Source organism: Ranitomeya imitator, chromosome 5 (genome assembly GCF_032444005.1).
Source record: "Ranitomeya imitator isolate aRanImi1 chromosome 5, aRanImi1.pri, whole genome shotgun sequence".
Lineage (NCBI taxonomy): Eukaryota > Metazoa > Chordata > Amphibia > Anura > Dendrobatidae > Ranitomeya > Ranitomeya imitator.
In genome coordinates, this window is record NC_091286.1 from 250,973,572 (window position 1) to 251,045,660 (window position 72,089).

Here is a 72,089-nt window from a genome sequence, read left to right on the forward strand (position 1 = left end):
CAACTTTTAATAGGAGACTTTGTGTATGGTAAAATAGCTGCTAGGAAACCACTGCTAAAGACAGGCAACAAGCAGAAGAGACTTGTTTGGGCTAAAGAACACAAGGAATGGAAATTAGACCAGTGGAAACCTGTGCTTTGGTCTGATGAGTCCAAATTTGAGATCTCTGGTTCCAAATACTGTGTCTTTGTGTGATGCAGAAAAGGTGAACGGATGGACTCTACATGCCTAGTTCTCACCGTGAAGCATGGAGGAGGAGGTGTGATGGTGTGGGGGTGCTTTGCTGGTGACACTGTTGGGGATTTATTCAAAATTGAAGGCATACTGAACCAGCATGGCTACCATAGCTGCATGCTATTCCATCCGGTTTGCATTTAGTTGGACCATCATTTATTTTTCAACAGGACAACGACCCCAAACCCTCCTCCAGGCTGTGTAAGGGCTATTTGACCAAGAAGGAGAGTGATGGAGTGATGACATGGCCTCCACAGTTACCAGACCTGAACCCAATCGAGATGGTTTGGGGTGAGCTGGACCGCAGAGTGAAGGCAAAAACATCTCTGGGAACTCCTTCAAGATTGTTGGAAGACCATTCCCAGTGACTACCTCTTGAAGCTCATCAAGAGAATGCCAAGAGTGTGCAAAGCAGTCATCAAAGCAAAAGGTGGCTACTTTGAAGAACCTACAATATAAGACATAATTTCAGTTGTTTCACACTTTTTTGTTAAGTACATAATTCCACATGTGTTAATTCATAGTTTTGATGCCTTCAGTGTGAATGTACAATTTTCATGGTCATGAAAATACAAAAAAATCTTTAAATGAGAAGGTGTGTCCAAACTTTTGGTCTGTACTGTATATATATATATATATATATATATATATATATATATATATATATACCGTATATACTCGAGTATAAGCCGAGATTTTCAGCCCAAAATTTTGGGCTGAAAGTGCCCCTCTCGGCTTATACTCGAGTCACGGTAGCGGTGGGGTCGGCGGGTGAGGGGGAGAGGGCGCTGAGGCATAATACCTAGTCCCAGTGATCCTGATGCTCCCCCTGCCCTCCCACGGTCTTCTGTGCTGCAGCTTCTTCCCCTCTTCAGCGGTCACGTGGGGCCGCTCATTAGAAAAATGAATAAGCGGCTCCACCTCCCATAGGGGTGGAGGCGCCTATTCATTTCTCTAATCAGCGGTGCCGGTGACCGCTGATAGAGGAAGAGGCTGTGGCACAGAAGACCGTGGGACGGCAGGGGGAGCCGGACGTCGGGACCAGGTAAGTATGTAACATTCACCTGTCCGCGTTCCAGCCGCCGGGCGCCACTCCATCTTCCCGGCGTCTCTGCGCTCTGACTGTTCAGGTCAGAGGGCGCAATGACGCATATAGTGTGCGCGGCGCCCTCTGCCTGATCAGTCAGAGCGGAGAGACGCCGGGACCGGACGCTGGGAGCTGCAAGCAAGAAAGGTGAGTATGGCTTTTTTTTTTTTTATTGCAGCAGCAGCGGCGGCACAGATTTATACCGAGCATCTATGGGGCAGTATGAACGGTGCAGAGCACTGTATGGGGCAGATGTGGAGCAATATGAACAGTGCATAGCACAGTATGGGGCAGATATGGAGCAATATGAACAGTGCAGAGCACTATATGGGGCAGATATGGAGCAATATGAACAGTGCAGAGCACTATATGGGGCAGATATGGAGCAATATGAACGGTGCAGAGCACTATATGGGGCAGATATGGAGCAATATGAACAGTGCAGAGCAGTATATGGGGCAGATATGGAGCAATATGAACGGTGCAGAGCACTATATGGGGCAGATATGGTGCAATATGAACGGTGCAGAGCACTGTATGGGGCAGATATGGAGCAATATGAACAGTGCAGAGCACTATATGGCAGAGCTATGGGGAAATATGAACGTGCAGAGCACTATATGGCAGAGCTATGGGGAAATATGAACGGTGCAGAGCACTATATGGCACAGCTATGGGGCAATAATGATCTATTTTTATTTTTGAAATTCACAGGAAAATGCTGCATTTCCACCCTAGGCTTATACTCGAGTCAATAAGTTTTCCCAGTTTTTTGTGGCAAAATTAGGGGGGTCGGCTTATACTCGGGTCGGCTTATACTCGAGTATATACGGTATATATATATATATATATATATATATATATATATATAACTTAAGGTTAATGGCTTGCCTGTAAGGTCAAATATTTAACCCCAGACCGGAAATTTCCTCCCTCACTTAGGCTTAGTTCAAAAGCGTTTTCAACTTTAACATTGCTTTCAACCACTACAAATGCATTAATTGGGAAATGTAATTGTAACATTTACCAACCCTAGCTTGCCATGTGGTGTGTGACACATAAGCAGACCCATCTTGTTTCATTTATGAAGGAGGGACTCTTAAAGTCACAGAGCTTATTTTTACTCATGCATCAGGCAGCATTAATTTTCTTAAAGGGCCATTATGAAACAGTGGGTCTCCTAAGCTGTTGTAGCCTATGCTGTGAGTGGGTGGGCTGCCAATAATTACGACACACCACAATACCCCTGTCATAAGATGTCCAGGGGGGACTCCTGAAAAAGTGTTGCATTGAAAGCAAGGCCTGCCCTGCTGCCCATTCATATGCACCCCAATAAGCCTTTGAACCCACATCCTGGATGGGCCCATGAAAATCCACTTCACAATATGCATTTTGTACTACCCAACTCCTTTGTTTTACACATTGGCAGCAAGGCCAGCCCTGCTACATAGTCAGTCATATGCACCCCATTAGGCCTTGGAACCCACATACTGGATGTGCCCAAGAAAATCCACTTCACAATATGTATTTGGTACTCCCGTACTCTTTTGTTTTACATATTGGCAGCAAGGCCAGCCCTGCTGCATAGTCAGTCATATGCACCCCATTACGCCTTGGAACCCACATACTGGATGGGCCCATGAAAATTTACTTCACAATATGCATTTGGTACTCCCGTACTCCTTTGCTTTACACATTGGCAGCAAGGCCAGCCCTGCTGCACAGTCAGTCATATGCACCTCATTAGGCCTTGGAACCCACATACTGGATAGGCCCATGAAAATCCACTTCACAATATGCATTTTGTAAACATCATCAGAATGGAATATCAGAGAAGCAACACCAAGACAGAGAACCCCTATGAGATTACCTACACTGAATAGATGTCCCCAATTATGCAGGTATCAGCACACTGTAAATGTACAGGTGCCCCAGTTTTGGCATCTGTCTTAGTCATGTTTCTCTGGTCTCAAATAGTGATTTACACTACGTAGTAACTCTAGTTTCACCCAGACCTTCAAGTGGCCACTTTTCAAGGTTGGATGAAACTGATATATCATGGAGTCATCAGATGAGGGGCCATAAACCCCTAGAAAATAAAAACCACAAGGATTTAGATCAAACCTCCACCGGCATAGTTTCAGTAAACCATAATGTTTTTCAATGACAAACAGCAAACATATAGAGGCTTAGAACTGTTTGTCAAGTGAATAAACAAACATTTATAAAGATTGTGTCACTGTGAGCATTGTCTGTCACATCTGTAAATGTTGTACAAGAAATGCAGCTATGTGATTGTCTGAATGCATTGAGTATACAGTATTTAAATCTTGGTTACAAATTGCCATTTGTATATTCACCATTTGTACATTTGAGGCAGCCAAAGTTATGGCTCTCAAGGAGAGAAACTAATATAGTGGAAAAGCTATATTTTTACTGAACTACTGAGTCAAACTAACAGCATTGCTTTATCAAATTTATATGAAGTGCATTGTGTCCAATGTGAGCAACCAGGCAACACAAAACAAGCTTTTTAAGGGAGCTCTTTAAGGTACACAAATGTTATGAAGTCTTTGCCAACAAGGATGTGGTTTCACCAATGTGGGGTAACTTTTTTAAAAATATACTAGTGCCATCGCAGGCCCCTTGCCCAAAATTCACCAGCCTATAACAGTGCAAAGCACGTTCACCCTGGTTAAACAAGAGACATTGCAGGAGACACAGTTAAGAATTAGGACCAATGTTGTGGTGTGTGTCTCTGAAACTTGTAATGCAGTGTATGAGCTGCCAAACAATTCCCCAATGGGGGTAGCTTTTTTAAAAATAGACTAGTGCCATCACAGCCTCCTTGCCCAAAATGCACCGTACAGAGCACATTCACCCTGGTGATCTAGTGGCAGGTGAAAGACACACTGCAGGAAGCAGAGTTAAAAAGTAGGCCCAATGTAATGTAGTGGCCAATGCACCAATGTGGGTCCTTTCTTTACAAATTAAAATAGTGCCATCACAGCCCACTTGCCCAAAATGCACCGTACAGAGCACATTCACCCTGGTGATCTAATGGCAGGTAAAGGACACAATGCAGGAGACAGAGTTAAGAAGTAAGCCCAATATAGTGGTGTGGGTCACTGAGATTTAAAAAGGAGTGCATGAGCTGCCAAACAATTCCCCAATGGAGGTACCTTTTTAAAAAATAGACTAGTGCCATCGCAGGCCCCTTGCCCAAAATTCACTGGCCTATTACAGTACTGAGCATGTTCACCCTGGTGATCTAGTGGCAGTTAAAGGATACATTGCAGGAGACAGAATTTAGAAGTAGGCCCAATGTAATGTAATGCCCAATTCCCCAATGTGGGGTCTTGTTTTTATTAAATAAAGTAGTGCCTTCACAGCCCTGTGCCCAAAATTCACCGGCTTATAACAGTACCAAGCACGTTCACCCTGGCTATCTAGTGATTCTGGATGATGAGGATGAGTATTAGGAGGAGGATAACAACAAACAGACCAAATCTGGAAGCATATACCCATGTGTGGTTGTGAAGAGGTGCATGAGAATACACCTCCACAAAGAGAGAATATATTTGAGGTTATGTTTTGCTGTTTTCACTTGGTGGTGTACAGAAGTCTTTTCCAATGCAGCCCTTGTTCATTTTTATAAGAGTAAGCCAGTCAGCATTTTCATTTGACAGGTGGATGTGCTTATCTGTTATACTTCCACCAGTGGCACTAAAAACCCACTCTGACAGAACACTAGCAGCAGGGCAGGCCAGAACCTCCAAGGTGTAGAGAGCCAGTTCATGCCACATGTTCAGCTTGGATACCCAATAATTAAAGGCACAGAAGAATCACGAAGGACATTTGTACGATCTGCAAGGTACTCCCTCACGATCTTCACAAACATTGAACGTCTTGTGACAGCATCCCTTGCCTCTGTGCCGCCATGATGGGAGGGTCTGAGAAAACTGTTCCAGTACTTTGCCATTGTTCCCCTTCCTGAGCTTGATTGCACTTCTGTCTCTCTCGCTTGGACTCCTTGGTTGTACAGCAAACTCTGATGTCTTCTGCCAGCGTTCTCACATGGGAATTTTCCAAGTAATTCCGCTACAAGCGCCCCCTGGTACTGCAACATTTTAGTACACCTCTCTGCCTCTGGTAGAAGAGATTGATAGTTCTCCTTGTAGTGTGGGTCTAGAAGTGTCACTAACCAGTAATGAGTGTCACCCAAAATTTTTATAATGCGAGGGTCACGTGAAACCCAGCGCAACATAAAGTCAACCATGCGTTCAAGACTGCTAACAGGCAAGACCTCCGTGTCCTCACCAACAGGATGACTGACCATGCTGTCCTCCTCCTTCTCATCCTCATCCTCCTCCTCCCTGTCCTCAGGCCATCCCTGCTGAACAGACGGTAAGACAGCTTTATTTGTAGTACCGTCTATAGCACATGAAAGTAGCTCCTTTTCTTCCTCCTCCTCCTCATTGACTACCAATCCACGATGAGAAGACATGAGGCTGGGCTGAGTGTAATCCCCCTGTATGGTTCCTTGCTCCATGTCCTCGTGCTCTGCCTGCAATGCATCCTCTTTAATTGTAAGCAGAGGGGTTTTCAGAATGCTGAGAAGCGGGATGGTGATGCTAATTATGGAGTCATCACCGCTCACCATCTTGGTGCATTCCTCAAAGTTTTTAGAGGACGGTACATATGTTGGACATCCATGTCCACTCCTGAGGTCTTATGTGTAGAGTCTGAACTGAATATCGATGGCATTGTTGATGTTGGTCATCAACAACTGCCCTCTTCTTCTCACAAAGCCTTTCCAACATAAGCAGCATAGAGTTCCAGCGCGTTGGGACATCACACACCAGCCGGTGAGCTGGAAGCTGCAAACGCTGCTGAGGCATGGCAAGGGCAGCTGAAGTAGTAACTGACTTTCTAAAATGGGCAGACAGACAGCGTAGTTTCACTAGCAGATCCGGCAGCTCCGGGTAGCTTTTTAGAAAAGGTTGAACCACAAAGTTAAGCACATGGGCCAAGCAAGGTACGTGTGTGAGCTCACCTTGCCTCAGAGCCGCCACCAGGTTATGGCCATTGTCACACATGACCATGCCTGGCTGTAGGTTCAGCGGTGTCATCCAAACATCTGACTTCTCTTTCAGCGCTGTCCACAACTCTTCTGCAGTGTGCGGTTTGTCACCTATGCAGATTAGCTTCAGCACAGCCTCTTGCCACTTGGCTGAGGCAGTGCTGCAGTGCTTCCAGCTTCTGACTGATGTGTTGAATTCAGAGATGGAGGATGAAAAGGTGGAGGAGGAGGTGCAGGAGTTGTAGACTGTGGGTGCAACCCTGATTGACGTAGGGCCAGCAATCCTCAGTGTGGGGAGGATGTGTTCCATCCCAAGGTCCGACTGGTTTCCAGCTTCCACTATGTTAACCCAGTGTGCTGTCAGTGAGATGTACCGTCCCTGCCCACAAGCACTTGTCCACATGTCCGTGGTTAGCTGGACTTCCCGGTAACAGCATTGTTGAAGGCAAAAGTAATTTTGTAGGACACATGCTGGTGTAATGCCGAGGCGGCACACCGGGAGAAATAATGGTGACTGGGGACCGAGTAAATTGGGACGGCTGCCACCATCAGGTTGCGGAAACCTTCCATCTCAACAAGCCTAAAACACAGCATCTCTAGCGCAAGCAGAAGAGAAATATGAGCATTGAGGACTGTGGCCTGTGGGGCATTGGTGGGGTATTTCCGCTTGCATTCCAAAGACTGGGTTATAGACAACTGAAGGCTGTGCTGGGACAAGGACGTGGACGGGCTTGATGATGGTGCTGCTTGACTGTGGGCCACAACAGGTGCAGGGCTAGAGGCATTTTCACATGCACGGTGTACTGATGATTGGCTTCTCCACAAAAAAGTCGAAGAAGCAGTGGTATGACCTGCAGGCAGTGGTCCGGAAGCCTGGGGTTTGGCCCTCAAAGTCTGGTGCTTTGCTGCCATGTGCCTGATAATGCTAGTGGTGGTCAGGCTGGTTGTTTTGCTACCCCTGCTGATGCGCGCATGGCAGGTGCCGCAAATGGCCTGTTTGGGGTTATCGGCAGAGTTTTTAAAAAATAACCAGACTCAGGAAGATCTAACAGTTGGAATGGCTACTTCTCTCATGTTGGTGTTACAAAGAACGGATGCACACATTCTGTCTGTGGCCACCACACTTCTTCTTCCTGGTTGTTGTGATGATATGCCTATTTCCCCATGTTTGCTGCTGCCCTTACTCTGCATGTCCTCAGCCAGGTTGTGTTAGTCCCTATGTCCTCCACCACCTCGTCTTCCACATCTGCACCCTGCTCCTCCTCCTGACTTTCTGACAATTGTGTCTCATCATCATTCACCTCTTCTGATACTTTCCCACCATTGCCTTTGCGTGACCAGGGCTGGTCAAAGCTTTGGGCATCTGTACATGCGATCTCATCTGTCCCCACTTCAAGTTGACCAGCCGAGAGTTCAGAATCTTGAAATGGAAAACTGAGCAGCTCTTCAGAGTGTCCAAGTGTGGGATCAGTTGTCTCAGGGCACTTGGCATGGTGGGAGGAAGGAGGATTAGGGTGAGGAATATCCGGGCTACACTCATGGCTACTCAGACTTGACCGTGTGGAAGACATGGTGGTGGTGGTGGCTAAATGACTGGAAGTATTATCCGCTATCCAGCCAACAACCGTTTCTCACTGCTCTGGCTTCAATAGTGGTCTGCTACAGTCCCCTAGAAACTGGGACAGGAAGGCCGAGCGAGAAGATGTGGGTCTTTGTTGTTGCCCACTTTCACCTTGGCCACGGCCTTGTCCTCTGCATGCACCATCATCATCACGTCCACTTCCCCATCCCTTGCCCCTTGGCTTGCCCATTTTAAATGGACTACTGCACTATTTCAAATGCTCAACACAAATATATTTATTAGTAGCAAAATAATATCTGATCAGTATGCCTGGAAATCTACGATTTTTCAAACCCAAACACGAGGCAGGCCTCAGCCTGATATAACAGACTGGATTCAATTTTGGGGGGCTTTTTTTGTTATGTAAATTTATGCTAAATAGTGCTGTACAGAATTAGAGTATCAGACAGCAAAAACAGGGTCCACCAGCCTACAATGACCAAACTTGGAACACGCAGATATATGAGGGCTGTCACGGAAATACCACACTGTCAAAAATGTGGTCTTTTTTTTTAAAAAAAAAAAGCAAAATAGTGCTGTATAGAATTAGAGTAACAGACAGGAAAAAAAGAGGTACACCGACCAACAATGACCAAACTTGAAGCACGCAGATATATGAGGTCTGTCATGAAAATATCACCTTGGCAAATATGTGGCCTTTTTATAATTTTGGAAGCTAAATAGTGCTATATAGAATTAGAGTAACAGACAGCAAAGAAAGTGGTCCACCGGCCTACAACGACCAAACTTGGAGCATGCAGATATATGAGGGCTGTCATGGAAATTCCACACTGGTAAATATGTAGCCTTTTTACAATTTTAGAAGCGAAATAGTACTAGAATTAGAGTATCAGACAGCAAAAAAAGGGGTACACCGGCCTACAATGACCAAACTTGGAGCACACAGATATATGAGGGCTGTCACGGAAATACCACCCTGGCAAATATGTGGCTTTTTTTTATTTGCAAATTAGTGCTGTATAGAATTAGAGTATCAGACAGCAAAAAAAGGGGTACACCGGCCTACAATGACCAAATTTGGAGCACGCAGATATATGATGGCTTTCACGGAAATACAACACTGGCAAGAATGTGGCCTTTTTTTTTTATGCAAAATAGTGCTGTATAGAATTAGAGTAACAGACAGCAAAAAAAGGGGTCCACCAGCCTACAATGACCAAACTTGGAGCACGCAGATATATGAGGTCTGTCACTTAAATACCACACTGGCAAATATGTGGCCTTTTTATAATTTTGGAAGCTAAATAAGGCTATATAGAATTAGAGTCTCAGACAGCAAAAAAAGAATCCAACGGCCTACAATGAGCAAACTTGAAGCACACAGATATATGAGGGCTGTCACGGAAATACCACACTGGCAAATATGTGGCCTTTTTGTAATTTTGGAAGCTTAATAGTGCTGTATAGAATTAGAGTCTCAGATAGCAAAAAAAGGGGTCCACTAGCCTACAATGCCCAACGTTGGAACACGCAGATATATGAGGCCTTTTACGGTGAATTTAAAACACAAAAAAAAGAGTGGCACAAGGCTACTACACACAACTATGCTATGTATGCCTAACAAACTATGATTTTTCAACAGGCCTCAGTCTGACAGAACAGACTGTATATTTTTGTTTTTTGGAAGTGATTTTTTTGAAAAAAAAATTCCAACTAGGTATATAGTAAGGAAGCTGCAGCAGCAGACAGTTATGGGGCTTTGAGAGGGATGCAGTGGGAGCAATGAACGCACATACTGTGCCTGCAGGCCTTGCACTGATGTGGATATGCTGTGCCCTGCCTACCTAGCTCTGCAATATCGGGACCCACGAATTAGCCCTAAAAAGGACTTTCAGTTTCTGAGGAGTTGTAGATTAAAGAGTTGCAGACCTACACTAACTCTAGAAACCACGATTCTGACCCTATCTCGGCACCAGCTCTCCCTACTCTCACTGAAACAGGAACAGAATGCGACGAGCAGGGCGGCACCAGGTTTCTTATACTCAGGATGATGCTGTACAGCCAAGCCAATCACTGCACGACCACAACAAAGATGGCTGCTTCGTTTCATGGCCTGGCAGACAATCCCTGCACTATGATTGGGTCTCTAAAGTCCGCCAAAAATGCTGGGTGGAGACACCAGGTACCGCCGAATAATCCCAGAAATGCTCGCTGCTCGCCGAGTACACCAGACATAGTGATACTCGGGCGAGTATCGAGTAGTGGCAAGCACGTTCGCTCATCACTAATAGGAATTAATTTGCTTTTCACAAACCTTATACTGTTTTTCTCCAAAAGAGAAATGTATCTTTGCATCTTGTTTTGGGTTGTAGTTCAAGTATTCCTGTAAGAAACATATTATAGTCCCAGCAGAGAAATGAACACTTAGGAGACTTGGAATGTATATGAGCACTATAACTATTTGATTATAGCAGCATTTGTTCAATTAGGAGAATGGAAAATGTTTCCAGTGGGGTATTTTTATATTACATGCAGCAGCTGTTAAAAACCATTATGCCCTCAGTTTAAATCTTATAGGCTTGAAACTGTAAAGGACGGCCAAAACAGCCTTGGATTTAGGACACATTTTTCAACTGATAATATTACAAGTAAAGCCCCTTATTTGTTTACTTGTTATTTACTTCAGGTAAGAAAAGTTGAGAGTTTATTTTAAAAAATCATAAACAGTGTTAGGATAAAGTGTATATTATTAAATCTCACCTAATTTGAATATTATATTTAGAGATGAGCTGATCGGCATGGGAAGTTCTAGTCAAATATCCTGTTATTTAAAGTTCCAATTGAATTCAAACACTTGTTTGAAAAAATATCTTGCCCTGAGCCATTTCTCATGCTGCTGAATCATGAGATTCAGATGATTGAAGTTATGCTCACATCACCCCTTATTGATATGTGCTGTGATGTGATGCGTTATAATGTTTTACATTGTTCTGCCCATCAACAGGTAGTAAGTAGATATGGATAAAGTAAAGAGTTAGGACTAGCCCAGAAAGGGAGGGGCCATTTAGCAATGTCATTGAGGACTTCCTGGTACTATGTCAGAAAAGGCATAGCTTGCAGTTACAGCACACCTTTGGTCTGAGCACTTAGTAGAGCCGCATAAGTTGGCTGTCCCAAAGTGAGTGGAGAGCGATGCAGTGGATAGCAAGATCCAGAGTTAATGAAGGAAAAGTCGTCAAAGGATGATGCATAGGAGACAGGTTTTGAGAGAGGACGCCTAGAAGTATGGCCCAGGTTCACCAGACAGAGAGGTAACAGGCCAGGATGGAACAGCAGACATGAGATGAAGAGCATGCCCTGGACAGCAGTTCCAAGACATCAACAAGTAGAAAAGCCAAGTAAAGGCCATAGTGGCAAGCTAACTTCCCTAAGGGAAAAAGAGATGTGGAACCGCGGGTTGAAGTCTTGGACTCTCCTTTACTAGACTGTAGCAATGTGCTGGGTTGTGGTGAAGACAATGGAACATAAAGCAGAAACAAGTAACCTTAGAAGTAGAGAGACTGTGTGAATATTCTTCATGCTGTAAAGTAAACGTTAATGAAGTTATGCAGCTGCTTTCTATTGTACATAGTTTTCATGAAGTTTACGTTAAGTAAAAGACTGTTTATTTTTAAATGATGGTCTCCCTCATTGAATTGTTCAACATCCAATCCTGGACAGCCGAGGTCACTGGCATCATGCAGCCTGCAAGGGCATAGCACCCCCATAGACAAAGCCCACACACCCAGCCAGGAGCCCATCTACATGTTGCACGCTGGGGCATGGAAGACGAGTACTTCGCCTATGGCTGCTGACATTACACTTGGCCTAGTTGAAAGGATCGAGTCTCGCAATAGGAAGAACAAAAGGATGCAGGGAAGACTAGAGGTTGTATGGAGGTAGACGACCATAACATGATCTAAAATGGAGTCGAGTACAGACTCTAAAATTGTTAATGGAGTAGTACAAGAAGAAGAAACTGCTCATCGTGTGCATAGAAGACACAAAAGAATGAACAGTACTATACAGCCATACAGAAGTTTTGCCTACTAAAGGGAGTGTCTTATCAGGAAGCTCCAGCACGCAATGAGCCGTGATGTAGGATGCACAGAAACACGAAGGTGGGCACCATTAGCCTAATGGGAGCCGGATTGTGCGCAGTATAACAGCAATAGAGATTTAGCAAAGGTGGGAAAAGTCCAGAAGAACGGTGGCAGGAAGATGCCTGCATTGACCTGGTGTCTAAAACTACCAGGGTGTTATGGCTGGCAATCAGGCAACACAGCGTGCAGTAATCAGCGCACATACAGAGATCTGGCAATAACCAAAAACAATAGGACGAGCTCTGAGACGTGGAATCTCTGTAGACTGCAGTACCTGATCTATCCTCACACAACTATAAGCAGCAGTGGATTGCGACTATCACTACCTATGCAACTCGGCACTGCCTGAGGAGCTGACTAGCCTGAAGATAGAAATACAAGCCTGACTTACCTCAGAGAAATACCCCAAAGGAATAGGCAGCCCCCCACATATAATGACTGTTAGCAAGATGAAAAGACAAACGTAGGAATGAAATAGATTCAGCAAAGTGAGGCCCGATATTCTAGACAGAGCGAGGATAGCAAAGAGAACTATGCAGTCTACAAAAAACTCTAAAACGAAAACCACGCAAAGGGGCAAAAAGACCCACCGTGCCGAACTAACAGCACGGCGGTGCACCCCTTTGCTTCTCAGAGCTTCCAGCAAAAGTTAATAGCAAGCTGGACAGAAAAAACAGAAAACAAACTAGAAGCACTTATCTAGCAGAGCAGCAGGCCCAAGGAAAGATGCAGTAGCTCAGATCCAACACTGGAACATTGACAAGGAGCAAGGAAGACAGACTCAGGTGGAGCTAAATAGCAAGGCAGCCAACGAGCTCACCAAAACACCTGAGGGAGGAAGCCCAGAGACTGCAATACCACTTGTGACCACAGAAGTGAATTCAGCCACAGAATTCACAACAGTACCCCCCCCCTTGAGGAGGGGTCACCGAACCCTCACCAGAACCCCCAGGCCGACCAGGATGAGCCACATGAAAGGCACGAACAAGATCTGGGGCATGGACATCAGAGGCAAAAACCCAGGAATTATCTTCCTGAGCATAACCCTTCCATTTGACCAAATACTGGAGTTTCCGTCTAGAGACACGAGAATCCAAAATCTTCTCCACAATATACTCTAATTCCCCCTCCACCAAAACAGGGGCAGGAGGCTCCACAGATGGAACCATAGGTGCCACGTATCTCCTCAACAACGACCTATGGAATACATTATGTATGGAAAAGGAGTCTGGGAGGGTCAGACGAAAAGACACCGGATTGAGAATCTCAGAAATCCTATACGGACCAATAAAACGAGGTTTAAATTTAGGAGAGGAAACCTTCATAGGAATATGACGAGAAGATAACCAAACCAGATCCCCAACACGAAGTCGGGGTCCCACACGGCGTCTGCGATTAGCGAAAAGCTGAGCCTTCTCCTGGGACAAGGTCAAATTGTCCACTACCTGAGTCCAGATCTGCTGCAACCTGTCCACCACAGAATCCACACCAGGACAGTCCGAAGACTCAACCTGTCCTGAAGAGAAACGAGGATGGAACCCAGAATTGCAGAAAAATGGAGAGACCAAGGTAGCCGAGCTGGCCCGATTATTAAGGGCGAACTCAGCCAACGGCAAAAATGACACCCAATCATCCTGGTCAGCGGAAACAAAACATCTCAGATATGTTTCCAAGGTCTGATTGGTTCGTTCGGTCTGGCCATTAGTCTGAGGATGGAAGGCCGAGGAGAAAGATAGGTCAATGCCCATCCTACCACAAAAGGCTCGCCAGAACCTCGAGACAAACTGGGAACCTCTGTCAGAAACAATATTCTCAGGAATGCCATGTAAACGAACCACATGCTGGAAGAACAAAGGCACCAAATCAGAGGAGGAAGGCAATTTAACCAAGGGCACCAGATGGACCATTTTAGAAAAGCGATCACAGACCACCCAAATGACCGACATCTTTTGAGAAACGGGAAGGTCAGAAATGAAATCCATCGAAATATGTGTCCAAGGCCTCTTCGGGACCGGCAAGGGCAAAAGCAACCCACTGGCACGTGAACAGCAGGGCTTAGCCCTAGCACAAATTCCACAGGACTGCACAAAAGCACGCACATCCCGCGACAGAGACGGCCACCAGAAGGATCTAGCAACCAACTCCCTGGTACCAAAGATTCCTGGATGACCGGCCAGCACCGAACAATGAAGTTCAGAGATAACTTTACTAGTCCACCTATCAGGGACGAACAGTTTCTCGGCCGGACAACGATCAGGTTTATTAGCCTGAAATTTCTGCAACACTCTCCGCAAATCAGGGGAGATGGCAGACACAATGACTCCTTCCTTGAGGATACTCGCCGGCTCAGATAACCCCGGAGAGTCGGGCACAAAACTCCTAGACAGAGCATCCGCCTTCACATTTTTAGAGCCCGGAAAGTATGAAATCACAAAATCAAAACGAGCAAAAAATAACGACCAACGGGCCTGTCTAGGATTCAAGCGCTTGGCAGACTCAAGATAAGTAAGGTTCTTATGATCAGTCAAAACCACCACGCGATGCTTAGCACCCTCAAGCCAATGACGCCACTCCTCGAATGCCCACTTCATGGCCAGCAACTCTCGGTTGCCCACATCATAATTACGCTCAGCAGCAGAAAATTTCCTGGAAAAGAAAGCACATGGTTTGAACACTGAGCAACCAGAACCTCTCTGTGACAAAACCGCCCCTGCACCAATCTCAGAAGCATCAACCTCGACCTGGAACGGAAGAGAAACATCAGGTTGACACAACACAGGGGCACAGCAAAAACGACGCTTCAACTCCTGAAAAGCTTCCACGGCAGCAGAAGACCAATTAACCAAATCAGCACCCTTCTTGGTCAAATCGGTCAATGGTCTGGCAATGCTAGAAAAATTACAGATGAAGCGACGATAAAAATTAGCAAAGCCCAGGAATTTCTGCAGACTTTTTAGAGATGTCGGCTGGGTCCAATCCTGGATGGCCTGAACCTTAACCGGATCCATCTCGATAGTAGAAGGGGAAAAGATGAACCCCAAAAATGAAACTTTCTGCACACCGAAGAGACACTTTGATCCCTTCACGAACAAGGAATTAGCACGCAGTACCTGGAAAACCATTCTGACTTGCTTCACATGAGACTCCCAATCATCTGAGAAGATCAAAATGTCATCCAAGTAAACAATCAAGAATTTATCCAGATACTCACGGAAAATGTCATGCATAAAAGACTGAAAAACAGATGGAGCATTGGCAAGTCCGAACGGCATCACCAGATACTCAAAATGACCCTCGGGCGTATTAAATGCCGTTTTCCATTCATCTCCCTGCCTGATTCTCACCAGATTATACGCACCACGAAGATCAATCTTAGTAAACCAACTAGCCCCCTTAATCCGAGCAAACAAGTCAGAAATCAATGGCAAGGGATACTGAAACTTAACAGTGATCTTATTAAGAAGGCGGTAATCAATACACGGTCTTAGCGAACCATCCTTCTTGGCTACAAAAAAGAACCCTGCTCCCAATGGTGACGACGATGGGCGAATATGTCCCTTCTCCAGGGACTCCTTCACATAACTGCGCATAGCGGTGTGTTCAGGTACGGACAAATTAAATAAACGACCCTTAGGGAATTTACTACCAGGAATCAAATCGATAGCACAATCACAATTCCTATGCGGAGGTAGGGCATCAGACTTGGACTCTTCAAATACATCCTGAAAGTCCGACAAGAACTCTGGGATGTCAGAAGGAATGGATGATGAAATAGACAAAAATGGAACATCACCATGTACTCCCTGACAACCCCAGCTGGTTACCGACATAGAGTTCCAATCCAATACTGGATTATGGGTTTGTAGCCATGGCAACCCCAACACGACCACATCATGCAAATTATGCAGTACCAGAAAGCGAATAACTTCCTGATGTGCAGGAGCCATGCACATGGTCAGCTGGGCCCAGTACTGAGGCTTATTCTTGGCCAAAGGTGTAGCATCAATTCCTCTCAACGGAATAGGACACCGCAAAGGCTCCAAGAAAAATCCACAACGTTTAGCATAATCCAAATCCATCAGATTCAGGGCAGCGCCTGAATCCACAAATGCCATGACAGAATACGATGACAAAGAGCACATTAAGGTAATGGACAAAAGGAATTTGGACTGTACAGTACCAATAACGGCAGAGCTATCGAACCGCCTAGTGCGTTTAGGACAATTAGAAATAGCATGAGTAGAATCACCACAATAGAAACACAGTCTGTTCAGACGTCTGTGTTCTTGCCGTTCTACTTTAGTCATAGTCCTGTCGCACTGCATAGGCTCAGGTTTACTCTCAGACAATACCGCCAGATGGTGCACAGATTTACGCTCGCGCAAGCGACGACCGATCTGAATGGCCAAGGACATAGACTCATTCAAACCAGCAGGCATAGGAAATCCCACCATTACATCCTTAAGAGCTTCAGAGAGACCCTTTCTGAACAAAGCCGCTAGCGCAGATTCATTCCACAGAGTGAGTACTGACCACTTCCTAAATTTCTGACAATATACTTCTACATCATCCTGACCCTGGCATAAAGCCAGCAGATTTTTCTCAGCCTGATCCACTGAATTAGGCTCATCGTAAAGCAATCCCAGCGCCTGGAAAAATGCATCAACATTACTCAATGCAGAATCTCCTGGTGCAAGAGAAAACACCCAGTCCTGTGGGTCGCCGCGCAAAAAAGAAATAATAATCAAAACCTGTTGAATAGGATTACCAGAAGAATGAGGTTTCAAGGCCAAAAATAGCTTACAATTATTTCTGAAGCTCAGGAACTTAGTTCTGTCACCAAAAAACAAATCAGGAATCGGAATTCTTGGTTCTAGCATCGATTTCTGATCAATAGTATCTTGAATCTTTTGTACATTTACAACGAGATTATCCATTGAGGAGCACAGAGCCTGAATATCCATGTCCACAGCTGTGTCCTGAAGCACTCTAATGTCTAGGGGAAAAAAAAGACTGAAGACAGAGCTAAGAAAAAAAAATGATGTCAGGATTTCTTTTTTCCCTCTATTGGGAATCATTGGTTGGCTCCTTGTACTGTTATGGCTGGCAATCAGGCAACACAGCGTGCAGTAATCAGCGCACATACAGAGATCTGGCAATAACCAAAAACAATAGGACGAGCTCTGAGACGTGGAATCTCTGTAGACTGCAGTACCTGATCTATCCTCACACAACTATAAGCAGCAGTGGATTGCGCCTATCACTACCTATGCAACTCGGCACTGCCTGAGGAGCTGACTAGCCTGAAGGTAGAAATACAAGCCTGACTTACCTCAGAGAAATACCCCAAAGGAATAGGCAGCCCCCCACATATAATGACTGTTAGCAAGATGAAAAGACAAACGTAGGAATGAAATAGATTCAGCAAAGTGAGGCCCGATATTCTAGACAGAGCGAGGATAGCAAAGAGAACTATGCAGTCTACAAAAAACTCTAAAACGAAAACCACGCAAAGGGGCAAAAAGACCCACCGTGCCGAACTAACAGCACGGCGGTGCACCCCTTTGCTTCTCAGAGCTTCCAGCAAAAGTTAATAGCAAGCTGGACAGAAAAAACAGAAAACAAACTAGAAGCACTTATCTAGCAGAGCAGCAGGCCCAAGGAAAGATGCAGTAGCTCAGATCCAACACTGGAACATTGACAAGGAGCAAGGAAGACAGACTCAGGTGGAGCTAAATAGCAAGGCAGCCAACGAGCTCACCAAAACACCTGAGGGAGGAAGCCCAGAGACTGCAATACCACTTGTGACCACAGAAGTGAATTCAGCCACAGAATTCACAACACCAGGGTGGATCCTCTGTTCACTATGGTTGCCGGGGACCTGGTAAACTCTGAGGAGAAGATGGGGTAGGCCTCACGCCCAATGTGCCATTGGGTATTGGAGAAGAACACAATCGCTTGTGTGAGTTGATGTAGCAGGTGGAGTGAGATTTGAAGAGTGACACAATGGAGAAGACTGATAGTATGCTGATGCCACTGGGGAAGGTAAGATGTATGATGGTGTCATCCCATGTTCTGGACTGTTGTGGAACTGGAAGGGTCAGAGGCTTGCGGCCTGATGGTGAAGTGCGGCTAGGTGGTCTGGCGGAGAAGGCCTATTGGGTCCAGAAAGCAAATAGCAGGACCAGAGACAAAAGCAGAGCCCCTCAATCCAGGCTGGTTTGCAGCAAGAGGAAGGGCCTAGAAAGAAAGACATGGGTCTGAGTGGGGCCAGAAAGAATGAACCCAGGTTGAGTTGGAGGCTGAAGGAGCTAATGTTGCAGCTGTTGTACCCAAGGGCAGCAGAACAATTTGATAATCCGAAGTAGCAAAACCCAGAGGACCTGTAGTCCAAAAGTCTAGGACTCTAAGCATAGACATTGCCTCAGTTTTTGGTCTGTTGATAGACTGCATCCTTTCCGGGTGGGCTATCTGCAAAGAGAAAGACTTTGCCATGGTTGTCCTGGGCCCTTACCAAGAAGGGCCAGACCAACCAGCACATTTCAACATATAAATCTTTTGTGCTGCTAATTTTATGCTTGAGCCTGTAAGCAGGCTGCGGGATTCAGTGACAGACAGGAGGCAGAGCAAGGGTTAACAATTTTAATCGTTATATTTAACAGGGAGTTAACTCCTCTCAGGGAGATGAAGGGTTAGAACAAGCAAACAAACAGTTCTATTGCAGAGGATATGCAAAGCTAATGTATAAAGTAATGGCAGTTCTTTTGTACACTTATCATGTCAGAAGTTCCTCAGGCTGCAGAGAATACTTGGAAGTCTGTAGCGCCAGTAACAGCTGGTGCGGTGCTTGTCCAGAAAGGTCCTGCTGGTAATGGTGGTCTGTCTTTTGGTGGCAGCGGTCGATCTTTGGCACCTTTCGCTGAGCCCCTAGTCCATAAACATGTGTGGCCGGAGAAAACAAGGCCGCAGCACCTTTGAAATTCTATGGAAATTGTTGTGGAGCAAGTGGCAGGGAGTCCATGCAGGGACTCGGTTCTCCTGCCTTCTCACGTCAGCGGTACTCATAGTTGTTAGCACACCATGCTACTCTCTCCAGCTACTGCAGAACGCACAGCAGCTTTCTTTGTGGTGGTTGCCGAGCGCACGGCACCTCCATCTCTGGCAGTCACTGAGCTCAAGGCACCACTCAGCGCAGTGGTCCCTCTGCAGATGGCAGGGCCCAACCAATGCAGCCTGTCGTAGCGCCAGTACTCAGGGGACAGAGCGCGCCGCTTGCCTGACTGCGTGCTGCTACGGGTTGGTGCCAAACTCCCTGCTGCTGCGCAATTTCACCGCACTTGGAATTTTTTTCCCATTTTCTAGTACACGACATGCTAAAACCAATGATGTCGTTCAAAAGTACAACTTGTTTTGCAAAAAATAAGCCCTCACATGGCCATATTGGTGGAAAAATAAAAAAGTTATGGCTCTGGGAAGAAGGGGAGCAAAAAACGAACACGGAAAAATGGAAAATCCCAAGGTCATGAAGGGGTTAAAGGGGTTCTCTGGGGTGATGGTATGGCAGCTAGATGGTATAACTTCCCACAGATGAAGTATGTCCCCAGGGCTCCCGGTGAGTAAGTCAAGGTGGTGAGAAGTGCAGTAAATAACGAGGACACAGGTTTGCAGTCTCTTTATCTGGTTTACTGAAGCATCAGGCAACCGCAGTCCAGGGCACCAGATCACAGGACAGGCAGGGTCTGGCCAGCTTGGAAGCGAATCCAGAGTCCCCTTCACCAGGTGGAGATGAAAGCCTTCCTCAAAGCACAGTGGTGTTGTAGTCCCTTACTGCCTATGGCTTCTGAAAAGGTCCTCACAGTTCCTCTCTGTCCCCCATAAAGGTTAGGACACAACCCGTATGACAGGTCAAGAAGGCCTTTTTATAGGGTCTCTATCACGACCTAGGCCCTATAAGTATCACTGTCTCTGCTGGGTGTAAAGGCGGACAGGTAACTTGAAGTTCAGCTGTCCTGCCTGTTTCAGCTATGCCACTTAGAGTTCAGCATGGCCACGGTCTTCCGGCATCCGGAATCAGCGCCAGCCACAGAGGTAGCTAATTCACTGCTATGCTACGCTGGTATCACTCTCCTGTGCCTTTTCTCTCCTGCACACTTTCCACAAGTTGTTCATTCTTTCTAAGTTCTCTTTTCTCCAGGAGCTGTAATACCTCAGACTACATGGCCCATTCAGACCTTCTGACATTTTATGTCTGTCTGCCCTCTTCTCTGTTCTCTGACAGTCTGAATTAAATCTCTCTCTCTCCCTCCAGACCAGAATGTATTTATAGGGGAGTTCACCCTAAACCAGGTTTAGGGCTCCCCCTTCTGGCCTGGAGTATGAACGTGCTGTCTGTATGTGATTACCTGATGAAAGTTATCCTTCATCGTTTCCAAGCATGACATCACTCTCCGCATGGGGAAAGCAATGCCACTGTGACGACCAAGACCCTGGGGCGTCACACTAGCACATCCATCTAAAAGAGCTTGAGTTAGTGGACCTGTTGTAGTTTTATCATCTGTAACAGTAATCATTACACCAATGAAAGTCTTAAATCAGCTTGCACCTCAGGAAGCTTACATCCCCCTCCTCCAGCACATCACTATCTGTGAATTGAAGGTTAAAACTGTCCAACAGTTCTGCTATCCGGGATGCATCATTTTCCCATCTCCTCAGTCACCATGGTTGACAGAGACATTGATAACAGATTACACTGGTCTACAAAAAAAATAAAAAATTCTGGCATGGACTTTAAGAACAGTTTAAAATTACCGTATATACTCGAGTATAAGCCGAGAGTTTCAGCCCAAATTTTTGGGCTGAAAGTGCCCCTCTTGGCTTATACTCGAGTCAAGGTGGGTGGCAGGGTCGGCGGGTGAGGGGGTGAGGGCGCTGAGGCATACTTACCTAGTCCTGGCGATCCTGGCGCTCCCCCAGCCGTCTCACGGTCTTCTGTGCTGCAGCGTCTTCCCCTCTTCAGCGGTCACGTGGGACCGCTCATTAAAAAAATGAATAGGCGGCTCCACCTCCCATAGGGGTGGAGCCGCGTATTCATTTCTCTAATCAGCGGTGCCGGTGACTGCTGATAGAGAAAGAGGCTGCGGCACCGAAGACCAGGCAGAGGGAGCGTCAGGATCGCTGGGACTAGGTAAGTATTTTATATTCACCTGTCCGCGTTCCAGCAGCCGGGCGTCGCTCCATCTTCCCGGCGCCTCCATCTTCCCGGCGTCTGCGCTCTGACTGTGCAGGTCAGAGGGAGCGATGACGCATATAGTGTGCTCGGCGCCCTCTGCCTGATCAGCCAGAGCAGAGACGCCGGGAAGATGGAGGCGCCGGGACCGGACGCTGGGAGCTGCAAGCAAGAGAGGTGAGTATGTGTTTTTTTTATATTGCAGCAGCAGCAGCGACAATGGCAGAGCATCTATGGGGAAATATGAACGGTGCAGAGCACTATATGGGGCACAGCTATGGGGCACAATGAACGGTGCAGAGCACTGTATATGGGGCACAGCTATGGGGCACAATGAACGGTGCAGAGCACTGTATATGGGGCATAGCTATGGGGCACAATGAACGGTGCAGAGCACTGTATATGGGGCACAGCTATAAGGCAATAATGAACTGTGCAGAGCACTGTATATGGGGCACAGCTATGGGGCACAATGAATGGTGCAGAGCACTGTATATGGGGCACAGCTATGGGGCACAATGAACGGTGCAGAGCACTGTATATGGGGCACAGCTATGGGGGCACAATGAACGGTGCAGAGCACTGTATATGGGGCACAGCTATGGGGCACAATAAACGGTGCAGAGCACTCTATATGGGGCACAGCTATGGGGCACAATGAACGGTGCAGAGCACTATATGGGGCACAGATATGGGGCACAATGAACGGTGCAGAGCATTGTATATGGGGCACAGATATGGGGCAATAATGAACGGTGCCGAGCACAGTATGGGGCACAGATATGGGACAAAATGAACGGTGCCGAGCACAGTATGGGGCACAGCTGTGGGACAAAATGAACGGTGCCGAGCACAGTATGGGGCACAGCTATGGGACAATAATGAACGGTGCAGAGCATTGTATATGGGGCACAGATATGGGGCAATAATGAACGGTGCAGAGCACAGTATGGGGCACAGCTATGGGACAAAATGAACGGTGCAGAGCACTATACGGGGCACAGCTATGGGACAAAATGAACGGTGCAGAGCACTATATGGGGCACAGCTATGGGGAAATATGAACGGTGCAGAGCACTATATGGCACAGCTATGGGGAAATAATGATCTATTTTTATTTTTGAAATTCACCGGTAAATGCTGCATTTCCACCCTAGGCTTATACTCGAGTCAATAAGTTTTCCCAGTTTTTTGTGGCAAAATTAGGGGGGTCGGCTTATACTCGGGTCGGCTTATACTCGAGTATATACGGTAATTTGAGGGTGCTGAATTCAAATCTGATCTTATAATTTCTCTATCACATCACGTTTTTGCGCTACAGGTCTATAGCCTATTTTCAAGAATTCCATGATAAATATAAGTAGTGTATGAAAAGTGCCAGTTTATATGGTTCACTAAGGTAAATTTAGTTTTCATTTAGTCTCCCAATAAATGTGAGAATATCTTTGTTTCCTTTGAACATGCATAATTCCCATTTGTTATGATAACACCCTTGTTTTTGTGCTACTGGGACAGTAGAGCTACAGCAGAGCATTGGGTGAAAACTGAATGGCCTCAGCAACAGAGTTTGGCATCTGGCGATAAGAATGTCATCCATGATCGTCTAGTGGATAGGAAGGACATTGTCTTTCCTCCCTTACACATAAAACTTGGATTGATGAAGCAGTTCGTCAAAGCTCTCAATCACAGTGGAGAATGCTTTAACTATATATGTTCAACTTTTCCTGATCTTAGTGAAGAGAAGAAAAAGGCTGGAATATTTGATGGACCTCAAATAAGAACACTTATGAGAGACCCAAATTTTATCACATGAATGAATGAGACAGAAGAAAGAGCTTGGAATGCATTTTGTAATGTGGTGCAGAATTTTCTAGGGAATAAGAAAGCAGACAACTATGAAGAAATTGTGGAAGAGCTACTAATGAGTCTGCGAAATCTTGGATGTAGAATGAGTATCAGGATTCACTATTTACACAGCCATTTGGACTTTTTTCCAGAGAATCTTAGGGATGTGAGCGAGGAACAAGGGGAGCGTTTTCATCAGGACACTAAAACAATGGAAGAACGGTATCAAGGCTGGTGGGACTCACATATGATGGCTGACTATTGCTGGAGCTTGATGAGAGACAACCCAGAACCTGTGCATCACAGATCAGCCAAGAAAAGAAAGTTCAAATAACTGCCATTTGTCATTCATCTGTGTGCCATATATATGTGTTTTTATATTTTGTAGTTTAGTTCTGTAAGTATATTTGATTTTCTGTACATAGACTTTGTAATCTGTTATTCCTTGATTAAAAATAAACAAAATGTAGTACAGAAAATCATGTGTTTTTATCATAAAACATTAGATAGGGGAAATTTTCATCAAAAATTGAAAATATCTCGAAATCCTGATGTGATAGCCAAAAACGGAGTTCATATTCGTAATCAGCAGCCAAATTTGACTTAAAATATGTTTTAACACTAGAAGTCCCAGAGAGGGGTCATTTAACATTTCTACCTTTGGAACCTTGGGAGCTCGAAATTTCTGGGACTTCTAGTGTTAAAACCTTTTGCCAGAAAAATTGCGTTGTCCAGTGTTATCAAAGCAATACAGTACACTTAATATACTGTATAAAAGATTCTGGAATAACAAGCATCTGAAGAAAAGCAGAAAGGTCAGCAAATGCAATGTTGTCATACTGTCCTCTCACCGGTATGGGTCCAAGATGTGGGTTGTCTGCAACAACCACCTTCAACTCCTTGAGCACTTACATCAGTGCAGCCTCATTCAAATCAACTGAAAGTTCCTCAACAGCACAGGGAAAAGTTACCAATCAAGGATCAAGGCCATACTTCTGGAGAATCAGTGGTCCTGGGTAGGACATATTTCCAGGATGGAAGATCATCATCTACCCAATATTGCACTGCATGGTGAAATTGTCACAGGTTACCGGGACATATGGGCATCAAAGAAGTGATATAAGGACGTTCTGATGAAAATCCCTTGATGCTCCAAATTTTTACCATAGTCAGTGGCCATCCATTGCTGCTAACCATGGGCATTGGAGACATACTGCCAAAAACATGTTTTCGCATTTGAAAGTGCACATTGGGCTTGCATCAAATGCAGAAGAAAATGGTGCAAGAACCAGAGCATTGTAGCAGCATCATGCCTAAATCAGACCTTACCTTATGGTGAAAGCATCTACCTATCCCACATGGACGGACCTCATCAGCCACCAACATGTTTGCAATCAATGTGAGCAACACCCCCCTTCACAAATTTTCATTCATGAAGTTAAGTAACAAGATCAATGTTGGCTCATTTTATACTCATTTCTTTAAATAAAATAAATATTTCTATAAGATATATCTATTTGTTAAAATAGTTTAAAGCCTAGTTTCATACAGGCATATTGCATCCACATTTAAAAGCTCAACTATGAACGTACTGCTCTAATAATTCTAAAACACTATACAAAACTCACCACAGTGGCACACATGTGAGTGAAGTAAAAGTTGCATAAATTTGGGCTTGCGTAACCAATTAAAAGGGTTTTTACATTCACTCTGTGTGACACAGATTGCGGAATTGTGACATTGTGGAATATGCACAGTCATGATTCCCCATTATTTCCAGCATGAGTAAGCAGCCTCAAAGTTTCTCACTAGCTTTTCTGAATGCACCATTAGCACATAACTGCAAAAATGCAAATTACATTCTTGTAGTCACATGACTTGATCCAGAATGGAAAGAATATATCAAAACAATTTATTATTACTCTTATTGATCTTTCACATCTACTTGACCCCTCTCTTATGCTTCCAGATCACCCACTGTTATTCTCAATTATAATGACTTGGAGAAAATTACAAATGTTAACAAAGGAAAACAAACCAATCCTCTCATTTGGGAAAATTAAAATTCTTCTATTTCAACATGCAGTTCCCAATTTTACAATTGAATTATAGAAAAGTATCACAAACTGCTCTTACCTGAATATCTGTTTAAAACTAGACACAATTGTTAATTTTAAAAACTTTAAAATTCTCTTAATATCTTCACGAGAAGATCTTGGAACTCAGATAATAAATCAGGAATAGTGTTTCTCTCCTACAATTAATTATTACTCTCATAGGTAATGTCACAATAGACTGCCTCAAGAGGTGCAAGTGTAATGCAGGTGCCTGGATGCAATGTACAGAAATCATGAGGCAGAAACAGCCAGGGGTTGATACAGTGGGTTCGGAATGTATTCATACCACTTTAAATTTTTCACTCTTTGTTTCATTGCAGACATTTGATAATTTCCACTGACCCCTACTTTACCTATGGTCCCGGTCACCGTCACACTCCCTGCGACCACAATTTTTTGAGGAACGTACAATCAAGGATGTTCATTTGTTTCAATTTGTCCCAAGGTAAGGTTTGAGCCTGAGGATGAAAGCAGAATGAAAAGAGAAAATTCTATTCAAGATCAAATATGCCATAAAATGTCCTTGCAGATGTTGCCCTGGTCATATTTAAGTATGACTAGACTATAGATATGTTCACACACAACAGATTTGCATAATACAGGCAGAGAAATTGTTACATATCTGCCAAGTGTAAATATACTCTTAAATGAGGTATTATCATGTTGTATCTTCAGATAAGACCAGCAGCATGATCGTGCCCGCTGGTCAGAACTGCGCTCTATCGCATGGTGCTAGGAGAGGCCTCTGTAGCATGGGAGAAGAGCAGGAGACTGAGGCTGGCCAGATCCAGTAACCCATCCATCTTCAGAGCGGTGGGGACATGCTGTAAATCATAAGATCCTTACCCAGATAACCGACCAAGCAGCAGGGTTGCAGATAAACTAGGCAATGAGCTGTACACTGTGGAATTAAAAATCTTTCTGTTGTTGTGAATTGAGATAATTTGTTAATAAGAAGTGAATTGAAACGTTGCTTGTTTTTATAAGCACTTTTTTCATTTTTGCCTATTTGTGAATTTGTGGCAACCTCTTTAAAGCTAGGACGAAAAAACGACTTGAGTAGAGAGACATTTAAATTACAGAATTGCATCACATCTAATAATTCTCTATGAACTGCAACCTCCCTGTCCTGTGACACGCAACTTTAAATGTTATCAAATGCGTTGTATTTTCTGTCACTGGTCACAATTCGAATGAGACCCACTTGCCCTAGACTTCAATGTAAGTGTCATGTGCCTGCAGCTTTTCTGCAATTTGGCTGTTTTGTGTACACTAAAATCTCAATTCTAAAATTGTCACATCATAAGTTTTTTTGTTTATGCAGCTTGTCTTGAGAATTGTTGCATGACACATCACCTTGTGGCCTCAGCCTTGGGCTGGGGTCACACAGTCATCGATTCTCTTATGCAACAAAAAAAGACCAATTATGCTGAACATACTTTACTCAAACTCTCTCCATCTTCTCCATTGTCTAAGTGCCCATACATCGGATTCCACTTGGATAGTATCCCAGTGCAATCCGATATTTCACATGCACCCATAAGCTTGCTTGGGTGTGCAAGGTCCGATTATCAGATGCACCCACAACTGGCTGTGATTGATTTCTTACTCAAAATTGGCATGAGAAAAAAATTGTAGATCTGCAATGACCCATAGTATAACATTGGGCCGAGTGCTAACCAATAAAATATCAGAGAGCACCTGGCTTTGTTATATGCTTGTGTTAGCAAGCTCTTCGTTTATACAGGTGCTTCTCACAAAATTAGAATATCATCAAAAAGTTAATTTATTTCAGTTCTTCAACACAAAAAGTGAAACTCATATATTATATAGAGTCATTACAAATAGAGTGATCTATGTCAAGTGTTTATTTCTGTTAATGTTGATGATTATGGCTTACCACCAATAAAAACTCAAAAGTCATAACCATAGTAAATTAGAATAATTAATAAAAACACCTGCAAAGGCTTCCTAAGCTTTAAAATGGCCCCTTAGTCTGTTTCAGTAGGCTCCAAAATTGCGGGGAAGACTGCTGACTTGACAGATGTCCAGAAGGCAGTCATTGACCCAATCCACAAGGAGGGTAAGCCACAAATGGTCATTGCTAAAGAAGCAGTCTGTTTAAAGAATGTTGTATCCAAGCATATTAATAGAAAGTTAGTGGAAGGAAAAAGTGTGGTAGAAAATGGTGCACAAGCAACCGAGATAACCGCAGTCTTGAAAGGATTGTTAAGAACAGGCCATTCAAAAATTTGGAGGAGATTCACAAGGAGTGGACTGCTGCTGGAGTCATTGCTTTAAGAGCCATCACACACAGATGTATCCAGGACATGGGCTACAAAGTGTCACATTCCTTGTGTCAAGCCACTCATTACCAATAGAAAACACCAGAAGCGTCTGGGCCAAGGAGAAAAAGAATGGGACTGTTGCTCAGTGGTCTAAGGTGTTGTTTTCAGGTGAAAGTAAATGTTGAATTTCATTTGGAAATCTGTTGTGAATTCCGCTCTTGGGCTCCCTCTGGTGGTTGTAAGTGGCACTTTTGTGAGTTCTGCTCTTGGGCTCCCTCTTGTGGTTTCAAGTGGTATGGCTGCTCCTTGGAGTTAGCTGTCATCAGCTGCCTCCACTTATCTTCTCTTCTGCTCGGCTATTTAGGTCTTGCTGTTCCTTCAGCCAGTGCCACTTGTAAATGGTTTCTAGTTGGATTCACATGTCTTTGGATTTCCCTGTTTTCCTGACCAGTTCAGCAAAGCAAAGTTCTTATTTACTCTGTTCTGTTCACAGATTGTGGACTTATCCGTTCAGTGCTTTCTATGTTTGTCCAGCTTATCAGTATGAATTAATTCTGTCTTGCTGGAAGCTCTGGGAAGCAGATTTACCCTCCACACCTTTAGTCAGGTGTGGAGATTTTTTGTAAACTCTGCGTGGATTTTTGTAGTGTTTTATACTGACCGCACAGTATTCCATCCTGTCCTATCTATCAAGCTAGACTGGCCTCCTGTGCTCATCCTGGTTTCATTCTGTGTATGTCTTTTCCCTCTCCACTCACAGTCATTATTTGTGGGGGGCTAATCTATCCTTTGGGGATTTTCTCTGAGGCAAGATAGTTTTCCTGCTTCTGTCTTTAGGGGTAGTTAGCTCTTAGGCTGTGACGAGATGCATAGGGAGAGTTAGGAGCATTCCACGGCTGCTTCTAGTGTTGTGTTGAGCTTAGGGACTGCGGTCAGTACAGTTACTACTTCCTTCAGAGCTCGTTCCATGTTGCTCCTAAACCACCACGTCATAACAGAAATCAAGGTACCAGAGACTGGAGGAAGAGTATAGAGGCACACAATCCAAGCTGCTTGAGGTCTATTGTGAAGTTTCCACAATCAGTGATGGTGTGGGGAGCCATGTCATCTGCTGGTGAGTCAACTGTGTTTTATCAAGCCCAAAGTCAGCGCAGCCGTCTACCAGGAAATTTTAGATCACTTCATGCTTCTCTCTGCCAACAAGCTTTTTGGCAATGTAAACCTAATTCTCCAGCAGGAATTGGCACCTGTCCACACTTGAAAAAGTACCAATACCTGGTTTAAAAACAACAGTATCACTGTGCTTGCTCGGCCAGCAAACTCGCCTGACCTTAAACCCATAGATAATCTATGGGGTATTGTCAAGAGGAAGATGAAAGACACCAGACCCAACAATGCAGACAACCTGAAGTCTGCTATCAAAGCAACCTGGGCTTCCATAACACATCAGAAATACAACAGGCTGATTGCCTCCATGTCGCGCCGCATTGATGCAGTAATTGATGTAAAAGGAGCTCCGACCAAGTATTGAGTGCATTTACTGAACATACTGAACATTTCAGTAGCCAACATTTCAGATTTTGAAATCATTTTTCAAGCTGGTGTTCTAAAATATTCTAATTTATTGAGATAATGACTTTTGGGTTTTCATTGGCCCTAAGCCATAATCGTCAACATTAACAGAAATAAAAACTTGAAATATATCACTCTATATAATGTAATGACTCTATATAATATATGAGTTTCACTTTTGGTATTGAAGAACTGAAATAAATAAATGATATACTAATTTTGTGAGAAGCACCTGTATTTGCCTTGATTGAGGTTTGTCTCAGCTTATGGGTCTCAGACGCAGGGCTGTATTCGTATATACGTATATATTTCCCATTTATCTTAACCAGTTATTTTTTTCTTAGAACGCTAAAGATATATTGATCCAAAATAAGCTTTTGTGCTTTCTACAAGTGTAAAGGTTTATTCATTTTACAATAAAACTATGTATTAATATGAAGTGACCTTCACAAAGAACCATAAACTATTTAGATTACTCGGGATACATTATATATGTAAAATCCATTAATGATTATTAGAGGCTATAAGACTTTAGTGCTGTAAGTCAGGGTAATTTACTAAAGGCAAAGCAGGATTTGTTGTGTGTGCACATTTTACTGCTTTACTTTTTACTTTTCCTTTTTGTTCTGTTTATTCAGCACAAAAAGAACAATTTGTCATTTTGTTTTGCTTGTAGTTGGTTAGGTATGTATAAAAATTAAAGATTTGGAGAAGCAGCGTATTTTTATAACGCTGAGAAATGAAAATTAAGATAAAAATATTATTGCATGGAAGACATTGTAATATGGACAAAATAAATGAATGTTTAGTTAAGATGTGTCTCTTATTTATATTTGCTAAATAAATAAATTTAAATACTTCATAGCACTCCATGTTGAATGGAGCAATCCAGTTCCAAAAGTCTCTGCAGCATCTAAATGTATTTTACTCATTTAACTGATGAAGTCATTTCTTCAAAACCTTCATCAATTATATCCCTTCTTCCTTGACTTTATATTGTAACCAGATGGCATGGGGTGGTAGTCATAGCCTAGTCCACTAGGCCACAGTCAGTGAGAACCCTGGCCCCGTCGTGCACATGAAAAGGCAGACACAGTCCCAGTCCTGCAGCACAGTCAGTTACCTCTAACACGTGGTCGCTCCCAATACTGGAACACCATCCTCTGTATACACCACACACCGCGCTTCAGATCCAATGTTAACAAACTTTTTAATAGGGATGGGGTAGATGAGGTGAATTAAGTAAATGCAGTGACAACTGCTGAGCTGTCCCTATTCAAAGATGCTGCTACTTTGGCAACAGCAGCAGCAGCAGAAGCATAAGGTCCCAATGGGCTCCTGTGAACTAACAGTCTCTTGGAGGGCACCTCTTCAGTCTTAGTGCTCGTTCCTACTGCTCGACAGTCCTGTGGCAATCCTTTCTCCAGCTGGGGGTTCTTTCTGTCCCAAACGGGGACACACGTATTCCCCAGATGGGGGTCCCTTCCGTCCCAGACAGGGACACACGTCCTGCCTTGGGCAATTCTGCCCAGGCTCTGCTCTAGAAGCAGGAAATTGCTGCTTCTTCCAGGCTGATAACCCAGCCCCTCTTTGTTAACCCTTAAGGCCCCGTCATACATAGCGACGCTTGAGCGATTCCGACAACGATACGACCTGTCAGGGATCGTTGCTGCGTCGCTATGTGGTCGCTGGTGAGATGTCAAACAGTGAGATCTCACCAACGACGCAGCAGCGATGCGGCGAACTGTAGTGACCTGTAGCGACCTGTACAACGATGCTATTTCATGACGATTCAATGGGACGTCCTGTCGTCCTGTCAGCGAGGTCGTTGGTAAGGTGTCAAACACAGCGATGTGTGCTACCCAGCGGGACCTTAACGATCAAAAAATGGCCCAGGCCATTCCAACTAGCGATCTCACAGCAGGGGCCTGGTCGCTGCTACGTGTCACACATAGCGAGATCGCTACTGAGGTCACTGTTGCGTCACAAAACTTGTGACTCAGCAGCGATCTCGCTAGCGATCTCGCTGTGTGTGACGGGGGCTTTACTGTCCCTACTATTAACATGTTCATTACAACACAGTATATACAATACAAGGCATAGGATAAAAGAGCATTACACATTACACATAGTATAGGATATCAAGTCCTTAATGGATTTTCTATTAAAAAAATCGCATCCATTGCCCATGAAACAGCTTCTATAAAAGTGAAATATCCCAGGGAAAAATAAAACAACATCTTTCTGTCCTAGCTACTAAAATGTAGCATCACAATGAGGAGAGGAGTTGTCTAATCTTTTTAGTTACACCAGTAGTCTAACCTTTTTACTAAGGCCACCATTATGGGTAAGTATTAGTGATGAGTGAACGTGCTCGCCGCTACTCGTTACTCACCCGAGTATCACTATGCTCGGTGTACTCGGTGAGCACCAAGCATTTTCGGGATTATTCGACGGTAACTGGTGTTTCCGCCCAGCGTTTTTGGTGGACTTTAGAGACCCAATCACAGTGCAGGGATGGTCTGCCAGGCCATGAAACACCGCAGCCATTTTTGTTGTGGTCATGCAGTGATTGACTTGGCCACACAGCATCATCCCGAGTATAAGAGACCTGGTGCCGCCCTGCTCGCCGCATTCAGCTCCGGATTCAGTGAGAGTAGGGAGAGCTGCTGCCGAGATAAGGTCAGAATCGTGGTTTTTATAGTTAGTGTAGGTCTCCAACTCTTAAATCCACAACTTCTGAGAAACCAACAGTCCATTTTAGGGCTAATTCATGGGTCCCGATATTGCAGCACTAGGTAGGCAGGGCACAGCATATCCACATCAGTGCAAGACCTGAAGGCACTGTATGTGCATTCATTTCTCCCACTGCATCCCTCCCAAAGCTCCATAACTGCTGCTTCTGCTGCAGCTTCTTTACTATATACCTAGTTGCATTTTTTTCCAAAAATTCCCCCCCAAAAAACAAAAATATACAGTCTGTTCTGTCAGACTGAGGCTTGTTGAAAAATCATAGTTTGTCAGGCATACGTAGCATAGTTGTGTGTGCTAGCCTTGTGCCACTTTTTTTTTTTTTTTGGTGTTTTAAATTCACCAAAAAAGACCTCATATATCTGCATGCTCCAACTTTTTGCATTTTAGGCTGTTTTGCACTGTTTTTGCTGTCTGTTACCCTAATTATATACAGCATCATTTAGCATAAAAAAAATATAAACAGGCCACATATTTGCAATTGTAGTATTTTTGTGACAGCTCTCATATATCTGCATGCTCCAAGTTTGGTCTTTGTAGGTACCCCTTTTTTTTGCTGTCTGATACTCTAATTCTATACAGCACTATTTAGCTTCCAAAATTATAAAAAGGCCACATATTTGCCAGTGTGGTATTTTTGTGACAGCCTTCATATATCTGCGTGCCCCAAGTTTGGTCATTGTAAGCCGCTGGATCACTTTTTTTGCTGTGTGTTACTCTAATTCTATACCGCACTACTTTGCATTTAAAAAAAAAACAGGCCACATATTTGCCAGTGTGATATTTCCGTGTCAGCCCTCATATATCTGCGTGCTCCAAGTTTGGTCATTGTAGGCCGGTGTACCACTTTTTTGCTGTCCGATACTCTAATTCTATACAGCACTATTTAGCTTCAAAAAATAAAAACAGCCAACATATTTGCCTTTGTAGTATTTCTGTGACAGTTCTCATATATCTAAGCCGTATTTAGCGAATGGATAAAATTGAATTTATTAGGTATATTAAAAAAGCCAATAATTGGCACATTCATATAGACCAAAATAATAATAAAACAAACAAATAGGAACCCTAACGTGATATGTGCCCTATTACCTTCACAGAATGGGGAAAACAACAAAAAAACAGACAGATACAAATAACAAATACTCCGCAGCACTGACCGTGCTAGAGATTACTTCCAATTCGCAATTGTTCTAAGAGGCTCACCAGATGTGGGCCAACAATTGTACAATCCAACAAAGCATAGGTATATGGACACAGAATGCACCCCTACAGTAGGGTTTTATATCTGTAACTGTGTCTATTCAACCAAAAAAAAGGTTTTTGCACTTGATCCTTTACTCAGGATAGCTTCTGAACAAAAGAGTGTGTGTGTGGTGTGTCCCATACACTTTTCAAGACTCCACATATGATCACTCCACTTGGACATATATATCTAATATATAATTGCCTAGAATACTACTTCCTGCAATTTGTGCCAACTTCCTGTCCGGAGCTAATGTCCGGAGCTAATGTCTGGAGATAAGTGACGTCAACAGTGTCCAGTGTCTGATTGGTTGCCGCCTGCTGCGAGCGACCAATCAGAAACGTGCCGTACTGTGTCACACTCCGCCCACCATTTTGGTGTGATTTTTGAATTTTTACCTCACAGCAAGTTTCTACTGCGTGGAGGCGGGCCCAGTGACGTTGCTCTTCAAGCTCCTGCCGAATTTCGTCAAAAAAATGATAATACCATTTACTAAAACTATATATATTTAGTTGTGAAGTGGTTCAGTGACATTTTCACACCAATTTTGAACTTTTGTTTGGTGTTTTCTCCATATACTGCCTATTATTCACTGACTGTTATACTGAGAGACTGCCGTTTATTAACCTCTTCTTTGCCACATTGGGTATATTGCTCTATTATTTGCCACATAAGGACATTGTCCATTATTGCCCAGCAATTTCTCTGCAATATAAACTGCCTATTTATTAATATCTGCATTCCTGCAAAGAACTATTGCCTATTATTAACTGGGTATTTTCCTACTACCTGACATTGTTCTTAAGCAAAGAACCGTTGTTGTGGCATTTGCCACAACACGCAAAGTTGTCGTCTGATGTCTTTCATCCCTCCCCTCATAAGCATGTTCATGGATCCTGTGTAACTGTACCTTAAATAACAAGAATTGTCAAGAGCTGGTGAGTGCAGCCATTTTTTGTTCTTTCTTACTATTATTTATTAATTGTATTATTTTTACATTTGAATAAATAAAGTATATATGGATTCTAGACTCCCGATTCTTTAGAATCGGGCTGCCATCTAGTATAAATATAAATGTCTATGCATTGGATTGGAACACCGTTAGTGCAGAGTAGCAGACCACACATGCAGCATTATGAGATGCCCAACAATTATAAATACCCATCCATATAACTTTTGGGATACATATTAGCTCATTTCACAATTCTATGAGTGTTCCCTAATGGGTTCAGTTGTGGCACCCTAAAGGGTTAATGATGGTGGGATATTATCTCAGGAGCGCTGTGATGCATGAGATCAGATATACAGCAAAAACCATATGCTTGGTTAGATCTCACCGCATGTTCAACTCAGTCATACCCAGCTGTTCCTCTTTCATCATCCACCTCATGTCCGACCCTTAAGGTACCGTCACACTAAGCGATGCTGCAGCGATACCGACAACGATCCGGATTGCTGCAGCGTCGCTGTTTGGTCGCTGGAGAGCTGTCACACAGACAGCTCTCCAGCGACCAACAATCCCGAGGTCCCCGGTAACCAGGGTAAACATCGGGTTACTAAGCGCAGGGCCGCGCTTAGTAACCCGATGTTTACCCTGGTTACCATCGTTAAAGTAAAAAAAACAACCACTACATACTTACCTACCGCTGTCTGTCCCCGGCGCTGTGCTTCTCTGCTCTGGCTGTGAGCGCCGGGCAGCCGGAAAGCAGAGCGGTGACGTCACCGCTCTGCTTTCCGGCCGCTGTGCTCACAGCCAGAGCTCACGGCCCTGCGCTTAGTAACCCGATGTTTACCCTGGTTACCAGCGAAGACATCGCTGAATCGGCGTCACACACGCCGATTCAGCGATGTCAGCGGGAGATCCAGCGACGAAACAAAGTTCTGGACTTTCTTCCCCGACCAGCGACAGCACAGCAGGGGCCTGATCGCTGCTGCCTGTCACACTGGACGATATCGCTAGCCAGGACGCTGCAACATCACGGATCGCTAGCGATATCGTCTAGTGTGACGGTACCTTTAGATGTTTAAAGTGTGGTGCTGCAGGAAGCGTCTCCCGACGCGTTTCTTCCTTGTGGATTCATCAGGGGAGAATGCTGCTGCCATTACGGGTCTCCCCCTTCTGTGTCCTTTATAGGATCAGCTCGATGCTGCGCTGACATAGACTCCGCCCACCTGGCGTGTGATGCGCACTTCGAGCTTACCCCTGTATTTCCGGGCAGCTCCAGCAGCTTGACCGCTTCATTGAGCACTGGGAATCCCCGCTCAGCGGCGCATGCGCACCGCAGGGACAAGCATATCCCAGGATGTGCGAGCAGACTGCTGCCGGACATTAATAAAGAAGGAAAATGGGACATAAATGAATGTGTTCATACTCTTTAGCCCCCTAAAGTGCCTATTCCTGCTACAGCACAGATTCAATTATTTATTCATTATGCCGCATATGTGATTAGCACCTTAGAAACAGGAACAGCAGTGTAATCACTGATCCTGTTCACAGTGAATTGGCATGATTCATAGAGTTCTCAGCATACCTACATGACCATCAAGTTACGGAGGACATAGGTAAGTTGCCTCCTTATACAGGTAAAGAATCCCATTTGTCAATGAGACCCTGAGAACAAGCAAGCAAGGACGAGAGAACCAGAAAAAAATATAAATTGAAAAATAAATCAAAAAAGTATGCCACATTAGAAATTAATAAAAAATGACTGATTTAGGGAAGGAATATCCAGGTTGAATAAATCCAGGTTGAAATAAAAGCTATCCATGCGAACATCCATCATGACACTGGATACAGTAGCACACTGTTAAGATTTCAGCAGTCCTAGGGTCTATATATAGATATCCCATAATACACGCCCTCTGTAGTCCCATTGGCAGTATCTGGTTATCTAGACGTGAAAACGCGGCGCTTTATGAACCGCATGAGTTCCCACATGCATCTAAAAAACGCTGCATTTGTACGTGCTTCTATGCGTTTTTTCCTGCACTTGCAGTTGCTTATTAAACGCTGCGGATACGAACGCAAATGAGAAACTAGCCTTATTCAATTTTGCAAACATTTTTATTCAAGAAACAATTCCCACTTGTTCTGACACCACTTGTTTCTTAAAAAAAAAAAAAAAAAAAAGGGCAGGGACAGATTATGTTTGAGTCTGTCCTTTGGCCAACCAGGGAAAGCAGTGAAGTCATGTTGGCCTTTAGGCAAGACGATGAGGGCACAATAATCCCCGTGCTTTCCCTGCAACGTAGACCAATCTAGATTTAAGGTCAAAAGAAGAAAAGAAGATTTCTGCAAAAACAATTCATTTTCCAGTACTTTTTGGTCCATTGTTTTGGTTTTTGATCTTTTATTTTATTTTTTTTTTGAACCAACGTGGTTTTTTATTGGTAGCAAGCAAATAAACATATAGGGAACAATAATGTATAATAGTTTATGAAGAATTTGAATAGTTTAGTTTAGTGGTAGGATAATTAATTAAAGTGATTGAAATCAGGGGTGGAATGTGTTGTATAATATATTTTTTAGATTAATTATAATTTCAACACTCCAATTAATTAATACGAATGACAGAGATATTGATTGGTTCCAAATGGTCAGTCTAAGCAAAGTGTATGTAAATGACCCAGTAATTTGCATTTAGAGTACACTTTACATTTATCTTCCAAGGGAATGGACTTGTTGCCATGAGATGGTACCAGATAGGCCGGCTTCACACTTAGCGTATGAAAATACGGTCCGTATATTACGGCCGTAATACGCTGAAAAGTCCCGAAAATAGTGGTCCGTAGCTCCTCCATAGGCAGGGTGTGTCAGCGTTCATAGATGTTCATAGATCGTGGGAACTTTCCTAGAAAGCCTGGGAGCTTTCAAGGAAAGTTCCCACGATCTAGGAACAGCCAGCAGAGGGCGCCTCACCGCAAATGAAGCTAAATATAGATAATTGATCTATATTTAGCCTCATTCCCCGGGGTTTTGCAGCAAGGAGCAGCCTGCATTAGCGGAACTCCTTGCTGCAAAATGTTTTAACCCCTTCAGAAGGATTTACATCGTTGGACGTTACAGATCTGCGGAGGGTAAGTATATTGTTGGTTTATTATGTTTTTTTACTTACAGAACGAGGGTCTTCAGTGACTGGATTGGGCGTAGAATAAAATACTCCAACAACCATTGTTTTTATTTCATTAAAATAATTTTAAATAATGTGTTTGTGTTTTATTTAACCCTTTACTAGAATTGGATTAATAATGGATAGGTGTTATAATTGACGCCTCTCCATTATTAATTAGGCTTAATGTCACCTTACAATAGCAAGGTGGCATTAACCCTTCATTACCCCATATCCCACTGCTACACGGGAATGGGAAGAGAGTGGCCAAGTGCCAGAATAGGCGCATCTTCCAGATGTGCCTTTTCTGGGGTGGCTGGGGGCAGATATTTTTAGCCAGGGGGGGGCCAATAACCGTGGACCCTCTCCAGGCTATTAATATCTGCCCTCAGTCACTGGCTTTACTACTCTGGCGGAGAAAATTGCGCGGGAGCCCACGCCAATTTTTTCCGCCATTTAACCCTTTATTTTAAGAGCTAGAACGGCCAAATTTTGCAGATACACACTACTGACATTAGTAGTGTGGAATCTGCAAAAAAAATGGAGAGAAGACATGGTTTACTGTATGTAAACCATGTCTCAAATCATGTCGGGTTTAGGAAGGAGAAAGAAAAAGCCGGTAATTGAATTACCGGCTTTCAAGCTGTATAGCGCTGGAATAAATATTAATATATATACATATATGTGTCTCACTGACATATATATATATATATATATATATACCTATTCTATGTGTACACATTTATTCTACCTATTGGACTGTAAGCTGTCAGTGTGATTTTACTGTACACCGCACTGAATTACCGGCTTTTCTCTCTAACAGCGCTGCGTATTTCTCGCAAGTCACACTGCTTGTCCGTGTGTAATCCGTATTTTCACGCTTCCATAGACTTTCATTGGCGTATTTCTTGCGCAGTACGGTGACAAACGCAGCATGCTGCGATTTTGTACGGCCATAGAAAGCCGTATAATACTGATCAGTAAAATACGGCAGATAGGAGCAGGGGCATAAAGAATAATTGTGCCGTATTTTTTGCGAGTTTTACGGACGTAGTTTCTGCGCTCTTACGTCCGTAAAACTCGCAAGTGTGAAGCCGGCCTCGCTTGTTAAACCCCCAGGGAGCCCAGGTGGTTTTCTTATCTATTTGGCCTAAGGGTATGTGCACACGTCAGGATTTCTTTTTTTCGCGTTTTTTCATGCGTTTTGACGCATTTTCAATGCCTTTTTGGTGCGTTTTTTGTGCGTTTTTTCCCAAATGCATAGAATAGTGGGAAAAACGCAGAAAATCCGCAAAATTAATGAACATGCTGCTTTTTTTACCGCGATGTTTTTTTCGCAGAAAAAAATGCATCATGTGCACAAAACATGCAGAATGCATTCTAGATGATAGGATGCATAATGTATGCATTTTGAATGAGTTTTTATAGCGTTTTTACCGTGAAAAATGCAAGAAAAAACCTGAACTTGTGCACATAGCCTAAAAGTTTCAGTACACATACCATGACAAAACCTCAGATAACAGGATGTAGATCAAAATCCTTTAACATATAAATGGAGGTCTTGCCTGACACAGTGGGAGAGACAGACAGAAACACAGATTTGGATGAGCGAGGATACTGAGAGAGCAGGCTGAATTGACTCCTACGATTACCAATGTAATGTATGACTTATGGTTATTGATTATTTGCTATTTTGAGTGACTGTTTATATTTATTATCATTTATTAAGTAAATTCATTTTTGTCTTATTCAATTTTCGTGTGAACATTTATTTATTCATCACAATTCTTTGAACCTTAACAAAACCTTAACAAAACGTACATGCCTCCCATTCCCCTGTACTGTTTCCTCATACATGCCCCCCATTCTCCTGTACTGTTTCCTCATACATGCTCCCCATTCCCCTGTACTGTTTCTTCATACATGCCCCATCTCCTTTGCTATTCATTTTGTGTCCTCAAATCTCCCCCACACATTAAATCCCCTCATCCCCACTACAAATCTCCACACATACAATAAATAACCCCATCTCCACTCAAAATCTCCCCACACACATTAAACACACCCATCCCCACTCCATTTCTCACCCCACACAATAAATCCCCCCATCCCCACTCCAATTCTCCCCCACACAATAAATCCCCCATCCCCACTTAAATTCTCCCCCACACAGTAAATCCCCATCCCATGACAAATCTCCATCCACACACATTAAATCCCCCACACATTTAAACCACCATCCCCACTCCAATTCTCCCCACACAGAATAAATCCCGCCATCCCCACTCAAATTCTCCCCACTCATTAAACACACCCATCCTCACTCCAATTATCCCTCCCCACAATAAATCCCTCATACTCACTCCAATTCTCCCCCACACAATAAATCCCACCATTTCCACTCCAATTCCCCCCCACACAATAAATCCCCCATCCCGACTCAAATTCTCCCCACCCAATAAATCCCCCCATCCCCACTCAAATTCTCCCCCACTCAATAAATCCCCCATCCCCACTCAAATTCTCCCCCACACAATAAATCCCCCCATCCCCACTCAAATGCTCCCCCACATAACAAATCCCCCTATCCCCAATCACATTAAATCTCCCCCTGCACCTTCGATGTCTTCAGCTCCACTTAAGCACTTACCACCGATCGGCGTCTCTGGCTCTGCAGCGCCAGCGAGTGACATCAGCAGCGTGATCACATGACATGATCACGCAGCTGGCGTCGCTCTGACCCAATGGTCAGAGCCTCAATTGTACTCACTTCTGTAAAATGCAAGTACAATTGATCCCGGGGAGCCGGCGCGCTGCAGCTTTTCTGTGCCAGCTGTCAGCTTGACAGTCAGCACAGAGAACAGCTGACTCCCAGTCCGGGGGCGGCGGAATGCAGCCACCGGGGGGCGACACTGTGGACCGCTGCATTAGGCGGCCCGAGTGCGCCCCCCTGCTGGCTGTGCCCGGGGCACATGCTCAGCCTGGCCCCCTAGATACACCTCTGCCTTCCCCTCTGCTTTCAAACATGCCATAATCACACCTATCTCAAAAAGCCTTCCCTAGACCCAAGCGCTATGCCCAGCTACCGCCCCATATCTTTGCTCCCATTTGCCTCAAAACTACTTGAGCAGCATGTCCACACTGAACTTTCCTCTCACCTTGCATCTAACTCTCTCTTTGACTACCTACAATTTGGCTTCCTTCCCCACTTTTCCACCGAGACTGCCCTGACCAAACTCACGAACGACTTACTTACAGCCAAAGCTAACAGACAATTCTCTATACTCGTCCTTCTAGACCTGTCCTCTGCCTTCGACACAGTTGACCACTGCCTCCTATTACAGATCCTCTCTTCCTTTGGTGTCAAAGACCCCGCTGTATCCTGGATCTCTCATACCTCAGCAACTGCACATTTAGCGTTTTCTACTCCCATTCTACCTCTTCATCTCACCCCCTCTCTGTTGGTGTCCCTCAAGGCTCTGTCCTAGGACCCCTTCTCTTCTCAATATATACCCTTGGCCTGGGACAACTCATAAAGTCCTATGGCTTTCAGTACCATCTATATGCCGATGACACTCAGATTTACCTCTCTGGCCCAGATGTCACCTCTCTGCTCTCCAGAATCCCAGAGTGTCTATCAGCCATATCCTCCTTCTTCTCCTCTCGCTTTCTCAAACTCAATGTGGACAAAATCGAACTAATTATCTTTCCTCCATCTCGCACACCTTCCCTATCTGATCTATCTATCACAATAAATGAATTCATACTTTTCCCCGTCTTGGTAATCCGCTGCCGGTGTACTCAGCAGAAATTACACTAAAAATTGTATTGAGCTATTTTTCCTGTTACCCTTATGAAAATGCATCATTTGGGACTAAAACCATATTTGAGGGGAAAATTTGATTTTTAATTTTTTTTTATATTCACGGCTCAACGTTATAAATTTCAGTGATGCACCTGAGGGTTTAATGTGCTCACCACACATCTCGATCAGTTCCTTATAGTTTCCAAAATGGTGTCACTTGTGGGGGATTTTTATTGCTTAGGCACATCAGTGGCTCTTCAAACGCGATGTGGAGTCCACTAATTGTTCCAACAAATTTTGCATTCAAAAAGGCAAATTGTGCTCTGCCCTTCCGAGCTCAGCCGTGTACCCAAACAGTGTTTTTCCCCCAAATATGGGGTATTGACATGCTCAGAAGAAATTGCACAACAAATTTTGGGGTCCATTTTTCCTGGTAGCTTTGTGAAAATAAAAATATTGGGTCTAAAGTAAATTTTTGTGAACAAAATTTTAAATGTTAATTTTTTTTCCACAATCCAACTATTCCTGTGGAGGACCTGAAGGGTTAATAAACTTCTTGAATGTGGTTTTGAGCACCTTGAGGGGCGCAGTTTTTAGAATGTTTGTCACTTTTGGGTATTTTCTTTCATATAGTCTCTTCAAATGTGAGGAGATCCCCAAAAAATGGTTTTGCAAATTTTATTGGAAAAGGAGAAATTGCTAGTCAACTTTTAACCCTTATAACTTTCAAAAATTGTGCAGGTGCAAAGTAGACATGTGGTAAATAACAAAAGATGCAGCACTCACCAGAATCTTGCTGAAGATAGTGTCCTTTATGCGCTTAAAGCGGTGTGAGACATGTGGTAAATGTTATTTATCAACTACTGAATATACTTGAGTATAAGCCAAGATTTTCAGCCCCTTTTTTTAGGCTGATCGTGCACCTCTCAGCTTATACTCTAGTCATTGCCCCAGGGGGTTGGCCCCCACCTGACACGTCTCTGCATGTCCCTGCTTCTCAGATGGTCTCTGGTGCCTGCAGCTCTTCCTGTGTTCATCGGTCACGTGGTATCACTCATTAAAGTGATGAATATCGACGCACCTCAACTCCCATAGGCGTGGAGGGCATATTAATTATTTTAATGAGCGGTACCATGTGACCGCTGATCACAGGAACAAGCTGCTGACGCACGCCGGAGACTATCGGAGAAGAAGGAACTTGCAGAGACCGCACCAGGTGGGGTGAGTATGACAGGGGAGGGTGAACCATACGATATTCACCTGTCCTCGTTCCACCATTGCGCTGTGTCTTCCGCGTCCTCTGGCTGTGACGTTCAGGTCAGGGTGTGATGACGTGTTTAGTGCGAGCCCTCTGCCTGAACAGTCACAACTGAGACCCAGAAGACACAGCGGCGTCTGGTGGTGGAACGGGGACAGGTGAATATCGCAAGTGCTGTGCCAGCCTGAGCCAGTGGCGACTCCAGCACCAGGCCCCCATAGCACATCGGTGTTCCCGCCTGCTCAGGACACCGGCACTCGGCGTCCAGCGACAAGAGGTGAGTATGTCACTTTTTTTTAATCGCAGCAGCAGCAGCATATGGGGCATATTATGCTATGGAGCATCTTATGGGGCCATCATTAGCCTTTGAGCAGCATTATATGGGGCATATTTTAATATGGAGCATCTTATGGGGCCATTATTAACCTTTGTTCAGCATTATATGGGGCATATTTTTGTATGCAGCATCTTATGGGGCCCATCATGAACTTTATGGAGCATTATATGGGGCGTATTTTGTATGGGGCATCTTTCCCACCTTAGGCTTATACTTGAGTCAATAAGTTTTACCAGTTTTTTGTGGCAAAACTAGGGGTCTCGGCTTATACTCCAGCCGGCTTATACTCGAGTATATTCGGTATGCTGTGTAACCCATCTCTTTGATTTAAGAGCATAAGAATTCAAAGTTTGAAAATTGCAAAAAAATTTCCAAATTTTCTCAGAACTTCTGTTTTATTTCACAAATAAACGCAAGTTATATCAAAGAAAATTTACCACTATCATGAAGTACAATGTCACGTGTCATGAAAAATTGTTCACAGAGTCAGTGGGATTCATTGAAGCGTTCTAGAGTTATTAGCTCATACAATGACACTGGTCAGAATTGTAAAAATTGACCTGGTCATTACCGTGCAAACCACCTTAGAGGGGAAAAAGGGGTTAAGTTCTATATTTTTATTTTTTAATCAACTTGAATTTTTCAATTACATTGAAAACATATTTCATGACACTTTTGGAAACTATAATAAATCATTATGATTTTAAGTTATCTACAATATCTACTGCGCAAAATTCAGATATGAAAATTACCGATAGCTGCATGCACAATTAGACCAATAAGAAAAAATGGAGCATATGTACCCTAGAATTAGCGGAGAGATATTTAATATCATATACAATATTTGGAATTTAATAGAATTATTAAAAAATAGGTTTCAATTATACAACAATATTTACACTAGTAGACATTCAAGTCAGTGAAGACACAAATTATGAGACAACAAAACAGACAAATAATGGTTATAGTATAGTAAGGGTAGCTCTATGTATAAAAACATGTACAAAATGTGAGCACAGATATTAGTCATCATGTTAGTAATAGTTATTAATCATAAACAAAAAGAATAATACACAGTATAATGATACAATGTGTCAGCAACATTGCACTCCAAAATACAGCACAAAAACACACAAATGGTGTAGACAGAGAAAGTCCCATATAAAAGAGTGGTCATGCATGCACCAAAGAAGTAATGTAATTCATATAGTATGCTGAAAAAGCACTGATGTGAGAAAAATAGTAACATGAAAACCAAGAAGTAAGTGCTTACCCATAAAGTGGTCTTTGTCTAAGTGCGTCGATAGCCCCGACATGTGTTTCATGTAGGCTTCCTCAGGGGGCCTGTATGCTTGTCTGCATATGGTGAATCTATCTATCTATCTATCTATGTGCACACACCTGCCACACCTGTGTAGGATGAGTGCCAAATTGGATGGGATCATGTGGGTGAAGCCTCCATCGCCGGTCACTTCTGGTGGATCTCAGCAGTAATGCGTGTCAAGATCAACTTCCTGTGACGTCAAGTGACACGTATTGCTCCGTGAAGATGCCTTAGGTGACGGGGGCGAGTAGGAGAGCCAGCACATATGTGCCCCCAGAGTTGACCATATTGATGTAGGGAGAAAAAGAGGGATGTGAATAATGTGTATTGCTCGGTGGCTATGTCCAAAGAGGGCACAGATGTGGGAAAAAATTCTGCAGACAGAAAATGGAAATGGAAATTGAAAAAGGAGGGAGGGGGAAAACGAAAGAAATATAGAAAATAAGAGAACCAAAATGATAATAATAATAATAAATGAATAATGAGACAATATTAACAGTAAGAACACAGAGGATACATGAGGAGCTGCATTTAAAAGGTCATATGCATATGTAACATTTATGCACATGCATTAGTAAAAAGCGACTCTCTTCAAAAATCATTGAAAAAACCTTGAAAAATGGATAATAGTAATGACAAATATATTATGCAGAAAATATTCTGTGAGCAATTGTAATTCAACACAAAAACAACAAAATATACCGTATGTACAATGTGTAAAAGCCAGAGAAATTAAGCATAGATAACAGGGGTTTGATGAATTGACAAGGGGACAGATAGAAAGGTCCAAGTCACATGTAAAAGATGATCAGCTACTGCAGGTGCTTCTCACAAAATTAGAATATCATCAAAAAGTTAATTTATTTCAGCTCCTCAATACAAAAAGTGAAACTGATTTATTATATAGAGTCATTACAAACAAAGTGTTCTATTTCAAGTGTTTATTTATGTTAATGTTGATGATTATGGCTTACAGCCAATGATAACCCAAAAGCAATTATTTCAGTTAATTACAATAACTAACAAAAAACACCTGCAAAGGCTTCCTAAGCATTTAAAAAGGTCCCTTAGTCTGGTTCAGAAGGCTCCACAATCATGGGGAAAACTGTTGACTTGACAGATGTCCAGAAGGCAGTCACATGAGTAATGGTACGCCAAAAAAGGTAATTGCTAAAGAAGCTGGCTGTTCAGAGTGCTGTATCTAGACATTTTCATGGAAAGTTGAGTGGAATGAAAAAGTGTTGTAGAAAAAGGTGCACAAGCAACAGGAATAACCTCATCCTTGAAAGAATTGTTAAGAAAAGGCCATGCAAAATTTTGCTGGAGATTCTCAAGGAGTGGGCTGCTACTGGAGTCATTGCTTCAGAGCCACCACACACAGACGTATCCAGGACATGGGCTACAAGTGTTGCATTTCTTGTGTCAAGCCACTCATGATCAATAGACAATGCCAGAAGTGTCTTACCAGGGTCAAGAAGAAAAAGAACTTGACTGTTGCTCAGATGTCCAAGGTGTTGTTTTCAGTTGAAACTAAATTTTGCATTTACTTTGGAAATCAAGGTCCCAGAGTGTGGAGAAAGAGTAGAGAGGCACACAATCCAAGCTGCTTGAGGTCTGGTGTGAAGTTTCCACAATCAGTCATGGTTTGGGGAGCCATGTCATCTGCTGGTGTAGGTCCACTGTGCTTGATTAAGATCAAAGTCAGTGCAGCCGTCTACCAGGAAATTTAAAAGCACTTTATGCTTCCCTCTGCCGACAAGCTTTTTGGAGATGGAAATTTCATTCTACTGCAGGACTTGGCACCTGTCCACACTGCCAAAAGTACCAATACCTGGTTAAAAAATAACAGTATCATTGTGCTTGACTAGCTAGCAAACTCTCCTGACCTTAACCTCATAGAGAATATATGGGGTATTGTGAAGAGGAAGATGAGAGACACCAAACCCAAAAATGCAGACAAGCTGAAGGCTGCCATCAAAGCAACCTGGGTGTAATGACACAGATGGTGCCACTGGCACATCCTAGGGGGGATATCAGAGGGCACGGGAATGAATGTAGGGAGTGGGGGAACATGGCATGCAGTGCACAAGGACCTGAGACTAAGCAGTGAGCACAGGACCTGGAACAAAGCAGTCACGTGATGACAGGGGGCGGAGTCAACTCGCGTGCGGCCAGGGAAGGCAGCAGGGTGCAGGGCACAGAACGTAAACATAGTCAAAGTAGAGCCGAGGGGCAAAAGCCAGATGAGGGCGTAGTACCTAGGGACAAGACAGAGAGTAAACCGAAATGAGCCAATGGATGAGATAACCATGAAGGACAGGGCAGTACAATGCAGGATACAGAGGCAAAAGTCAGTGGACAAACCGGGTCATACACAGCAAAAGCTCACACGCACAGAGGCACAGCGATTACAGACGAGTAACCTGGGTCAGCAACCAAAAGCCGAGTATACGGAAGTATCACTGACACCAAACCCAGGAACTACGAACATTAAATAGCCTCCCCAGACCAAAGAGAGGCGGAATAGAATTAACCTTGACCTGACCAGGATGGAGATGGAACCATCCTGTCAGAGTCATGACACTGGGCTTCCATAACACCTCAGCAGTGCCACAGGCTGATCACCTCCATCTCATGCCACACTGATGCAGTAATTGATGCAAAAGGAGCCCGACCAAGTATTGAGTGCATTTACTGAACATATATTACAGTAGGTCAACATTTTGTATTTTGAAAGCATTTTTCAAGCTGGTGTTATAAACTATTCTAATTTACTGAGATAATTACTTTTGGGTTTTCATTGGCTGCAAGCCATAATCATCAACATTAACAGAAATAAACACTTGAAATAGATCATTCTGCTGGTAATGACTCTATATAATATATGAGTTTCACTTTTTGTATTGAAGAACTGAAATAAATTAACTTTTTGATAATATTCTAATTTAGTGAAAAGCACTTGTATATCATAAACAAAAATGTCAGATTTAGAGAACTTTGGTATGTGTATGACCCAACAACTACACATGAACAAATGATAGGTCTGTGAAAACCTTGGACGTTATGTATGTAGGTAAGCAAATCAAAGCCGTTTTAAAGCAATTCAATGCAACATATTATTGCGTACCGATGCATTTTAAAGTACAAATGTTTTACTTAATGATTGTGTTTATTTATTTTTTTCAATTTTTGTCTGCTAACACTATTAATAGAATATAATGTTTTCATTGAAAGTGTGACAATGTCTGTTACTTGTCGATTACTGTCATAATCGGCAGAGTGCAGTGTCACCAGAAATGAGCATGCATCCAATGCAACAATATAAAAAATAGACACAATTGACATAAATAATTCATACGAGTTGTCAAACAAAAGTCTATTCATATAAATGAAATTTAAATAATCCTGAAATTCAGTACTTTTTTGAAGTATTTAGTTAGGTAGTTAAATGGCACATTTAAAAGAGCCAAAATGTTCTCCAGCCTATAAATCATAAAACCAATGGCTTGGAAAGGTGCAATACACCTGCATTTTGGTTTCCATAATATGGCCACAAGAACATATATGATATTTGTTGGACATGGGTGGAGCATAAATAGTATATTGTAAATGTAAAGCAAGAAAAATGTGACGCACCGATGGTTGAATTGTCGCAGATACAATACAGAGCACACCAACAATACTTTCCAATGAAAACACAGTATTCTTTTCTTATTCACTCTTCCTTTTCTATGCATTCGCTTTGCAGCAATTTCCATACAGCATCTAATATATGTGAGATGAAAGAAAAGATTTGTGCGTGGAGGAAACTGATTTTTCACAATGTTAGCATGTAGCAGTTCAGTTTTAGGCTACATTGCCATGATGAAAATTTGGTGACTTTTTGAGATCCTCGGCAGCATTTCTGCTCATATTATATAAATTGGGATACATGCATTTTTTTCATTGTGTTTCAGTGGGAGGTTTTGTAAGGGTCTGTGCACACGTTGCGGATTTGATGCTGCGGATTTGCAGCAGTTTTCCATGCATTGTACAGCACCATGTAAACCTATGGAAAGCCAAATCCACAGTGCACATGCTGAGGAAAATACCATGCGGAAACGCTGCCTTTTATTTTCCGCAGCATGTCAATTCTTTGTGCGCATTCCGCAGTGTTTTACAGCTGTTTCATAATTGGAATCCGCGGGTGTAAAAATGCAGGTGAAATCCGCGCAAAAACTGTGGTAAATCCGCAGGTAAAACGCAGGGCGTTTTAACTGCGGATTTTTCTGAATCTGCATGGAGAAATCCGCACATGAATCCGCAACGTGTGCAAATACCCTTGCAAGTGTTTTTATTGTGTTTTTGATGCTGTGGTTATTGCCTCTTTTTGGTCAATCATGTCTGATTTGTTTTTGATACTTTCTTTATTGATACAGGCCTTTGTAGATTAGATAAGTTTGTAGTGGGTTTCAGCAGCAGATAAGCACTTAAAATTTGTATGCGGTTTATACCTGCAGATTTTCTGCATCAAATGCAATTATATTGGGAAAATTAACACATAAACTCAGAGTACCCGCAAGATAAAGTGACACATTGAGGAGTTTTACGCACCACAAATCAGCTTATGCAACGTAAAAAAAAACAGTGGGCACAAGATTTCTAGAATTCCAATTTACTTTTCTAGAACTAAGACGTTACATTTTTTGCACCATAAATTTTTGCAGAGTCAAACACTCCCATAAAACGTGGATACTAAATCTTACAGGGATCGATTGTTTTAAAATGTGATGTGTCCAACATGCTGCAGAAACATAAAATAACAATCATAGATGTTATTCTCAATTCTCTGGTCCATTGCTGGCTCTCTGCCCCTATTTCAGTCTTTAAGGCAGCGGCAGTGACATTATATCTACCGTGCAGATTACCACTATAGTCAATCAGCATAGACTCCACAAACCGCTGAGTCCAGTATAGGCATAAAGTCATCAACAAAGACTGGAACAGATGTAGAGAGGCACTCTGGACCTGGGGAGGGTAAGTAATAGATGTGATTATTGTTTAATGAATCTAAAAAATCCTATGGTCACAAGAAAGTTTAGTGCACACAATATCTCTAAAAAACCAATGCTTATGTTCTATTTACATATTTACATATTTTAAAAAAACACAATATGAATACGAAAGCTATTTTTCATGTAAAATTGAATGTTCATGACATTCTACTTCATAATTCTTGTAAACACTAATCTTTGTGAAGAAAAGGTTTCAAATGTATCAAAGTGATGCACATGACATTTCATCTTGAATAGGATATGTAGAGAGTTATTATTATTGGAACCAATAATTTTTATTTTATAGTTTCAGAAGTCATTAGTTTTCTGAACTGTATTCAGATGCACTGCTTTAGAGATGTCAATGGCATATTGATAGAATATTTAATCAGTAACCAAAGAGTGGGGTTTTAAACATTATTACTCCAGCAATTCATCAGAAAGAAATAATGGCAGAGCGAGCAAAGCATCAGGTCACTGTCTCTTTCGTAAGCTTTTATAGGTGGCTGCATGGATACGATGTCGTCGCCAAATAATGTGGGATGTTCTGAGACATTGTGCCTGCTCTTACCACACTCACTATGGTTTCCTTCAGTCACTCCATGCCTAACTTATATAATTAGATGAAAACCATCAGCTCGTACATCTAGGAGCCGGAACCATGTGGGTTTCCTTAGCAATGCAAAAGGCTACTGCCGACAATCACCAACGTCGGCTCCACCAGGTACAATCAACTAATTGTTACAAATCCAAACCTACATGCAGATGACTACTGAAATGCCAAATCTACATTCCCCATACAACATACATCACAAAAACTCAACACACTACACAAGGTCTCATTAGGGTTCTTTGTCTAACCATAACGGACCCAGTTACTATGAACAGATCATGTGATCTGCGGACCCATTTTCCCAATACACACTAGGCAAAGGTAAAAAGACAAATTCAGGTAGTGTAAGAATAAAACGTCTTACCGCGCTGCAGCTTTGATTTGTCTGTATGTCAAGGAACCAGCAAAATGTTTGGATCAAGCGGTCTTTTGAACTAGTGGGTCCCTGTTCACGTGCCAGGTTTTGTCATCACCACATTATGTAGGACATTCTGAGTCATTGTGCCTGCTCCAAATTAAATTGTAAAATTCAAATACGTGCACAGGAGAGACACTCTAATACATTAAGAATCAAAGCTGATCTCTTTTCATTACTCCAAAACATCATCTTCTATAGATTATTAGTATTCATGCATTGGAATAATATAATTGGCTCATCTTATTTCAAAATATGTGCTGGCATTAGCATGCATACATCTCATTGGCTAAAGGTGATTCTGTGTACACCCAACTGGAAAGTCAGGTGTGCTTCCTCCCCTTAGGTTTTGTTTATTCAATTATCCTATGTTTTCTCTACATCCGTTAGACTTTCCTGAGGGACCTAAGCAGTGGCGTAGGAAAGGGGGTGCGGGGGGGGGGGCGGGCCACCCCGGGCGGCACAATGCGGGGGCGGATATCAGCACGGCTGTGCGCACTCATTCTCTGCTCCTTCCTCCCTGCATAGTGAGGACTGGAGCAGAGCGCTGGCAGTGCGCGCAGCGAGTTGCTGGCTGCAGTGTAGCAGGGGCACACAGTCACACACGCTGTGACTCACCCCCGCACCTGCAGTCAGCAGCAGAAGCATCGGATCCCTCCCCTCCAGCAGCGTCACAGCTCTCACACTGTGAAGAGCAATGGAGGGGCGGGGCTAAATTTCGGGGGTGGAGCCACAGACAAGCAGGGAGAGGAAGGCAGAAAGGATTAAGGAAATATAAAAATCAGAGCAGGATAGAGAAAAGATGTAAGAATAGAGACAGAAAACACAACAGAGAGGCAAGACACAGGTGAGAAGTATATATGTACATTATATATATATATAATTGTCTAAGGTCACACTTCCGTCTTTCTGTCTGTCCTTCTGTCTTTCTTTCTGTCACGGATATTCATTGGTCACGGCCTCTGTCTGTCGTCGCTGATTGGTCTCGGCAGCTGCCTGTCATGGCTGCTGCGACCAATCAGCGACGGGCACAGTCCGATTAGTCCCTCCGCTGCAGTCAGTGCCCGGCGCCCTCTCCTTCCTCCCCACAATCAGTGCCCGCTCCATAATCCCCTCCAGTCACCGCTCACACAGGGTTAATAGCAGCAGTAACGGGCCGCGGTGTAACGCACTCCGTTACTGCTGCCATTAACCCTGTGTGTCCCCAACTATTTACTATTGATGCTACTTATGCAGCATCAATAGTAAAAATATGTCATGTTAAAAATAATAAAAAACAAAAAACCTGCCATACTCACCCTCCGTCGCCTTTCCCGCTCCTCGCAACGCTCCGTGACCGCTCCATGCAAGCGGCAGCTTCCGGTGCCAAGGATGGTCTGTGAGAAGGACCTGCCATGACATCACAGTCATGTGACCGCAACGTCATCACAGGTCCTGCGCTCATACCAGCCCTGGGACTGGAAGCTGCCTCGTGCGGTACAGGGCCAGAACTTCATCGGAGGGTGAGTATATGTTTATTTTTTATTTTAAGTCTGTATACTACGTGACTCTGTGCTGTATACTCCGTCACTGGGCAATATACTACGTGGCTGGGCAATATACTACGTGGCTGGGCAATATACTACGTGGCTGGGCAATATACTACGTGACTGGGCAATATACTACGTTGCTGGGCAATATACTACGTGGCTGGGCAATATACTACGTAGCTCAGCAATATACTATGTGCCTGGGCAATATACTACGTGGCTGGGCAATATACTCCATCACTGGGCAATATACTACATGGCTGGGCAATATACTATGTGGCTGGGCAATATACTATGTGGCTGGCCAATATACTATGTGGCTGCCCAATATACTACGTGGCTGCCCAATATACTACGTGGGCTGTGCAATATACTACATGGCTGTGTTATATACTACGTGGCTGTGTTATATGCTATGTGGGCTGTGCAATATACTACGTGGCTGTGCTATACGCTATGTGGGCTGTGTTATATACTGCGTGGGCTGTGTTATACACTACATGGCTGTGCTATATGCTACGTGGGCTGTGTTATATGCTATGTGGCTATGCTATATTTCTCTGCTGTATCTGCATCATGAATCGTGCTATGTGTTAAAGGGGGGGCCCACTGAGACTCTTTTGCCCGGGGCCCTCTAAAACCATGGCCGGCGCTGCAGCTGTTTAACGCTATTGACGTGTGGGCCCGCACGTCAATAGTTAACAACAGCCGCCAGCCATTTGGAGGCTGGCAGCTGATGTCGGCCGCAGCGCACACGTCGGGGCAATGCTGGAGGACACACTGGGGCAATGCTGGACACACTGGGGCAATGCTGAAGACACTGGGGCAATGCTGGAGACACTGGGGCAGATTGCTGGACACACTGACTGGGGACAATGCTGGAGACACTGGGGCAGATTGCTGGAGACACTGGGGCAGGTTGCTGGAGACACTGGGGCAATGCTGGAGACACTGGGGCAATGCTGGAGACACTGGGGCAATGCTGGCACACTGGGGCAGATTGTTGGACACACTGGGGTCAATGCTGGAGGACACACTGGGGCAGATGATTGCTGGAGACACTGGGGCAATGCTGGAGACACTGGGGCAGATTGCTGGACACACTGGGGTCAATGCTGGAGGACACACTGGGGCAGATGATTGCTTTAGACACTGGGGCAATGCTGACGTCATTGTCAGTCACTGGCGAGTGCACGCTTCAGCTGCGGGGACTGAGCAGGAGCGTGGTCAGGTAAGCAGAACTTGGTTTTTTTTTTGCAGTCCCGATAATGCGTGTTGTCCTGACTATTTTTGGTAACCTTTGTGTGTATTGAGCCGGGGGGGGGGGCGCCAAACTCGGGAACAGCCCCGGGGCGGCAAAAGCTCTAGCTACGCCCCTGGACCTAAGGTATTTCACACACACATATTGGCTCAAGCTCCATTTTGGAAATCAGGAAAGAATATATGTACAATATCCACAATACAGTCAGGATAGTTAAGTATAAATCCTACTCTAACAGCAAACAATTTTTTTCCAATCACATTAGACAGAGATCTAGTAAGCAATTAAAACATAAATTACCTAGGAAATGACATACCTTTTTATCATACAATCTATACAACCTATAAAAAATACAGGAAAATACATCCATGAATACTAGTAACATGGCCACACTTATTAATTTGGAAATACTGATTGTTCTGGTGCATTAGAGGCTTGAAATCTGGGACCAACGCAACACCAATTATGTGGACCACAATAAAAAGGATGCAACTTGGAGATGCAGAAGCTGCCAGATGATCCCCAATTATGAGGAAAGTCCACGAGATGTGCAGCAGAACATTAGTAAGCAAAAAAAATATAAAGTGTAAATTCATTATTGCACATGATGTTATTTAGAATATCTGGCATGTTTGGTAATACACACAAACTGAACTCAAGCTTATACTGTAACCTATCAATAAAAACGCAAAGAAGGTGATCATACTTATTGTGTCACTTTACAGTGGCTGATGTCACAAGATGGTGGTGCAGCTGCTGGGGTATAATACCGCCATGAGCACGAGCATCAAGCCAGGAGTGGTGCAGCAACCAGTAAAAAACAAAAGTACATATATTATGACCTTTCGAATTTCCTTGCTCTTGGCCTTAAGTTAAATTACTAATTATTTTCCTTTGAATTTGTGCAAATAACATAACTGAATCCAACATTACTGAACAAGAAACAGCATCAGATTCCGATGTCAACTTGGACCTTGTTGTCAAACTTGAAGAGGAGGCTGGACCTTCCTCTGCACCATCAGCAACAGACTAACCACCACCACCATGACCTTAGGCAGGACATAAGGCGAATCGAGATGAGGATAATTGTGGACTTAGCAATAGTCCTACTCTCCCCCTGGATACCTCACCACAGGCTGCGACCATCCCACATGGGGTCCAGCACAGGAGGGAGCTTCCCACTATTGGTAACAGACGCCAAGTAGTCATTGATGTTTTGGAATATCTATTGTGCACTGTTAATGATGATGATAAGTAGGCCTATGGATGGAGTCTTGCTCGGTATATGTGTTTAATTCCCCACGAGGTGAGGCTGTGTGCCAGAGGTGCAGTGACAAATTGTGATTGATTCCTGCACAGAGCCTAACAATTCAAGACTGGTTTTCAACTTCCTTGAAAGATGGCAGATGTCCACCAATAACCACCTGCACATGCCTGGAAGCCATGATGACCAGTATATAGTACTCCCAGAACCACCTCCACCACGGATCCCATCACCTAAGCCACAGCAAACCCCATACCAACACCGCCAAACTCATGGCACTTCTCAAATCCAGCTGCATCTGCCCAATATGGGCACTTGAACATACCTGATGTAGGAGACTGGTCTCAACATGTCATGTGCCTGAAAATTTTACCAATAAAAACGTCAACTCGTCCTGCAAAAAATAAGACCTCGCATGACTCTGTGGGCCAAAATATGGATAAATTATAGCTTTCAAAATGTGGTGATGCAAAAACTATTTTTTGCAATAAAAAGCATCTTTTAGTGTGTGACAGCTGTCAAACATAAAAACTCTCTATAAATAGTAAATCAAACCCTCCTTTATCACCCCCTTAATTAGGGAAAAATAATAATATAAAAAAGTATTTATTTCCATTTTCCCGTTAGGGCTAGGGTTGGGTCTAAAGTTAGGGTTAGGGTTGGGGATAAAATCAGGGTTAAGGTTGGGATTAGGGTTAGTGCTGGAATTAGGGTTAGGGTTGGAATTAGGGTTAGGGTTGAAATTAGGGTTTGGGTTGAAATTAGGGTTGGGATTACGGTTAAGGTTGGGATTAGGGTTGGGGTAAGGGTCTGAGTTAGATTTGGGGGGTTTGTACGTTGTGGCAGTCCTGATTCTGGTAAATTATATGCATTTTTCCAGCTAATACTTATCAAGCACTTTCTCAATATGTGTCTATGTTTGGCTAAGATGTGCAGAGAAATGTTTTTTCTCTTTTATAAAGTTTCTAAGCAAAAAAACTTTTTCCTACTATGCATTGCATTAAACTACCTGAATAATTACACCCAGTTCTGCTGGATGTTTTTGGTCCTCATCATGTATTTTTGTATATGATTTGTTTCAAGCACTGTGCTGTTATTAATCTGTTGATCTATTTATGAAGGGACTTCTCTGTTATTTATATATTTATTATTATTGTTGGACCTTATTCATCCGTTTTCCCAATGTTTGCTTGCTCATTCTTCTTTGTATGATATCATCCCATTTTAATGTCTTTTAGACATGGCTAAATAAAATATACTTTTTGTATGAATTTTTTGGAGGACTTCTTTTTTGTAGGTTTTCTTAAGTTCCTTATAGGGTCTACTTTCCAAAAATGGTGTCACTTGTGGGGGGTTTCCACTGTTTAGGCACATCAGGGGCTCTCCAAACGCAGCATGGCATCCGATCTCAAAAGGCGAAGTGAAAAGGCGCTCCTTCCCTTCTGAGCTCTGCAATGCGCCTAAACAGTGCTTTACCTGCATATATGGGGATATCAGTATACTCAGGACAAATTGTACAACAACTGTTGTGGTCCAGTTTCTCCTATTAGGCCGGGGACACACACAACATATATAAATACGGTCCGTTTTACAAGGATGAGAATCGCACAAATGTTTACAAAACAGTGATCCGTGTGCAGTGCGAGGATGCGATTTCCTCGCACCAAATTATCCATGTGACATCCGTATGGCATCCGTATGGCATCAGTATGGCGAGATTTTCTCGCCGGCTCGCAAAACGGACATAGAATGGATCCATGGCCTCAAATATTAGTAAAAACATATATACGGTCTAAATATATATATATATATATATATATATGTCAGTGAGACACATATATATACATATATTTATATTTCATATAGCGCTAGATAGCAGAAAAGCCGGTAATTCAATTGCCGGCTTTTGGTATCTCCTTCCAAAACCTGACAGGATATGAGACATGGTTTACATACAGTAAACCATTTCATATCCCATATTTTTTACATATTCCTCACTACTGATTTTAGAAGTGTTTGTGTGCAAAATTTGGGGACACAGTTTTTTCCGTGATTTAACCCTTTATTTTAACCCCTTCAAGACCCAGCCTATTTTGACCTTAAAGACCTTGCCGTTTTTTGCAATTCTGACCAGTGTCCCTTTATGAGGTAATAACTCAGGAACGCTTCAACGGATCCTAGCGGTTCTGAGATTGTTTTTTCGTGACATATTGGGCTTCATGTTAGTGGTAAATTTAGGTCAATAAATTCTGCATTTATTTGTGATAAACACGGAAATTTGGCGAAAATTTTGAAAATTTCGCAATTTTCACATTTTGAATTTTTATTCTGTTAAACCAGAGAGATATGTGACACAAAATAGTTAATAAATAACATTTCCCACATGTTTACTTTACATCAGCACAATTTTGGAAACAAAATTTTTTTTTGTTAGGAAGTTATAAGGGTTAAAATTCGACCAGCGATTTGTCATTTTTACAACGAAATTTACAAAACCATTTTTTTTAGGGACCACCTCACATTTGAAGTCAGTTTGAGGGGTCTATATGGCTGAAAATACCCAAAAGTGACACCATTCTAAAAACTGCACCCCTCAAGGTACTCAAAACCACATTCAAGAAGTTTATTAACCATTCAGGTGCTTCACAGCAGCAGAAGCAACATGGAAGGAAAAAATGAACATTTAACTTTTTAGTCACAAAAATTATCTTTTAGCAACAATTTTTTTATTTTCCCAATGGTAAAAGGAGAAACTGAACCACGAAAGTTGTTGTCCAATTTGTTCTGAGTACGCTGATACCTCATATGTGGGGGTAAACCACTGTTTTGGCGCACGGCAGGGCTTGGAAGGGAAGGAGCGCCATTTGACTTTTTGAATCAAAAATTGGCTCCACTCTTTAGCGGACACCATGTCACGTTTGGAGAGCCCCCGTGTGCCTAAAAATTGGAGCTCCCCCACAAGTGACCCCATTTTGGAAACTAGACGCCCCAAGGAACTTATCTAGATGCATAGTGAGCACTTTGAACCCCCAGGTGCTTCACAAATTGATCCGTAAAAATGAAAAAGTACTTTTTTTTCACAAAAAAATTCTTTTAGCCTCAATTTTTTCATTTTCACATGGGCAACAGGATAAAATGGATCCTAAAATGTGTTGGGCAATTTCTCCTGAGTACACCAATACCTCACATGTGGAGGTAAACCACTGTTTGGGCACATGGTAAGGCTCGGAAGGGAAGGAGCGCCATTTGACTTTTTGAATGAAAAATTATTTCCATCGTTAGCGGACACCATGTCGCGTTTGGATAGCTCCTGTGTGCCTAAACATTGGCGCTCCCCCACAAGTGACCCCATTTTGGAAACTAGACCCCCCAAGGAACTAATTTAGATGCCTAGTGAGCACTTTAAACCCTCAGGTGCTTCACAAATAGATCTGTAAAAATGAAAAAGTAATTTTTTTTCACAAAAAAATTCTTTTCGCCTCAATTTTTTCATTTTCACATGGGCAGTAGGATAAAATGGATCATAAAATTTGTTGGGCAATTTCTCCCGAGTACGCCGATACCTCATATGTGGGGGTAAACCACTGTTTGGGCACTCGGCAGGGCTCGGAAGAGAAGGCGCGCCATTTGACATTTTGAATGGAAAATTAGCTCCAATTGTTAGCGGACACCATGTCGCGTTTGGAGAGCCCCTGTGTGCCTAAACATTGGAGCTCCCGCACAAGTGACCCCATTTTGGAAACTAGACCCCCAAGGAACTTATCTAGATGCATATTGAGCACTTTAAACCCCCAGGTGCTTCACAGAAGTTTATAACGCAGAGCCATGAAAATAAAAAATAATTTTTCTTTCCTCAAAAATGATTTTTTAGCCTGGAATTTCCTATTTTGCCAAGGATAATAGGAGAAATTGGACCCCAAATATTGTTGTCCAGTTTGTCCTGAGTACGCTGATACCCCATATGTGGGGGTAAACCACTGTTTGGGCGCACGGCAGGGCTCGGAAGGGATGGCACGCCATTTGGCTTTTTAAATGGAAAATTAGCTCCAATCATTAGCGGACACCATGTCACGTTTGGAGAGCCCCTGTGTGCCTAAACATTGGAGATCCCCCAGAAATGACACCATTTTAGAAACTAGACCCCCAAAGGAACTAATCTAGATGTGTGGTGAGCACTTTGAACCCCCAAGTGCTTCACAGAAGTTTATAACGCAGAGCCATGAAAATAAAAAAAAAAATTATTTTCTCAAAAATGATCTTTTAGCCTGCAATTTTTTATTTTCCCAAGGGTAACAGGAGAAATTTGACCCCAAAAGTTGTTGTCCAGTTTCTCCTGAGTACGCTGATACCCCATATGTGGGGGTAAATCACTGTTTGGGCACATGCCGGGGCTCGGAAGTGAAGTAGTGACGTTTTGAAATGCAGACTTTGATGGAATGCTCTGTGGGCGTCACGTTGCGTTTGCAGAGCCCCTGATGTGGCTTAACAGTAGAAACCCCCCACAAGTGACTCCATTTTGGAAACTAGACCCCCAAAGGAACTTATCTAGATGTGTGGTGAGCACTTTGAACCCCCAAGTGCTTCATAGAAGTTTATAATGCAGAGCCGTGAAAATAATAAATACGTTTTCTTTCCTCAAAAATAATTATTTAGCCCAGAATTTTTTATTTTCCCAAGGGTTACAGGAGAAATTGGACCCCAAAAGTTGTTGTCCAGTTTCTCCTGAGTACGCTGATACCCCATATGTGGGGGTAAACCACTGTTTGGGCACACGTCGGGGCTCAGAAGGGAAGTAGTGACTTTTGAAATGCAGACTTTGATGGAATGGTCTGCGGGTGTCACGTTGCGTTTGCAGAGCCCTTGGTGTGCCTAAACAGTAGAAGCCCCCCACAAGTGACCCCATTTTAGAAACTAGACCCCCCAAGGAACTTATCTAGATATGTGGTGAGCACTTTGAACCCCCAAGTGCTTCACAGACGTTTACAACGCAGAGCCGTGAAAATAAAAAATCATTTTTCTTTCCTCAAAAATTATGTTTTAGCAAGCATTTTTTTAGATTCACAAGGGTAACAGGAGAAATTGGACCCCAGTAATTGTTGCGCAGTTTGTCCTGAGTATGCTGGTACCCCATATGTGGGGGTAAACCACTGTTTGGGCACACGTCAGAGCTCGGAAGTGAGGGAGCACCATTTGACTTTTTGAATACGAGATTGGCTGGAATCAATGGTGGCGCCATGTTGCGTTTGGAGACCCCTGATGTGCCTAAACAGTGGTAACCCCTCAATTCTAACTCCAACACTAACCCCAACACACCCCTAACCCTAATCCCAACTGTAGCCATAATCCTAATCACAACCCTAACCCCAACACACCCCAAACCACAACACTAACCCCAACACACCCCTAACCCTAACCACAACCCTAATTCCAACCCTAACCCTAAGGCTATGTGCCCACGTTGCGGATTCGTGTGAGATATTTCCGCACCATTTTTGAAAAATCTGCGGGTAAAAGGCACTGTGTTTTACCTGCGGATTTTCCGCGGATTTCCAGTGTTTTTTGTGCGGATTTCACCTGCGGATTCCTATTGAGGAACAGGTGTAAAACGCTGCGGAATCCGCACAAAGAATTGACATGCTGCGGAAAATACAACGCAGCGTTCCCGCGCGGTATTTTCCGCACCATGGGCACAGCGGATTTGGTTTTTCATATGTTTACATGGTACTGTAAACCTGATGGAACACTGCTGCGAATCCGCAGCCAAATCCGCACCGTGTGCACATAGCCTAATTCTAAAGGTATGTGCACACGCTGCGGAAAACGCTGCGGATCCGCAGCAGTTTCCCATGAGTGTACAGTTCAATGTAAACCTATGGGAAACAAAAATCGCTGTACACATGCGTTTCCGTGCAGTTTTTCCGCAGCATGTCACTTCTTTGTGCGGATTCCGCAGCGGTTTTACAACTGCTCCAATAGAAAATCGCAATTGTAAAACCGCAGTGAAATGCGCAGAAAAAAACGCGGTAAATCCGCCATAAATCCGCAGCGGTTTAGCACTGCGGATTTATCAAATCCGCAGCGGAAAAATCCGCAGAGGACCAGAATACGTGTGCACATTCCTAACCCTAACCCTAGCCCTAACCCTAGCCCTAACCCTACCCCTAACCCTAACCCTACCCCTAACCCTACCCCTAACCCTAACCCTACCCCTAACCCTACCCCTAACCCTAACCCTATTCTAACATTAGTGGAAAAAAAAAATTTCTTTATTTTTTTATTGTCCCTACCTATGGGGGTGACAAAGGGGGGGGGGTCATTTATAATTTTTTTTATTTTGATCACTGAGATAGATTATATCTCAGTGATCAAAATGCACTTTGGAACGAATCTGCCGGCCGGCGGGCCTGCACAAGGCAAGATTGCTTTGCGCAGGCGTGTACTATGGAGGACAGAGAATGAACTTCAATCCAATATTGCGGCCAGCATGCAGCCAGCGGGTAAGGAAAGGGTGAATCAAACACCTGAAAACTCCGCCCATATGACCCAAAACCAGTCCCGCCAAATTCAGGTGACAGAGTCCCTTTAAGATTGAGCCGAGTGCTATGCGATTTTTTATCGCATTGCACTCGCCCGTATTACGGTCTAGTGTGACTCCGACCTTACCCTTAGTAAAGTAAAACAAATTGGATCTGAATTATTTTTTTGTGAAAGAAAAGTTAAATGTTCATTTTTTTTAAACATTTAAAAAATTCCTGTGAAGCACCTGAAGAGCTAATAAACTTCTTGAATGTGGTTTTGAGTACCTTGAGGGGTGCAGTTTTAAGATTGGTGTCATTTGTGGGTATTTTCTGTCATATAGGCCCCTCAAAGTCATTTCAAGTGCGAGGTGGTCCTTAAAAAAATGGTTTTGCAAATTTTGTTGTAAAAATGAGAAATCGCTGGTCAAATGTTAACCCTTATAATAATAATAATAATAATTTTTATTTATATAGCGCCAACATATTCCGCAGCGCTTTACAAATTATAGAGGGGACTTGTACATACAATAGACATTACAGCATAACAGAAATACAGTTCAAAACAGATATCAAGAGGAGTGAGGGCCCTGCTCGTAAGCTTACAAACTATGAGGAAAAGGGGAGACACGAGAGGTGGATGGTAACAATTGCTATAGTTATTCGGACCAGCCATAGTGTAAGGCTTGGGTGTTCATGTAAAGCTGCATGAACCAGTTAATTAATTTTTTTTTTTTTTAATATAGGCCACACAGGGATCGTTAGGTTAATGCATTGAGGCGGTAGGCCAGTCTGAACAAATGAGTTTTTAGGGCACGCTTAAAACTGTGGGGATTGGGGATTAATCGTATTATCCTAGGTAGTGCATTCCAAAGAATCGGCGCAGCACGTGTAAAGTCTTGGAGACGGGAGTGCGAGGTTCTGATTATTGAGGATGCTAACCTGAGGTCATCAGCGGAGCGGAGGGCACGGGTAGGGTGGTAGACTGAGACCAGAGAGGAGATGTAGGGTGGTGCTGAGCCATGGAGTGCTTTGTGGATGAGGGTAGTAGTTTTGTACTGGATTCTTGAGTGGATGGGTAACCAGTGTAATGACTGGCACAAGGTAGAGGCATCGGTGTAACGGTTGGTGAGGAATATGATCCTGGCAGCAGCATTCAGGACAGATTGGAGCGGGGAGAGTTTGGTAAGAGGGAGGCCGATTAGTAGAGAGTTACAATAACCCTTAAAACTTCCTAACAAAAAAGTTATGTTTCCAAAATTGTGCTGATGTAAAGTAGAGATGTGGAAAATATTATTTATTAATTACTTTGTGTGATATGACTCTCTAATTTAAGGGCATAAAAATTAAAAGTTTGAAAATTGCGAAATGTTCTAAATTTTTGCCAAATTTCCGTTTTATACACAAATAAAGTAAGTCATATCGAAGAAATTTTATCACTGTCATAAATTACAATATGTCATGAGAAAACAATCTCAGAATCACCAGGGTCCGTTGAAACATTTCAGAGTTATGACTTCATAAATTGACAGGGGTCAGAATTGAAAAAAATGGCGCTGTCAGGAAGTTGAAAACAGGCTTGGGATTGAAGGGGTTAATGTTCAACTAAAAAAACACAGCATACAATATCCTCTGGATCGCAACCGGGAAACAGTACAGTCCACCTCCAGTTCGCAGTCAGGCACATATCCTCTGGATTACAATCACTAAACATGCCAGTCCACCTCTGACCAGTTAACGTGGGTGATTGCATAACCGTGTTAATGTCTCTTTGCTCACAGCAATACACAGTACACGATATCCTCTGGATCGCAGCCGTGAGCCATAACTTCCAGTTTACAGTCAATAAACATGTCAGTCTACCTTTGTCCGGTTGCCGTGGGCGACTGTACCACCGTATGCGCTGTGGGTGCCAGGCTTTTCAGCTGCCTTGACCATTTGGCTCCGCTGGCCTGTGTTGCCTCACACAGCATGGAGCTCTGCAGAGCACCCTGCTCTGTACTCTTGCCAACACCAGACTGACACTGACTCTGAACCTGACACACCCAATCTCTATATTGCAGGGTTTTGAACTTGAATCCATGGCCTTCAGCCCCATGGAAAACCCGGGCCGGGAATTAAACGGACTGTGCCATTACCATACTGCAGTCTGTTTCAAAGCACAAAAGCCCAGAACATTTTTTTCCTAGATCTGCCTTGGACAACCAGCATGTCCAAGACCTATACTCACTTTAGTCTGCATTGCAACCACAGCCATGCATGTGACTGCAATGTACTCTCATGGCCTCAATATGCCTTCATGCATATCCTGGGGGGAAAATACAGTGACCCCTATCTGCACTACCATTTACTATCTCGCATACCCCCTCCCTCTGTTCAAACCTGTGGAGTTGAACACTTGTCACCCCACTTTAATGTGTGACAGGGCATCCGGATGACCCTGTGACACCCCCACCTGACACTGTACTGAGAAACCAAAGTAGGGACCGGAACTATCTGTTGATGCAAACATCCCTCCCTATTGGGTTTCTTCTTCACACTTTGTTACATGACCACCCACCTCCCTGTTATCCGTTGCAGAAGACATGTCCATTTTCCTGACTAACAGTAGATTTGGGCCAGTTTTGGGTGGCCTCGACCTTGTTTATTTCGTTTTCCCTACCCCCGCAGCTCATCTCGTGACTTAAGTACCTGCCTTGGGGCACTTGGTACCGTTTACTCCTTACCCTTTCCCGTGCCTCAGTTATTATGTCACACTGAAATGCCGCAGTCCGCCCCAGCAATTTTGGGCATACATCCGTAAACATCGCACCCGAACCAGAGCCTTCCGTCGCTGCTGTCTAGTGAGAGCTCAATCCATTTTACCCCAACCCCTGGCCACATCCTTGGCCGGTGAAGAGGGTTCCTTGTGCGTACATCCCTAGTCAACTCCACAACCACACACTCCCGGTTCCTCCCGGCTTTCTTTTTATATGTGCATTTCATATACCTATGTTTCTGGAACTGAGCTGTCCTGAACTTACCAGGGGACATTTCCAGCTTGGGGTTCAGTGGGGGTCTCCATCACCTCTCCTGCCACAACCTCTAGCAAGTTGATTCCTTTTTGCATACAACTATATACTACGGTGCACTCTCTTCTGCCTTAGACAAGCAGAGATTTCTCATTCCATTGTGAAACTGTATCAGTGTATACTTCCACTATGATTACACTGGTAGAACGCATAGTAACCAGAGTGGAACGCACAGCCATCATTTTCCACCACTTCCTGAAAGGTGGAACGCTGTTGTGAATTCTGTTGTCAAGCTCCCTCCTGTGGTCATGAATGGTACTTCGGCTGGTTCTGTCCATGGGCTTCCTCTGGTGGTTGTGAGTGGGGCTGCGGCTTCTGAGGTTCCTTCCACATGTGACGAGGTTAATTCGTTAGCTGGCTGCTCTATTTAACTCCACTTAGATAATTGCTCCATGCCACCTGTCAATGTTCCAGTATTGGTCTAGTTCGCTCCTGGATCGTTCTTGTGACCTGTCTTCCCAGCAGAAGCTAAGTTCCTGCTTGTTTTTCTCTTGTTTGCTATTTTTCTGTCCAGCTTGCTACTTTGATTTTTGTCTTGCTTGCTGGAAGCTCTGGGACGCAGAGGGAGCGCCTCCGCACCGTGATTCGGTGCGGAGGGTCTTTTTGCGCCCTCTGCGTGGTCTTTTTGTAGTTTTTATGCTGACCGCAAAGTTACCTTTCCTATCCTCTGTCTGTTCAGTAAGTCGGGCCTCACTTTGCTAAATCAATTTCATCTCGGTGTTTGTAATTTTCATCTTTACTCACAGTCATAATATGTGGGGGGCTGCCTTTTCCTTTGGGGAATTTCTCTGAGGCAAGGTAGGCTTTATTTTTCTATCTTTAGGGTTAGCTAGTTCCTTAGGCTGTGACGAGTTGCATAGGGAGCGTTAGGAGCAATCCACGGCTACTTCTAGTGTGTGTGATAGGATTAGGGATTGCGGTCAGCAGAGTTCCCACGTCTCAGAGCTCGTCGTGTATTTTTAGTACTATCAGGTCATTCCGTGTGCTCTTAACCACCAGGTCCATTATTGTCCTAACCACCAGGTCATAACAGTACAGGTGGCCCAAAGTATTAATGCATCTCAATAGAGGGATAAGAGAAGTTCTGAGACCATTTTTTTTTCTTTGCAGTGTGTTTTGTCTCTCTTTTCCCCTTTACCTCTGGGTGGTTCGGGATACAAGTGTAGATATGGACATTCAAGGTCTGTCCTCTTGTATCTCACTGCAAGGGTACAAAACATTCAAGATTTTGTGGTTCAGAATCCTATGTTAGAGCCAAGGATTCCAATTCCTGATTTGTTTTTTGGGGATAGATCTAAGTTTCTGAATTTCAAAAATAATTGTAAATTGTTTCGCTTGGATTGCTTTATGATGAACCAAATTCAGTGGATCAGGCAGAGAAAATCTTGCTGGCTCTGTGTCAGGGTCAGGATGAGGTAGAGATATATTGTCAGAAGTTTAGGAAGTGGTCTGTACTCACTCAGTGGAATGAATGTGCCCTGGCAGCAATTTTCAGAAAGGGTCTCTCTGAAGCCCTTAAGGATGTCATGGTGGGATTTCCCATGCCTGCTGGTCTGAATGAGTCTATGTCTTTGGCCATTCAGATCGATCGACGCTTGCGTGAGCGTAAAGCTGTGCACCATTTGGCGGTATTATCTGAGCATAGACCTGAGCCTATGCAATGTGATAGGACTTTGACCAGAGCTGAACGGCAAGAACACAGACGTCGGAATGGGCTGTGTTTTTACTGTGGTGATTCCACTCATGCTATCTCCGATTGTCCTAAGCGCACTAAGCGTTTCGCTAGGTCTGCCACCATTGGTACGGTACAGTCGAAATTTCTTTTGTCCGTTACTCTGATTTGCTCTTTGTCATCCTATTCTGTTATGGCATTTGTGGATTCAGGCGCTGCCCTGAATTTGATGGACTTGGAGTTTGCTAGGCGCTGTGGTTTTTTCTTGGAGCCCTTGCAGTATCCTATTCCATTGAGAGGAATTGATGCTACGCCTTTGGCCGAGAATAAGCCTCAGTACTGGACCCAATTGACCATGTGCATGGCTCCTGCACATCAGGAGGATATTCGCTTTTTGGTGTTGCATAATCTGCATGATGTGGTCGTTTTGGGGTTGCCATGGCTACAGGTCCATAATCCAGTATTGGATTGGAAATCTATGTCTGTGTCCAGCTGGGGTTGTCAGGGGGTACATGGTGATGTTCCATTTTTGTCTATTTCGTCATCCACCCCTTCTGAGGTCCCAGAGTTCTTGTCGGATTACCGGGATGTATTTGATGAGCCCAAGTCCAGTGCCCTACCTCCGCATAGGGATTGTGATTGCGCTATCGATTTGATTCCTGGTAATAAGTTTCCTAAAGGTCGACTGTTTAATTTGTCTGTGCCTGAGCACGCCGCTATGCGGAGTTACGTAAAGGAATTCTTGGAGAAGGGTCATATTCGCCCGTCGTCGTCGCCATTGGGAGCAGGGTTCTTTTTTGTGGCCAAGAAGGATGGTTCGCTGAGACCTTGTATTGATTACCGCCTTCTAAATAAAATCACGGTCAAATTTCAGTACCCCTTGCCGCTGCTGTCTGATTTGTTTGCTCGGATTAAGGGGGCTAGTTGGTTCACCAAGATAGATCTTCGTGGTGCGTATAATCTTGTGCGCATTAAACAGGGCGATGAATGGAAAACAGCATTTAATACGCCCGAGGGCCATTTTGAGTACCTGGTTATGCCATTCGGGCTTTTTAATGCTCCATCAGTGTTTCAGTTCTTTATGCATGACATCTTCCGAGAGTACCTGGATAAATTCCTGATTGTATACTTGGATGATATTTTGGTCTTCTCGGATGATTGGGAGTCTCACGTGAGGCAGGTCAGAATGGTGTTCCAGGTCCTGCGTGCGAATTCTTTGTTTGTGAAGGGGTCAAAGTGTCTCTTTGGTGTTCAGAAGGTTTCATTTTTGGGTTTCATTTTTTCCCCTTCTACTATCGAGATGGACCCTGTTAAAGTTCAGGCCATTTATGATTGGACTCAGCCGACATCTCTGAAGAGTCTGCAAAAGTTCCTGGGCTTTGCTAATTTTTATCGTCGCTTCATCAATAATTTTTCTAGTATTGCTAAACCGTTGACTGATTTAACCAAGAAGGGTGGTGATGTGGTCAATTGGTCTTCTGCTGCTGTGGAAGCTTTTCAAGAGTTGAAGCGTCGTTTTTCTTCTGCCCCTGTGTTGTGTCAACCAGATGTTTCGCTCCCGTTCCAGGTCGAGGTTGATGCTTCTGAGATTGGAGCAGGGGCTGTTTTGTCGCAAAGAAGTTCTGATGGCTCGGTGATGAAACCATGCGCCTTCTATTCCAGGAAGTTTTCGCCTGCTGAGCATAATTATGATGTTGGCAATCGAGAGTTGCTGGCCATGAAGTGGGCATTCGAGGAGTGGCGTCATTGGCTTGAAGGAGCTAAGCATCGCGTGGTGGTCTTGACTGATCATAAGAACTTGACTTATCTCGAGTCTGCCAAACGGTTGAATCCTAGACAGGCTCGTTGGTCGCTGTTTTTCTCCCGTTTTGACTTTGTGGTTTCGTACCTTCCGGGCTCTAAAAATGTGAAGGCGGATGCCCTGTCTAGGAGTTTTGTGCCCGACTCTCCGGGTTTGTCTGAGCCGGCGGGTGTTCTCAAGGAGGGGGTAATTTTGTCTGCCATCTCCCCTGATTTGCGGCGGGTGCTGCGAAAATTTCAGGCTAATAGACCTGACCGTTGCCCAGCGGAGAAACTGTTTGTCCCTGATAAATGGACGAGTAGAGTTATCTCTGAGGTTCATGGTTCGGTGTTGGCTGGTCATCCTGGAATCTTTGGTACCAGAGATTTGGTGGCTAGATCCTTTTGGTGGCCGTCTCTGTCGCGGGATGTGCGTTCATTTGTGCAGTCCTGTGGGATTTGTGCTCGGGCTAAGCCCTGCTGTTCTCGTGCCAGTGGGTTGCTTTTGCCCTTGCCAGTCCCGAAGAGGCCCTGGACACATAGCTCTATGGATTTTATTTCGGATCTCCCCGTCTCTCAAAAAATGTCGGTCATTTGGGTTGTTTGTGATCGCTTCTCGAAGATGGTCCATTTGGTTCCCTTGTCTAAATTGCCTTCCTCCTCTGATTTGGTACCATTGTTCTTCCAGCATGTGGTTCGTTTACATGGCATTCCGGAGAACATCGTTTCTGACAGAGGTTCCCAGTTTGTTTCGAGGTTTTGGCGAGCCTTTTGTGCTAGGATGGGCATTGATTTGTCTTTTTCCTCGGCTTTCCATCCTCAGACAAATGGCCAGACTGAACGAACCAATCAGACCTTGGAAACATATCTGAGATGTTTTGTTTCTGCCGATCAGGATGATTGGGTGTCTTTTTTGCCTTTGGCTGAGTTCGCCCTTAATAATCGGGCCAGCTCGGCTACTTTGGTTTCGCCGTTTTCCTGCAATTCTGGTTTCCATCCTCGTTTCTCTTCAGGGCAGGTTGAGTCTTCTGACTGTCCTGGTGTGGATACTGTGGTGGATAGGTTGCAGCAGATTTGGACTCATGTGGTGGACAATTTTACATTGTCTCAGGAGAAGGCTCAACGTTTCGCTAACCGCAGGCGCTGTGTGGGTCTCCGACTTCGTGTTGGGGATTTGGTTTGGTTGTCATCTCGTTATATTCCTATGAAAGTTTCCTCTCCTAAGTTTGAGCCTCTTTTCATTGGTCCGTATAGGATTTCTGAGGTTCTTAATCCTGTGTCTTTTCGTTTGACCCTTCCAACTTCTTTTTCCATCCATAATGTATTCCATAGGTCATTGTTGCGGAGATACGTGGCACCTGTGGTTCCATCCGTTGATCCTCCTGCCCCGGTTTTGGTTGAGGGGGAGTTGGAGTATATAGTGGAGAAGATTTTGGATTCTCGTATTTCGAGACGGAAACTTCAGTACCTGGTTAAGTGGAAGGGTTATGGTCAGGAAGATAATTCCTGGGTCTTTGCCTCTGATGTTCATGCTGCCGATCTGGTTCATGCCTTTCATTTGGCCCATCCTGGTCGGCCTGGGGGCTCTGGTGAGGGTTCGGTGAACCCTCCTCAAGGGGGGGTATTGTTGTGAATTCTGTGGTCAAGCTCCCTCCTGTGGTCATGAGTGGTACTTCGGCTGGTTCTGTCTATGAGCTTCCGCTGGTGGATGTGAGTGAGGCTGCGGCTTCTGAGTTTCCTTCCTCAGGTGACGAGGTTAAGTCGTTAGGTGCTGCTCTATTTAACTCCACCTAGTTCTTTGTTCATGGCCTCCAGTCAATGTTCCAGTGTTGGTCTTGCTCTCTCCTGGATCGTTCTTGTGGCCTGTCTGCCCTGCATAAGCTAAGTTCTGCTTGTGTTACTTTTGTTTGCTATATTTTCTGTCCAGCTTGCTATATTGTTTTTTTTTTGCTTGCTGGAAGCTCTGAGACGCAGAGGGAGCACCTCCGTACCGTTAGTCGGTGCGGAGGGTCTTTTTGCCCCTCTGCGTGGTTGTTTGTAGGTTTTTGTGTTGACCACAAAGCTATCTTTCCTATCCTCGGTCTATTCAGTAAGTCGGGCCTCACTTTGCTAAATCTATTTCATCTCTGTGTTTGTATTTTCATCTTAACTCACAGTCATTATATGTGGGGGGCTGCCTTTTCCTTTGGGGAATTTCTCTGAGGCAAGGTAGGCTTATTTTTCTATCTTCAGGGCTAGTTAGTTTCTCATTCTGTGCCGAGTTGCATAGGGAGCGTTAGGCGCAATCCACGGCTACCTCTAGTGTGGTATGATAGGATTAGGGATTGCGGTCAGCAGAGTTCCCACGTCTCAGAGTTCGTCCTATGTTAGTAACTATCAGGTCACTTTGTGTGCTCTTAACCACTAGGTCCATTGTGGTTCTGAATCACCTGTTCATAACAGTTGGTTGAGGGGGAGTTGGAGTATGTGGTGGAGAAGATTTTGGATTCTCATATTTCGAGACGGAAACTCCAGTACCTGGTCAAGTGGAAGGGTTATGGTCAGGAAGATCATTCCTGGGTCTTTGCCTCTGATGTTCATGCTGCCGATCTGGTTCGTGCCTTTCATTTGGCTCGTCCTGGTCGGCCTGGGGGCTCTGGTGAGGGTTCGGTGAGCCCTCCTCAAGGGGGGGTACTGTTGTGAATTCTGTTGTCAAGCTCCCTCCTGTGGTCATGAATGGTACTTCGGCTGGTTCTGTCCATGGGCTTCCTCTGGTGGTTGTGAGTGGGGCTGCGGCTTCTGAGTTTAATTCCACAGGTGACGAGGTTAATTCGTTAGCTGGCTGCTCTATTTAACTCCACTTAGATCATTGCTCCATGCCACCTGTCAATGTTCCAGTATTGGTCTAGTTCGCTCCTGGATCGTTCTTGTGACCTGTCTTCCCAGCAGAAGCTAAGTTCCTGCTTGTTTTTCTCTTGTTTGCTATTTTTCTGTCCAGCTTGCTACTTAGATTTTTGTCTTGCTTGCTGGAAGCTCTGGGACGCAGAGCGAGCGCCTCCGCACTGTGAGTCGGTGCGGAGGGTCTTTTTGCACCCTCTGCGTGGTCTTTTTGTAGTTTTTGTGCTGACCGCAAAGTTACCTTTCCTATCCTCTCTCTGTCCAGTAAGTCGGGCCTCACTTTGCTAAATCTATTTCATCTCTGTGTTTGTAATTTTCATCTTTACTCACAGTCATTATATGTGGGGGGCTGCCTTTTCCTTTGGGGAATTTCTCTGAGGCAAGGTAGGCTTTATTTTTCTATCTTTAGGGTTAGCTAGTTCCTTAGGCTGTGACGAGTTGCATAGGGAGCGTTAGGAGCAATCCATGGCTATTTTTAGTGTGTGTGATAGGATTAGTGATTGCGGTCAGCAGAGTTCCCACGTCTCAGAGCTCGTCCTGTATTTTTAGTACTATCAGGTCATTCCATGTGCTCTTAACCACCAGGTCCATTATTGTCCTAACCACCAGGTCATAACAGAATGCATACTGTGTTCCGTGGAATGCAGGACGACTTCCGCCGTCGTTATTTTTGTTCGGCGCTGTCCTCTACATTTACCCAGGCAATTGCGATCTACCTCAGACCAGTGGTGGATGCCGCATCTGCACCGCTATGCTCCAGGTAGCGTACTTGTAAATACCCTCACTTCATCTACCGCTATTTTTACCTTTTCTGCCACCAGAACCTGCCTAAGACATTCTCTCTATTATTATTTGTAAGCTGCCACTGCCTAAAGTGTAGTATCTTGGACTGAATCACTTTCAGTCTACCTCCACTTGGGTATGTTTTAACACATTACTATATTTTCATTATCTTGAGTAAATACCTTTTTACAGCGCATTTTTCTTTATTATATCACAGGTAGTACTCCTCATTTATCTGATGATTCCCTTATTGGTCATACAGACATTTTTTTTGTCCCATAAATTCTGGAGTACAGTATGGCATTCCTCTTTACACTCTCTTATGAATACAGATTTGCCTTGATTTATTTTTCTTCTAATACGGTCTTTTTGAATATTTCTATTGTTTGCTAATGATAGTTTGTATATACTTTTGTTGTTATATTCTTGTCTTGTTCTTTTTTTCCCCAGTCCTCCACACTACCCCCATAATGTGCTCACATATTTACAGTGTTATTACTATGTGCTTCATAGCAACTGACGTAGGTCTATGTTTGAGACCGAAACGTTTTGAAGTACCATTGTCTGGGATTGAATAAAAACACTTATTCTATGTGAACATAAGTTGTTTGCGAGGTTACACTCTGTCCCTACATTGGCAATGCCTATTGCAGGTATCTCTGACTTGGGATCTTTGGGTTCTGCGCCCGGAGCAACATCCTCAGCCTCTCCTGCCAATACCTCTAGGGGAAACCTATCAGGGTTACACTCTGCCCCTAGGTTGGCTACCCCTATGGCAGGTATCACTAACTTGGGATCTTCAGGTTCCTCGTCCTGAACAACATTTACCCTGTTTGTAATGACTCTATATAATACTGTATATGAGTTTCCCGTTTTCTATTGAAGAACTGAAATAAATTAACATTTTTGATGATATTTGTTATGACCTGGTGGTTAAGAGGCCACACTGATATGACCTGGTGGCTAAAACGCAACATGGAGCGAGCTCTGAGAAGGTGGTATCTCTACTGACCGCAGTCCCTAATCCTAACAACAACACTAGAAATAGCCGTGGGATGTTCCTGACTCTCCCTAGACACCTCTTCACAGCCTAAGAAATAACTACCCCTAAAGAAGGAAATAGAAAGCTATCTTGCCTCAGAGAAAACCCCCAAAAGGAAAGATAGCCCCCCACAAATATTGACTGTGAATGGAGAGGGAAATGACATACACAGAAATGAAATCAGAATTCAGCAAAGGAGGCCAATACTAAACTAGATAGACAGAGAGAA